This window comes from Falco biarmicus, chromosome 13 (genome assembly GCF_023638135.1).
Source record: "Falco biarmicus isolate bFalBia1 chromosome 13, bFalBia1.pri, whole genome shotgun sequence".
Classification (NCBI taxonomy): Eukaryota; Metazoa; Chordata; class Aves; order Falconiformes; family Falconidae; genus Falco; species Falco biarmicus.
In genome coordinates, this window is record NC_079300.1 from 28,241,981 (window position 1) to 28,312,474 (window position 70,494).

The 70,494-nt window shown below is 49.0% G+C and overlaps 3 protein-coding genes across 4 annotated transcripts in view; 2 read left to right on the top strand and 1 right to left on the bottom strand.

The window, feature by feature from the left end:
- The first annotated feature begins 24,157 nt into the window (after nucleotides 1–24,157).
- On the top strand, nucleotides 24,158–40,273 carry A4GNT (alpha-1,4-N-acetylglucosaminyltransferase). Its single transcript, XM_056359124.1, is given in 5 exon segments — nucleotides 24,158–24,260; nucleotides 37,009–37,229; nucleotides 37,981–38,015; nucleotides 38,017–38,428; nucleotides 39,389–40,273. Coding segments are annotated over 5 exon segments (1,383 nt in total). The 3' UTR covers nucleotides 40,001–40,273.
- A 1,728-nt stretch (nucleotides 40,274–42,001) lies between these two features.
- DZIP1L (DAZ interacting zinc finger protein 1 like) lies at nucleotides 42,002–59,187 on the top strand. Its single transcript, XM_056359123.1, has 12 exons — nucleotides 42,002–42,230; nucleotides 46,039–46,572; nucleotides 47,441–47,525; nucleotides 48,428–48,552; nucleotides 48,931–49,092; nucleotides 49,324–49,461; nucleotides 51,197–51,227; nucleotides 52,049–52,093; nucleotides 52,556–52,692; nucleotides 53,509–53,701; nucleotides 54,080–54,284; nucleotides 57,043–59,187. Exons 2-11 carry the CDS (start codon nucleotides 46,078–46,080, stop codon nucleotides 54,262–54,264), a joined length of 1,596 nt encoding a protein of 531 aa, XP_056215098.1. The 5' UTR covers nucleotides 42,002–42,230; nucleotides 46,039–46,077; the 3' UTR covers nucleotides 54,265–54,284; nucleotides 57,043–59,187.
- A 6,439-nt stretch (nucleotides 59,188–65,626) lies between these two features.
- Nucleotides 65,627–70,494, bottom strand: part of CLDN18 (claudin 18) — a 16,612-nt gene continuing 11,744 nt past the window's right edge. For both annotated transcript variants that reach the window (XM_056359042.1, XM_056359041.1), the window contains exons 2-5: nucleotides 68,909–69,073; nucleotides 66,891–66,996; nucleotides 66,425–66,535; nucleotides 65,627–65,804 (exon numbers count right to left, since the gene is read on the bottom strand). In XM_056359042.1, coding sequence (XP_056215017.1) covers nucleotides 65,627–65,804; nucleotides 66,425–66,535; nucleotides 66,891–66,996; nucleotides 68,909–69,073 — 560 coding nt within the window. The remainder of the gene's footprint in view (nucleotides 65,805–66,424; nucleotides 66,536–66,890; nucleotides 66,997–68,908; nucleotides 69,074–70,494) is intronic.

The window sequence follows — 70,494 nt, forward strand, 5'->3', positions numbered from 1 at the left end:
TGCTCACAATGCAAGCGAGGGGACAAAACCTTCATCCCACTTTCTTCTGGGTTTCCCCCTAGTTCCTGGTATGGCTTTCAGCTCCTGTGCCTTGCTTGGCCCCGGCCTGCACTGGGGGGGCACAGGGGACCTGCCTTCTCCGGGTCAAGCCAGCAGTGCCACATCTGGCAGGTGTCACAGCTGCGACGGAGTAACCCTGACATCTAGTGGCTTCCACAGCCCAAATCCTGCACATCCCCAAGCCCAGCGGAGCGGGGCTGAGCAAGAGGCACCACAGGGCTGTCTCTGAAGGCCACCTTCCACAGATGTAGCCAACAGCCTTTCCTCAGGGCAAAGAAGACATACCGGGAAGCACCGCAGCTCTGAGGGACGTTGTTACTAATGCCATTGCTAATAAATTATTTGGTCCCTGTTGCTTTTTCAACAGGCTGTTGGGTTTTGGCTCTCTGGCTCCGATAGTCCCTGTGCCAGGGCAGGCAAGTTTGCCCAGGGAGCCCATGCTTCCCCAGGGATGCTTTTCCACAGCCTCCCTGGGAAGACAGAATGTGAGTCAATGGTTTGCACTAGACAAAGATCTGTGCAGCCTCCCGTACCTGGAAACACTCCAGTGCTGTTACAGGAGCAAGCAGGAGATGCTGAGCAGTGGGGACGCGGAGTTTTCAGTGTGACCTCTCCCCATATTAATAGGGAAGGAGAAAGAGGAACTCCGTAAATGTGAACAGAGGCCTCTGCTTCCCACTCTTGCTGCCAAGGTGGCTTTCGTAGGAGGCATTTTACAACAAAGCCTTCTCCGAACAGAAACACCCGCTGCCCGCTCACAGCAGGGAGCGACGGAGATGCAGGGAGCGATGGAGATGTGTCTTTCGGAGATGCAGGTGATCTGGCTGCCCTCTCGCAGGCGGTCAGGCAAGATGGTATCTCAGCGCGCTCTGCTTTTGGCATCCCCAACCCCGGGCTGTGCAGCCAGCTGGGTTTCCAAACCCTGCTGCCTGCCTGCTGCCACATCCCCCAGGCCCTGCCTGGGTCCTCAGGCGCCACTGCCTGCGAGCACCTCCATCTACAACAGGCTGGAAATCCTCCCCAGGCACCCCTGGGCAACAAAATAATCACAAGGGTGGAAACCACCTAGAAACAGAGGCAGTGAAAGTGGCTGGGTAGTAGGGACAGGGTTTTTTCACACCACTTCCAATGAACACAGCAACCCTGCGTTCTCTGGTAAAAAGAAATGTAGGTCCCACAGTGTCCGCTGGGTGAAGAAATTCACACAAAAGCAGGTTGAGAAGCAGAAAAAAGCAGAGAATAGTAATCACAGAAAGATTCACGTGGGCTGGTGTTCTTGTCACCCGTCCCCTGGTACCTGCACGCACTGCAGCATTGCAGGCAGGGGCCAGGGGGGAGCTGAGGGATGGCATTCACACTTTTGCAACTGTTTTTCCCTGCTGACACCAGATTTCTCAGCAATGCGGGAAAGACACAACCCCCATGTTTCAAGGCACTTTCAGCAGCTCGTACATGAGGTCCTGCCACAGTGCTGCCCACCCTGTGAGCCCTGGGTTTGGCACTGACCCTGTACCATCGGCTGGGGGGGGGCTGTCATGGTGTCGTGGTCTTTCCAAAACCCAGGCTGTGTACCCATGTGGGCCGACATGGGGCTGGAGGCCACGAAAGCAGGTGAGGCAAGGCTGGGATGGGGTGAGGTGGAGCACAGCCCTATAAGCACACCGTTACACTCATTACTCCGTCCATAAGCCCCCATGGACATCTCAGTAATTCTGAATTGCTGCCTCTGTCTCCTTGCTGCAGCTGGTGGGAGACAAGGCACCAAGCATGGGATGGAGAGATGAACCCCCGCCGCTGCGGCTTTCACAAGCAGGTTTGGGACAGTCAGACCTTGTGGGTGCATGAAATCCTGCTTTCACAGGCACCCACAGCAGTATTTCCATGGTGTTGGTTGCTCCTGCTGTGCTGAGGGCAGTGGCACTGGCCACAGAGCATGAAATCTTGGTGCACGAGGGCTTTACCAGGGGAAAAACTCTCCAAGGGAACGCAGGGAGCACAAGCGAACTTGCAATTTGCCTGTTTTGAGGACATAAGGATTAAAATGAGGATTTACTCTGAGGGATGCTGTTCTAGGAGCTTGCGCTGCCCAGCTGTCTTGTTTGCATCTGACCCTCGGCCCTGGCACGTGCAGCTCCTCCTCGCATGGCGCAGCAAGGGGACGGTGCCGCGCTGGCAGGGAATTTCTGCACCTTGTTCCCTGCACACAGAGCAAGGCTGTGCATGTCCCGGGGAGAAGGGGCAAAAGGATGGATGTGACGTAGCCAGGGGTGTGAACGTGGGCTTCTGGGCAGCCAGCGCTTTGCCCCATCCCTGCTGCCCTCTCTGACAAGGTACCCAAAGAATGTCCCTGCTTCTGCAGCTGACACGAGCCATCCTCCCTCTCCTCCTGCCGCTCCCTCTCCCCGTGTGGAGGATTCACCATGATTTTCTGCTTACTTCCAGCTGTGTTTACAGTCACAGGATTTCTTACTTCTCATGAAAGTCACTCCCAGGGTGAAATTTGAGTTTGTAAATTATTAAAATGTTATCAAGAGCTTGCAGACTTGCCCATTTTTTTTTTCCTGTTGGTGAATAAGCTGATGTATAATTCAATTTTCCCCCCACAGTTTCTTCAGTAATACTTAAAAATTATACACACACACACACACACACACACACACAGACAGATCCAAACCTTATTTCCATTTATTTAGAAGTCTCTTTGGGCCAGAGGCTTTATCTGCCTCTCTTTGTGCATAGTGCTGAGCAAACTTAGGGTGTTGTCATTATATGAATAATATATAATAATAATAAATTCAGAACTCTTAGTTTCTGAGTGTATCTTCATAATAAATTATTTTAAATGCTTGTTTCTGAGAAAGAAACAGCAATGAGAGCCGATACGTGGTACACAATTATTAGTGTTTGTTATTACGCAGAGCAAGAACCAATACTTCTATTTACAGTTTCCTGACAGTGTCTCCCTTACGAAAAAAGCGCCTGCTTATAATTTTGCTGGATTTTAATTCCTTGGGCTGAAACTTCCTTGGCTGAGTGCCTAGCAGGGTTCAGCTTTCCTTGAGATGTGAAGTAAGCAAAATCTTGTTTTTTCCCTCTCACATTTAAACAGTTTTACAACCTTGAGGAGTTTCCATGCTCCCAGGCAAAGAAGCCCACGCTGTTTGGCAGAGCAGCTGAGGTCACTGGTGGCCTCTTAGAAATTCACCCAAACTTAGTCCAAGCCAATAGCTCCTGAAAAAGCCCATTTACACCATTCCTGTTGCTGTATGTTGGTGACTGGAAGCTGAAACCTCAGAGGCTGGGCTCTAACCAAAGGAGAAAAGCAGTGAAGAAATGGGAAGGAGGGGGAGAGGGCAGAAGGTTAGCGGTGGGACAGGGCTGAAAATAATGCAGAGGAGGAGGTGGCTTGAGGTGGGATAGGAGCTGAGGATGCCAAAGAGCATGACTTGAGACATAGGGATGAAGCTGGGAAGGGGTGAAGGAAGATGCAAGAACCACCTTTCTTTTCTCCTTCCCTCCAGAAACCGGTCTGCAGGGAAGAAAAAAATCAAATACTGATTTCTCCGAGAGCTCTGAGGGATGCACCAGAATGAGAGCATTGCTGCTCTGTGCATTGGAAGCTGCTCTTCCCAGCCCCTGCTCAAAGGTTTGCTTAGCACACTTATGCATGACCTAAAGCATGAGTGCTAGAATTAAATAATCAGAAATAAGCAGTTTTCTGGGCTCCTTCCCTAGCCAACACGGTGAAAGAGAATCTCTTCCAAGGGGACTCATCCTACCCATTCCAGGAAGCAGTCTTCATACTTTCTAGAGGTCAACAGGCTTTTCCCCACTGGAAGTGGCCTGGTTTGGGATATTCAGCTTTTAGAGGGCTACCGCTGGTTGTGCAGGGTGAGGAGCCCCATCCCTAGCTCTGCAGTTCCAAACAGGCTCTTCTGGAGCTGTGCTTTGAACCAATTGCACTAAGATTGCAGGGGCACGAGATGTGTCAGATGCCTGGGTGGTGGAGGAAGCCCCCTTGGTTGCTCAGTGCTTGTGAAAGTCTGGGCTTTGCTTTCTCTGGCCCGTCCTTCACCCTTTATTTAATTCACCCTTCCTGTTCAACAAGTTCATTACACACTGTGTAAACCCTAACCCGAGGTGCTTTAAACAGTTACATTCTCCCAGCTCCATGATGCAGACATGCTCAAGGTGCCCTCCTGTGTGCGAGAAACCCCTCCTCGCTGGTGGCATTTCCCAGTCAGAACAGGCACGATATTTCTACCCCAAAAATCCTGTTAGCTCACCAGCTTCATGCTAAAGTAGGACCTGCCACCAAGCTTGTGCTGGGACATTTAGTGATTATCTAATCTCGTGCTGCCCAGGAAGCTGCTCTAATCCACCCACTGTGGCGGTGTAAGCTTTCGGCAGGTCGCACAGCCGAGGAAGGGGCTTTTCTCAGCATCGTGAAGGTTTTCCTGTGCCCTGGGACCCAGATCTGTGCGTCTTCCAGACGAGCCACCAAGTGTCTTGGTGGCACACGTTCGCAGAGCTGACACATATGCTCAGCTGCCCCCCTCCTGAGGCCGAAACAGCATCCTGGAGGGAAGCTGAAGCATTAGCAGAAGATTTCCCCATTACACATCTGGCAAGACTGGCGCTTTGGGAACATCAATGACATGCTTATGTGTGAATGCTACCCAGGAACACGTTTTATAGTGAAATGTAGCTTGCTAAATGCTCTCATGTGTTTGGTTTAAGAGGCTCAAAGACTGCCAGAAAGCCCACCAGCTAACGCGGGCTGTCCGTCGACACATGGCAGTGTGATGCCTGCAATGGAAAAAAAATAAATTGGGAGAGGCTTCTGTGTGGGGCTGTAATGAATGTGAAGTAAGATGCACACAGCTTTCTGAGCAAAGACCACCTGAAGAACAGCCTGTGAGGAACAACTCTCAGGTCAGCCTGACATTTGCTGCCCTGTGGGCGAGCATTTCTAACAAAAATTGGACTCCACCTCTAGAAGAGAATTCATGATGAGGAGAGGAGAGTGCTGGCAGTCTCCATCAACAGCAATGTGGACGCCGCCATTAAAGACAGGAAGTAAAGGATTATTTTTTTTTTCTTTTTCTAATGGAAACCAATCTATCAAGATGTTTCTCATGTTGCTGAAATAACAAATAGGCTTTTATTGCATCTCCCATCCTGCTTCTTGCCTTTCCCATCTCTTGTTGATGAATCTTTCAGTATATGACAGGAACTGCAAATATAGATCTGCAGCAGGCTAGGACTTGAAATCCATATTCCTAAAAAGGCATCCTTTTGACCCAAACAGGTATCTCCTCCTTGTAATAGAATGTTCTCCTGTCAGGCAGGCTTGCAAGAAGAAGGAGACAAACAACATTGATACAAGCCATTAATTGCTTTCCCATTTATGGAAGGCAAACTTGGATGCAGACTCTATCTAAGCATTTAATTACAAGCAGAAATTATTTTTCTCTACTGAACCTAGAAAAGTTAAAGCACACTGGACGCCTTTCATGCAAAGAAAGTAAATATTTTTGCAACCATGTCAAATTTTCACAGGGTTTTTTTTTTTCTTTTTTCCTTCTTTTTTTCCACTCGCTTGCTCCCTTTCTGTTTGTTAGCTTTTTGGCAGTGAGAGAAAATAATTAACCAGAACAATGTGACGCAGAGAGGCATCACAAGCACTGAAGTCATTTAGCCTAGAGAGGACAATGAGAAGTGATTTGATTGTGAGGGATATCACGAGACGTAATAAGAATATAGTGTCGTTTTCTATAAGCAACGGGGATGCTCAGCTAGAGTACAGTCCTCTGCTAAAGCAAAGCAAAGATAATATTTTTAACTCAGTGCCTGGTGCTGGCATGGCAAATGAAGAAGAAACCTAACCAGAATTCAGCACGTGCTAGGTGCAAGGGCTGCTAGCATCCTGTCAGGCTTCAGAATTGACTAATTCCTACTTCAGGTGCAAAGCTGTTATGCCGAGGCCTGTCCTTCTACTTACTCTTCAGAAAAAAAACACTGATTTATTGCTGTGGACTTGCCTCTGAGTCGTTGTGTACCGTGATATCTGCTTTCCAGATAAATGGATAAATTGGATAAATGGGGATTGGTCTTTACATGAAGAAAGACTTGTCAGTGAACATGCGTTATTGCTGTGATTAGCTCCAGGAATCCTATACATTCTTCATGCTTTTCTGGTTATGCACTTCCTCTAATTCACTCCTAAAAGCCCATCTGTTTAAACGAGCTTGCGATGCCTGCTGATCAATAGTTCACACTCCTGGGCTGCTGGTAGCGATGCCAGGGGGACAACCGTGGCGTGCCGGGGGGGCACTGGGTCGGGGGCACGGAGGGGACCCCCCACCCCGGCTAGGCAGACCAGGGGCTGCCCGGGGAAAGCAGGAGAGAGCCTGAGACAGGTCTCCTGACTTAAATCGCTACTTAGCTGGGGCTTGACCCCAAAATCTCACAAGAAATCACTGCCTGCCCACTCTGGACCTCACCGGCTCCCCGCTGCGCTGTGTTCTTGCAGGGCAGGGGAGCTTCATTAGCTTTCTCACTGAAACCCCAGGGCAATAGCCTGTGCCCTTGAGGGCAGCCTCCGTGGGGTCTGGGACCCCCAAACCTCTGCAGCGAGCAGAAAGCCTGGCCCCTGCCAGCCAAGGAGACACCCTTGAGTGCCCATTGCTGAGCGCAGACCCCAAACCCAAGGCAGCCACCACCACCCTGCTCCTGCAAAGAGGCTCTCAGGGGTGGCAGCCCCAAAAACGAAGGTCTGGAGGCCTCAGGCTGCCCTGCCTGTGACCCGCGGAGCCCAAGGGGCATGAGGAGCTGCCTGTCTGTCCGTCTTTCTGGCAGGAGCACAGCCCATGCCTTCGGGCAGCCGTAGATGATGGGTTTGCAAACTGACAGAGGAGCTGCTGCGTCTTTTTTAGTCTGTTCTCACCTTCGGTTCAGCGTGAGCCCTGGTGGAGAATCTTCTGAGATGCATGTTCCTTAATTGCCAGAGCATCTGCCTCACACCAGGAGCAGGAGGGAGCGCGATTTATTTCACAGGCTTTGGGGCCACTGTCGCGAACGTTTTGCTGCAGACAGGGAAGCTGCAGCAGCTCCGAAGCAGCTCTGCGTCCTGCCGGCAGCAGCACAGATTTCTCTCTGCAGCTGCAACAGCTTCAGCTGGGTGAGATGCACTTGGTCCCTGCACCAGCAGCCCTCGTTTGCTCCAGCTGAACCTGCAGAGCCTATAAAAAGATCAATGTTTTGTTTACTTGAGGCTTTATAGGGGCTTTTAGCATTTCAACAGCAGTTATTTGTCACAAAAGGCTGATCGGAGAGGTGGTTACTGTGTGCTGGAGGGCACAGGGCTGCTGCTGAAATGTGCAACTTCGGCGGCAGGAGAATGGGAAAGTTGGTCTCAGCTTGCCAAAGAGGCAAAAACTAGTCTAATGTGACTGCAGATCTAATGAGAACCCATTTCTTTCTCCATCCCAATTTAGGATTGCTAATACTGTGCATGTTTGCATGGACTTAATTGAATGTTTGTGCCTCTGACACTCTTTGACAAGGAATGCAGTCTGCAGAAGTTTGTTGAAGGAACGGAGCAACTTTGGAGACCCAGACCCAAAATCCAAACTTTCCTTTGAATTACAGCCTGTGCAGAATGTTTGCCTCATTTGTTAAAAGCCTGATTTATTTGCCTACTTGAGCTCATCCGTGTAAATATTTGCCCTCTCTTGTCACACTCATTAAATCCTTTGCATTTGATCTGGAGATGAGAGAAGGTGGCTCGCCACGGTGCACATGCCCATGCCGCTGCGAGCCTTTGCTGGCGCGGGAGGAGCTGGCCCAGCCTTGGTTCCCGCCGTGTTTGCTGAGCTGCTCTGCAGGTTTGCAGCTCTCGGGGACCCGTTCCCTTGTTTGCTCGATCGATTGGGTTGGTTTGGTGAAAAATCCACATTTCTCATACTGACACGGGTGTAGGCTGGGAGCATGTGTGGCCTTGTGTGAGTTCCTTGGGTTTCCAACCAAACTGTGTTACATGAGAGACTCAGGAGCCTCTTGAAGGCTCTCCAGAAGGGAAAGGTGTCAAAACCCAAGTTTAATGAAACAGGACTGGAGCCATTTCCCTCCCTGCTTTTCTGCCTCTTATGCCAGAAAGCTAGAAAGTAAGCTCAAGTACACTCGAAGGCAGAATGCTGCAAATGAAATTCAGGCCGGTATAAAGCATTCACATTTCTCTGCTGGATGGGTTTCATGTTATTCTTGTTGGGAGAGAGGAGAATGAGAATTCCTTTGGTTTTAATGTTTTATGCTTTTCCTCCTCCACTTCACATCCCTGTTTCTTCACCGAGGAACACCAAAATCGCTGGCGGGGGTGGCAGGAGTAAGTACAACATCACATCCCCCTTCTCAGAAAGCTGATGAGGGCTCAGCACCAACAGGACCAGCACGAGGGACTCTTCCAATGCAACCACAAGAGTCCCACCACGAAGAGGAGACACATGTCCCTGGTGCAGCCTGGCCCCATGGCAGGATCTTTGCAAGATGCCATCAAAACCCCAGATACCTTCCATCCCAATCAGCAGAGGCTTTGTTCTTACACCCAAATGAATTCAGACTAGATTTTCTCTCCTGGGCCACTAACACGCTCTACAAGTTGTCTATAGCAGAGTGTTCCCGAAAGTGTCATTCCTCAACCCAGATCTTTTAAAGAACCAGTCACACTTTGAAGAGGGAGCAAGTCCATTTTCCCCAGCAAAGATCTGAGGGAATACAGGATATGAGGCACTTTCTGATACCTCTGAGCTGCTGCTTGAACACCAAGTCCAGATAAGCTTGAGGAAGGCAAATTGTGGAGCTCGTCAGTAGACATTAATTCTCTCTTTAGTTCTGAAATTCCATTAGAAAATATTTTAGAGGCATTTTTCCCCCCTTACATGCAAGCTGCAACCACGGATTCCTTTCTCTGATGTAAGGTTTCACTAAGAATAATTGGCGTGCAAGAAGTTCTGCTCAGAAGACACTTTGAAGCTGAATGGCTTTTTTTTAACTTCAGCAAAACTAAAGCACAATAACAAGCCGTAACATTTGTATGTCCCATATAAAGTTTTCCGTGCATATTCATTTAGTTCTTTTACAGCTTTCTTCTCATGCCTGCCTGCGACATCATTTTCCGACAGAAGCTGTTGCACAGCAGCCCCCCAGTGCCCCCATTCCCTGACTGTCACTGGGTGCATCCGCCCAAACCAGTGGGACAAATCAGTGTTTTCTACAGAAGAAATACAGCTAATAACATTTCAGATGATGCGCTTGGTGATAACAGTGCCATTTAAAAACTGGGGATGGAAGGCACAGAAGTGCTTGAGGAAGAGAGAAAAGCTTCTTAGGCGGGTTTGCTGCTATCCTGCAGGCTTTTCATGGCTGGAAGTTAAACTGGTGCCTCCTGTTCTCCTCCCCACGACATATCTGCCGGTGCACAGGCTCGTGGTGCTGGAGGGGGTGCCTTCCTTCTCCCCAGCAGAGTGAGGAGTCACCGCCTGACTGTGTCAGCATGCCGCTCACGTAGCACACTCACCATTTGACTTTCTCCAGAGCTCTTCCCGAGCCTTCCTTCCAGCTCCGCATCACTGGCATCCGTACCTACATCCCCACCAACCCCAACACCCCCTTTCCTTCCCCAGGACAGAGCAGAAGACACCCTCTCCCACTCAGTCAGGCTGGCGCACTAAGACCAGCAGAGACCTGTCATCCCTCTTCCCCTTATTTTCTCTCTCTTTTCAAAATATTTTAGGACCTCTGCTCCCTCTTATTTATCACTGTGTTATTTGCCATCAGTACTAACTCCCTTGGGGGAGTTTTGCTTTTGATGGTGGTATAGGAGCAATTGATTTCTCACAATGGAGCTGTCTCTCTACCCACTGCTTGCACTGCATCAGGTTGAGGTGTGCCTCCTGCTTAGAAAGATGCTTCCCCTCCAAGACAGGGGGGTCCTGGAGACCCCCTCAGTTTAGAGAAAGTTTTTTCCCATAAGCTGAAATCACTTTCAGAGCCCTCTGTCCCTTCCCAGCATCCCAGCACTGCTCACAAATTCCGGAACTGCTTCTCTCCTCACTGTACAGTTTTATTGCAGCTCTTCCCAAGTAGCTGCTCAGGCACACCTGGGTTGTTAATGATCCCCATCATTAACTGCCTCAGGGCTGCTGGTGACTGAGATCCAGCTCCTTCACTACAAGCCCCAGCAGGACCTTTTTCCCCCATTCTTTCCTCTTTGTTCACAGGTACCATTTACCTTCAAGGCAAAAGGAAGCACTTTCGGTACAGACATCCAGTAAAACCGATTCCACATCGATTACCAGGAGGTAATGCAGAGCATCTTTCCTTCATGGACATCAGCTGTGGCCCTTTGGCTACAGCCCTCACAGGTGTTTGCTAACTATGTACTCCCCTTGCAGCTGATGGCCACTGGTGCACAGGTGTTGCCTTAAACTTTTGTTCTTACTGTAACTGATCCTGGTGAAAAAAAGGGTTTCTTTTGTTAGACATGTTGCCAAAACACCTCTGCAGAGACAATTTGGAAACAGCATCTTCCATGAAGGCTGCACTTAACCTGATATAATATCCTCCATTCCCCAGAGAAGTTATTTCACAGAGATGTTGCAGAGCTGGCCAGTACTGTGAGTATATGATTATTCTTCCCCTGGGTGGATAATTGTTTGGTTGTCCTCCATGTCCTGAGATTTAAGGTTTGCTGCTGACTCCAGCCGGGTTTTTCTGCTGGCTTCAGGCCAGCTCTAAAGTGAAAGGTTAAAATTGGGTGCTCCCGGGGGTCTGCTTGTGTGCAGCAGGGAGGATCCATGCTGCACTCCATGAGGATGATCTTACTCTATAAAGCATCACTGTGTAACAATTGACAGCCTTAAGTGGGCTTCACCCATTGATTATGCTCAAAATTAGTGAAAACTCTTGAAGATAATCTCTCTGTACGAGTCCTGTTCTCCTGCACCCTGGGGACAGGCAGAAATGGGAGAAGGAATCAGCAAAGAGATTCTCCAGACATGCAGGGCTGGGTTTTGAGGCTGGTCCACAGAGTCTGGTTTCAGCCATGACCTCCTGGAGCTGCTCTGGCCAGAGACAACCAGACGTTTGTCCCTCAGTCCTGTAGATCCTGCTCCTGGTGGTAAGTGGACATGGGAGCCCTGGAGCAGTAATAATCCTCACGCACTGCAGCTGTGTTCACATTGCTCTGCCAAGTCAATGCCTGGACTTTTCTGTTCCTTTTTGGTGTCCTTCTGTCACTTTTCATAGGCTTGACTTGCATCACCTCCTCTGGAGGAGGTGTACAGAGCACATTTCCCATGTTTGCTGCTGCCCCTGCAGCCGCCATGTGATGGGAGGCCCATCCTGCTTGCATTCAGAGGTCCGGTGCCTTACCTTAGCCTTTCCTACCTGCCTTGGGGGATAATCTTTAAGTGACCATTTGGGGATTGCATCCAAAAAAACCCCCTCGTTGTTATGCAGGAGCACCAGAAGTGCTTCTAGAATTAGCAGCTACTCCAGGTTGCCTTGTTCATTTTGAAATCCGCCACTTCAAAGCCCTTCAAGGGCTTGATTTGGGAAGTAAATGGGATTCAGAGCAGGTGAAACATTAAGTAATTACAAATTATTGGAACACTTCATGTTATGAAAGCCCTTCAAATAATTTTAAATTACTTTGTACTAATTGTGATCAGTGCTCCATTCATTTCCAAAGCCCTCTTCAAACAACAAGCGTGATATATTTTGGGAGTTGGAACCCAGTGCTTGGTTTAAAAAAAAAAAAAAAAAAAAAAAAAAAACAAACCCAGAATTTCTTTTTTGAATAATACATTTCTGAAAAAGATCTGCAAAATGCACTTACCAGTTGCATTTCACAAGTTCTTCCATGTTGCCTGGAGCAGCGTACCAAAAGCAAGTCAAGGCCAATGTGTACAGCTGATACCCCTTGAGCAGAGGATATTCCCCAATTACACCACTTAGGAGTAATTAAAAAAATGAAAGGGAGGATTAGAGTAGAGAATAAGACCAGGCAACCGTGCTCCTGGCAAGAAACACCAGGCATTACTGGAGTGTAGGAGAGTGCAACGGGCACCCTTCCCGGGCATCCTTCATCCAGGACAGCCAGGAAAAGTTTTTTCATCATCTGAGCCAGCACCAGACCACAGGCACTGATTTATTTGTGCTGGCTGGGCCGGCTGGGCGGGAGCCCCCCGTGTGCCCAGGTGGCCAAGGCGGCCAGCAGCAGCCTGGCTCGTGTCCCAGGCAGTGTGGCCAGCAGGGCCGGGGCAGTGCCCGTCCCCCTGCGCTCGGCACCGGTGCGGCCGCCCCTGACTCCTGGGCTCAGGGTTGGGCCCCTCAGGGCCAGAGGGACATGGAGGGGCTGGAGCGTGTCCGGAGACGGGAACGGGGCTGGGGAAGGGTCCAGAGCACAAGTGCTGTGAGGGGCGGCTGAGGGAGCTGGGGGGGTTCGGCCTGGGGAGGGGGAGGCTCAGGGGGCCCGTATGGCTCCCTACGGCTGCCTGAAGGGAGGCTGTAGTGCGGTGGGGTCAGGCCCTTCTCACAAGTAACAGGCAACAGGACAAGAAGAAATGGCCTCAGGTTGTGCCAGTGGAAGGTTTAGATTGGATATTAGGAAAAAATTCTTCCCTGAAAGGGCTGTCCAGCACTGGAACAGGCTGCCCGGGGAGGCGGTGGAGCCACCATCCCTGGGGATGTTTAAAAAATGTGTAGATGTGGTGCTTAAGGACATGGTTAGTGGTGGGCTTGGCAATGCTGGGTTAACGGTTGGACTCAATAATTGTAAAGGTCTTTTCCAACCAAAATGATTCTATGATTCTATTTTCTATTCTTCCTTGTCAAAAACTCGCCTCTGGGAATGGCTCTGGGCTCCCCCCCCAGGCCTCTGCAGGTGGGGATTTTGGTGAGACACATCCATAACCCTTGCTGCTGGTAAAGGATGCTTCACATTGGCTGCAGGTCTAGGCGCCTTGGAGTTGTAAGAGTTGTAATGAGTGATTTCTCACCTGCCTGGGGTCTCCCTGTCTTACGATAGGATGAATCTTCCTTTAGGGGATGATTTTCTCACACAAACCCATCAAAATCATCCCCAGTGATACATCCAGCCAGTGGAGTACAGAAAGCTTGAGCTACATGAATGCATAGGACCCACAGCCTATGTGAAGCTGGTGTAGAAGCTGACCAGAAAAGTCGTTTAACATCCCTTTAAACTAATAATGCTAATTATTTGCACTATCCTAACTGTACAAAAGTGTGTTATGGATCACTAACAATAAGATTAAACCATCATATTTGATGAATGCTTGAGGAAATTTGTCTTTAGGTAAGTAAGGATGCAAGACAGCTCATGCAAACTCATGCCCAAAACTTTAAAAATGGTCCTGTAAAGTCATTGTTGTTTCCTTCACTGCAGGTTCAGTCATATTGAGCTTTTTTTCAAATCCATAGTGACGGTGACTACATTGGGTGGTTTTGCCTCATTACCAAACCTCAGACGGTCCGTGACAGGCCCTTCATGGCATTCTGTCCCAAAGGGACAAGCCAGGAGGTCAGTGATGCTGTGGCTTGTGCATGGGAGGTTTGATGGTCAGAAAGCACAAGGCTGCTTCATGACATTAAGGTGAGCACATTTCTCTCCACCTCAAATAAAGGAAAATCACACAGATTTTTTTAGGGTTTTGTTAGTTTTTAAGAATGAGGAGAAAAGCCTGCAAAATCCCAGTTCTTCTGGCTCCTCACACTGCCTCTCCCATCCCAGTTTCTCCTTGATGATCTTTCCAGTTCCTAGTTCTCTGGGTCTGACCGTCCACCTACATCCAGCCCCACAGTGTCATGGGGATGTTGCTCTTCACTGGAAGGCTTCGCAGTAACGAGTGCTTGCTTTCCTGTTTAGCAGCAAAGGTCTGACTCAGGCAACAGGGGTATTTATCTTCTTTTTCATGTGTTTTTTGTGGCACTGCATCAAATGGGTTACTCATGTCCTGACTTGCTCGGAGGGCCTTTGCATGAGTGAGAAAGCATCTTTCTGTGTCCACTGAAAACATTAATGGAAATCACAGTGTTATGGATCTTCCCACCCCCCTGCACCTGGAGAAACCGCCTCTCCCTCCTGCTGCTGCTCAGCTTGGTGCTTCTGCAGCTCATTATCCTCTCCTTTCCCTATGAAAATGCTGAGGGCTTATGAAGTTGATGGTTTGAAGTACTAGACCATGTCAACAGGCTCCTTAATGTCTTCTTAGGGAGGCTCAGCTCCAGGTCTTGAGCCCTTCTGTCTGCTTGTGCCTTGGCTCAAGGAGTGGGTGGGAAACCAACCCATTTGCTCCTTTTTTGAGTGAGGTCTTCAAGGCTGGAAGAGGTTCATCTTGCTGAGCTTGTCCCTGTTGCACTCGTAATGCAGCTACCCCGCCAATTACTTTTTAAAAAAAGAAAAAAACATTTAGCTGGATGTTTGTCCCATAATCGGTACCCAGAACAAGCCATACAGTGATGGCACACTAAGCTTTGCAGTTGGCAAGCATTCCTGTGGCTTCCTCACCCGTAGCTCATTGGTCCCTGCCAGCTGTAGGCAGCAGGCTCTTGTGACTAGGTAACATCTCTGACTTTGCAGAGAACCTGAAACAATGACGCTGGGATGTGAACCATCTTCATCAACCACCTGGATATATCAACACCTGGATATATTTACATGCCCCCACAAACACTCTTTTGGCAGATTAAAAGAGGTGATGTAGAGAGAGACAGGAAGAAGTAGGATGAGAGGAAGGACTGCATGTTGCTGGGCTGAGTGAAGTGGAGAGGAAAAAAAAGAAAAAAAAAAAAAAAAGAAAGGAAGAAACAGAAAGAGAGGCCCCAAAAAGCAAAACGAATGTTTCAGAGGGGAGCATATGGGTGGGCAAAGAATGACTGCACCTAAAACATCTGATCATGTCTAACAGCTGTCTTCCCATACTCCAAAACACACTTCTCCCAGTTAACATTATTTGCAACTCTGCTATGAGTTGAAGGGAGAAGACTTCATATTTATTATCACCTAAATACCTTGGTCAGAAATCCAGCTGCAGGATGGTTTTGGCCGGCCAGTTCTTCCAGGCTGGTGTGGACAGCCAGCTGCTGCCAAACCCAGTTGCCAAATCCTGCCGCCCTTCCCCTTACTGGTGGCAGTGGTTGGAGTCTCTCCTCTCCTCTAATCAGTTAGCAATTTTCACAAGGAACTTAATTATCCTGGAGACATCATCTGCACACCCAAACGCTTGTTGAAATAAGCCACAGTCTAGAAAGGGTTACGGGAGAGCTTGCCAGCCAGCATGCCGTGCCAGCCTCGCTACCTTCAGAAACCAGATTGAAAATGTGGAGGAAAAACAGCACAAAATCAAAAAACGGCTAATTTACTAATTACAATAACAATAAAATTCGGTCATTAAAAAAAGCAGTTAAAGCTGCAAACGAACAACTGCTTCAACAGTTATCCATAACAGCATTTACAAGGCCCAAGTTCTCAAAACCCATGAAAATGAATAGCTCAGGATATCATAAATTTTATACTGCTCCCATAGCAAACCTGCACACAGTATACCAGAAAATGTATATTTCATTACCCCTCAACAGCCTGAGCTCCCATGCAGACTGCAAGCATTCTTTTCAGTGTAATTTTATAATACTCACACAACTCAAAGCCTCTTTGTAAAAGAAACATAAAAATGATGCATGCGCATATTAAAGGCTCATATTTATCAGTCTCAAATGTAAGTTCACGTACATGCTTAATGTTACCATAAATCAACAGCTCTCTCCATTAAACCATATATGTAACCTTATTATCGAGAAAAGCTATTTATGAACACTAGAGCAAGTAATCCTACCATCATTTGAAAAAATATTTGTTAAAAATATTTCCTATCTGAACGCATTACTCAAAGGATACATCGTGAGAGCAAAATAAAAACAAAACCCACCACTTAAAAACACGTAAGGACTTCTGGCTCAAGGAGACGGTATTAGGAGGAAGCATTTGTTTCACGTTTAATGAAAGCAGTGCCCTTAGCTAATTGCACTCCTCAGGTGAGTGTTTGAGTCTTTGAGGATCTTCCATAAAGTTTGGACAAAAGGAAAAAACTCGTTTTGATGGTGTTTCAACCAGAACAGTAACTCCCTTTGCTTCTGTTGAAAATCAGTATTTCTTATTAAAAAAAAAAAAAAAAAAAAAAAAAAGAAGCACGTGAAAAAGCATGAGCTGTTGCTTCTTCATGGGGTAAAGAGGAGGCAGAAGCAGCAGCCTGTCCACCATGGGCTACCCTTTGCCACCAGGGAGCCACCTCTGCTTCTCAGGCTGGGTAAGAAGGGCTCCAGCCGTGGTGAGAAGAAGAACCACGTCTCCCTTCATTACTCTCCAGCTCCAGGCAGAGGCTGATGTGATTTTGGGGCTTGCAGGGAGGGAAGAACAGCTCCCCGCAATCTCAGCTGCAGCCTCTTGCTAATATTCTGCGACTATGTGGCTAACAGCTCATTAGTATTGAAATTGGTTCATACATAGTTCACTTGCAATTTAGGTTCCAATAAGCTTCGTATTTAGACCCTGCAATGCTACGAACTTAGACCCAGCTAAAATCTGTTACAATGCTACTGCATAGACATGCAATTTCATAGAGAGATAAGATATAGATCTGCTGTACTCTGGTGATTCTCTTTCAGAAGTGCACCTTGTCAGGCCATAATTTGATATTCTTTTACCATTTCTATAGGGGGGGAAAAGCCCTTTAATTTAAAAAAAAAAAAATCACATTTTCACCCTTTTGTTCAGTAATGACACAAATAGTAAAATGTTCAGATTACATCAGGGAATGGAAAAGCCCCATGGAGAAAAGACACTGACAAAAGCTTCATTTTCAGGTAAAATTGCATGAAGCTTGGGGCACTGCATACTCTTAGCAATGTTGGGTTTTTTTCCCCGCCCCTGCCTTTCAGCCCCATGCATCCCTCTGAATGTTAATAGATTTTACAATGGGACGTTTAAAAGGACTGCAGAGAAATAGGGTTTTATCCTCTCTAACGTCTTCCAGAAATCTCAAAGCAATTTACAGCTGTGAATAATATACAAGTAGTTTGGTGAGAGTGGGGGCCAGCAAATCGGATGCTGACTCCAGCTGGAGCTCGCATCCTGCTATAAAATCTGTTTTAATCAGGAAGCTTTTGGTAATATATATATATATATATGTGTGTGTGTGTGTTTTATTTTTCCTAAAGCTGCTTGGTATTTTCTACTCCTGCCTTGATAACCATCAGAGAAAAAGCGCAGGGGGCAGTCCAAAGGGTGATGTCCTTAGCAGGACACCGCCAGCGAATGGCGCAGGCTGGGATTTAAGAAGTGCCAGGTGAGGTGTTGAGTGTGGGGATGCCACAGTCTGAGGACAGGCTTGGCACATCTGTGGTGCCTTGGAAGCTGGGAACGGGCTGTATGGAAGGGGTATGTGACTCTGTTGGAGTGAAGAGACAGCCAGTGCCTGGTTATAACGTCGGAAGGTGGTTTTGAAATGGCACCTGTAGGAAACAGCCCTCATGGCCATAGGGACTGGCAGGGCAGCAGCTCAAGCGGAGCATTCCCAGGTTTGTTTGCACGGTAGATGAGTGTTTTGCAGTGACACTGTGCCCCACAGCCCGTGGCCAGCCTTCAGTGCTGAAGTTCCCACGCTCACGCCCCCGGTGTATTTGCTGGGGGGGGGGGGGGGGGGGGGGGCGGCGCATTGCAAACAAACAGCGGGCAGATGCACAGCCAGCGCAATAAGAGCCTGGGGTAAAAGAAGGGGGGGTCGGTGTGAAATCCCCGAGATCAAAACGCTGGGTGTGCAGAGGGGATGGTGAGAACATGTACCGTGTACAACCCAAACATCACTTTGGTTTCATCTCCCTGGGCAGCACGTGGCAACTTGGTGTCTTGCAACAGTGAAAATCATCGTGTAGGGCCCTTCTTCTGTTTGCATGTGGCTGTCAGGCAAACTATTGGATTTTGCTTCAGATCTGTACCTTTTCCAGGAGTTTTCATCTGCCACCAGATGGCATGGGGACCATGGAGCAGAGGAGTGTGGTCCTGCTCATGGAGGCAAAGTAGCCAGGAGCTATTTGATGCGTTTCCAAGGCCACTGCGCTGGTTTGGGTTTGGACTGCAGGGAATTTCGGTCCTGGCTTGTCAGGAGACTTCTGGCCCCTTGTGTCAGACTGCATCGGTTGGGATCACCCTGAGATGGGGATGTCTCGGACTCAAATAGAAGAACTATGCCAGGATGCCAAGAAATGAGTCTGCACTTGCAGGCAGTTCCTTGAGGGGCACCACTATTGCTCTCCCAACCCAATGGGACCTCTGGTAGCCCAAGCACAGCTCCTTTCAGGAAGGTGATGCCCACTACCACCACCCCACAAGCAGCACCCTATACCCAAGAAGGGCCCACAAGGGATATGGTCAGGGAGCAAGAGCCTCTTGACTGTTGTTAGCTCCAGCAACTTTGCATGCACAAACCCTCCTGAACCTGTTCACCCTATTCCAATGTAGGGCCTAGCTCTAATTAGGCTTTATGAGACCAAGAGGTCATTAGCCTGTCCCACCTGGACAGAAGAACAGCCCAGGTTATCTAAGCAGTATCCACCTGCACCGGAGATATTGCAGTGCTGGGAGCTCTGTGTTATAAACAGCTTCTTTTTCTTCCCCATCTAGAGCTCATGATTTAAACCTTATCAATGCTGCTAAACTTTTTAATGTATATCAATTGGGTAAAGTTCACAAACAAAGCAGGAATCGATTGGTGGAATAATAAAGTATTGATCACGTTGACTCTAACCGATGAACCTTCAAATCAATAATGAACACAGATCACATTCCCGTAGCACATTCAGTTACTGTTCACTTGGTGGCACACTCCGTGGGATAGCAGGTGGGAAAGGAAAAGCATTTCATAGCTCCACGTGTCTTGCAAAGCACTGCAGCAGGCACTGCTTAATGAATATGTTTCTCTAGGCACCAAGCACTTCTCAGATGGGCTCTCCATTTCTGTCATCACCCTCTTAGCCTTTTCTAAGCCTGCTTCTGGCTGGAGTTTCTCTCTGAAATGCTGACAGGGAGGAATACTCTGTTGCAGTTGCCTGTGCAGTGTATGAGTATTTGCCTACCTCTACCAGGAGTCCCTCAGCTGACATGTTTCAGGGCTGCGTGTATGGTTTCATGGCAGAGTCACCTGAAGGGTTTGCCACCTAGACTGAAAACCTGGTCTTTTGCTTGTCAGGTTCTGGGTTTAAAGCATAAAGTTTTCTGGGGCGTTCCCAAGACGAGAGGGGCATTGGTATCAGTACTACTTTTGATTGCAACAGTATTGATTGCACCAGTATTAACAGGCATGAGAACAACAGTGTATAAACTGGACTTGGACAGGTTTAAGATAGGAATGCGAAGAAGGTTCCTAATCATGAGGCTCCTGAGGCTTCACGTGAGCCCTTCTGGAGAGAGAAACCTCTTACTTTGGGTGTGGGTACAGTACAGCAGCGTCCTGCCCGTGCTGGGCTGCACTAAAGCCCACCAAAAGTCAGCTGTGCTTGGGAGGTACAGAGGAACCGTATTCCCTTCAGTCCTTGCCATGCCACAGCCCATACCGTCCAGCCAGTGCAGCAAGGCCAGACCGGCTCACAGCCAACCCCTAAAGTACGTCAAACTGCAGTTTCCACCACCCGTGGCTTGATGCTGGAGGTTTTACGCCTTATGCTCCCTGCAGTCTTTGACGTGCCAGTGCAGGGGTGCTGGGGGTGGGGAGTGGGGGGTCCACCCCAGCTGGCGTCTCACCCACTGCTGCGGGACTCTGCAGAGAAGGAGGGGCACGTTTCTCTCTGCCCTCCATTGCTCCCCACAAAAATCATGAGCTATTTCGTTTTCACACATCAGAGAAGAAAGCTGCCCACCCTGCCTGGTCCAGGCAGGGCTGTGATACCAAATCGTTCTTTTTAGAAGAGCATTTACTGTTTCCAAAGGTTTAAGAGAGCAGGAGGTAGCTCATTCGGTTATTCACTTGGACTCGGAGCTGTTACACACAGATCTTAATGGATAGTATTGATTGAAAGAAACAAAGCAGCAGTTTTCTTTCTTTCTATCAAGGGACTTCTAGGCTAAGATGAGGAGAGTTTGCTGGCTTACACTCTTAATGACAAAATACCGTATTACAAGGTCCCCAGAAGTCTCTCAGGATAGCACAGCAGTGAGAGAAAGAAATGTGCAAGGTGTTAATAGGATAACAAATTAATAGAGAATAGGATTAGCAAGGGACACAGGCTGGTACCAGGGCTCCCGAGGTCTCTGGTGTTAAGGTTTAATCCATTCTTGGCACGTCATCCTCACTGACAGATGAACACAATGGGAACCCACCTGATTCCTGGTGCCACTGGGATCCCCAGTGGCAGCTGGGACAGCGACGGCATTGTGAGCAGCCAAAAGACAATTTTAGGGGAAATCAGCGCCTGCAGTACCTGGAAAGCCAGTGTCATTCTGTCATGTAGCATCTGAAAACTGTGATGAAGCAGCAGGCTTGGAAACAGTTTTAAAATCATTACCTGACTCTCAGTTGTCCCATGCAATTTTCCCATCCATCTGCCAGTCATTTTGAAAGGTCGAGAGCAAGGACGTGCAAGTCTGGGGACCTGAGACTCAATGCTGCATCTAAATCTGGTTTGCTGCCATCCACAGGTGGGTGGCCCTGGCCACCAAGGCTCCCTGAGCAGACCCTCCCCACCTGGACAACTGCCTGGGCATGCCAGGGTTGGCCGTCAGCCATCAGCCACTGCAGAGGTGGCAGTTGAACCCAAACACGTTGCCATCGCCACCTTCCTCACCAAAAGACTCTGAGTCCCACCTCCAGCTTCAGGCTTCTGGACTTGGCAGAGGTTAGTTTTACCAACGGAACAGCCCGTGGCCTTTCTCGTTGCTGCTGAGGCCACCGGGAAGGCGATGCAAGCTGTGATGTCTGTGCTGCCTGTTGTAGTTCAGATTTCCAACCACTCCAGCCAGCCTCCCCTAGGCAGCTTTTCACACCTCAGCCCTCGGCTCCAGCCACCTTGGGTGCCTTTGGCAGTTCTCCTGCCTCTCATAAAATATCGATCTCGGGCTTTTAAATGAGTGAGAGACACCATCCACAAGCTGTTCTGTCCCTACAGGCTTGAAGACAAAAACAAAAGAGCTTTCACACCTACTCTGCTCTTGACAGTGAGGGATGGGTCACAGAATGGGACCTTTCATTGCCTTTAACGATGATGCTGATTTTGGATGGGCCCTGAAGGTCACTGAAGTTTTGGAGAGATAAGTGCCCCCCCAGCCCCCTTGGCAGTGCTGCTCGGTTGTGAGTACAATGCTCTGCAATACTTCATCCAGCGCTGCAACACCTCCTTGACAATATTCTGCCTCTCCATGACTTTGATGAGTCACTTATCATCTCTGCTTTTTTTTTTTTTTTTTAAGGGCCCCCTGTCTTTCCTAGATCATGTTAACAAGACAGCTATGGAGAACAGTGGCCCTAGGGGTCTTCATTAGTTCCTCCCAGATTTATGTTCCTTGCCAGTTTAATACAGTGTTTTGGGCATGGCTGCACAATGGTGGGGTCACAGTGAGTTTCCAGAGGTCAAGACCTTGATCCTTTTATTTATAGCTAAATGCGAAGGGAAGCTCTGCAACTGTTCGGCTGTTGCAGGGCTCCAGTAGGAAAATGCAGACAAGAGCGGGGGATACCTGCACAACCACATCTGGGATCTAGACACTGCTCTCAGGTGTCGTAGGATGGAGCTCCAAAAGATTTACAAAGCCAGCGTTTGCTTCTACAGGAAAATGTGTAGAAGGTGGAGGCCAAATAGACTCATATTGCTCAAGGGTGTGAGATCCATGTGGCTTTTCAGGTGGATCCCAGGAAGGGAGCCCCACTTCCTTGTACCCCTTAGAAACACAGATCCTGCAAAAGTTTTACCTCCACCATGCTTTGGAGGTGAACACACAAGGGAACTCGCACTCAGACTCACATTCAGTCCTCCCAGAAGACAGGTGAGCTGGAGACCTGAGCATGGTCTCCAGCCCAGCCATCCTACACCTTCAAGCATTGCCCTGCAAAGCAGGCTGCCACGATAACTTTGTTCTCTTCTCACTGTTTTATTTCCCAGCACAGGCAGCTTTGCACTGCTCATTTTATCCCCATCCCCATACACACTTGCAAGCGTCCCCTTGGTGCCTCACATCACCTCCCCTGGTACAGCTGACCCCATCTCCATGGGGGACCCTCCAGCATCATCCTTTTTTTTTTTTTCTTTTCCCCTCCAGATGCTTTCACTGCTGCTGACAGTAAATTGGCTCTTGGATAACAATGGAAATGCTACCACCTTCAGGCTTGCCCCACACCTTTCCTCTCCCATCACGGCCAGGGAAGCTCACACACCACGGGCACCCTCAGTACCAGGTCTACTGATGAGGCCAAAGGCTAATGAGCAGGTTACCAGAAAAAGCCCCTCCCCCTCATCAAACACGCAGCTAGGAAAAATAATCACGGCTGTATTCAGATAAATACGTTTTGATTTACACCACTGGGTCCACACTAATTCGGAGCAGCTAAGGCCAGGCTTGTGTAAGACTACTATAAAAAGAGATTCTGCCTACCAGCCCTTCCTCTCTTACAGCTCCAACCCATAATTTAGTAAGTGATAGGTGACCTAAAGGAATTCCTGGGTAGCTGTAAAACATGAGGGAGAAAGAAACAATCTTATTGTGTAGGCTACCACTGGTGAAGAAGTGATTGCACTGGTGCTGAAAAAAGGTAAGAAAGTAACAATAATAACGCATGAACATCAACATTCAGGAGGCACCATAATGGCTAATGGCTGAATGAAGGTTACAGTGGGCTGCTAATGTCGACATTTCTCCGAAACAGCATCCTTTGGCAAATTCAGTACTTAAACTCCCCCTGAACACTTATTAAAACTGACAAAATTGTTGCAGGTTTGAGGAATAATGAGCTCCTCCAAGCTTTTTTCAAAGAATTAAAGAAAATCATGAGTCCTGTCCTCGGATAAATCTGTGGCAGCACAGGTGAAACTCAGCATCAGCTGTTTTCCTATTAGATGTCTCCAGAAGCCTCTTGTTTGCTTGGTATCCTCTGCTTTACTTTAGATTAAAACATTTCCAGTACACAGAAAGGGCCGGAATGGGGTGTATACGTAGCTCAGCCCAGACGGAGCAACCCACTGCTGCCTTAACTAGTGAATTCATAAAGATTTAATGTACCTTCCATACCTTCCCATTTGAGAAAGGAGCTGGAGTGATCAGATGTGATGTGTGGGGAGAAGCAGCAGCCCAAAGCATTTCTGTGGCCCTCTCCAATTTCTTGTTTAATATTAATGGGAGCGTTTTATGCTTATGTAAGTTAGATACATGCCAAAGAAATTTGAATCAAGGTCTTAATACTTAACGCAAACATATTCCCTGCTGTTTTGCAAGGTTTAAAAAGGTGATCAAGACTTATTAGGATTAAGGGCTCATTTCAGCTGAATTGATCAGATGGCATTTGGGTGTAATTTAAGCTAAAAATACAGGGAAGGGATAAGCAGATTTTATTTCTATATAAAATTGTCTCCTCCTCTCCCTCTTTCTCTGCCATGCACACATGCGTACAAGTTTGCACTTACCCTGAGCAACATTGCCTGGGTTTGGGCTGTTTTTTGGGTTTTTTTACACTGGGAAAGGTTATTTGGACTGGATCTGCAGTGAAGATAGCAATGCCTTGTTTCTCATCCTGACGTATTCAAACGTGTTCCCTTCCCCTGTCACCTGTGCCTTTTCAGTCTCACGACATGAGGGCTGATTGTCCGGAGCCACATTGCTTGAGCCACGCAGGGACTGATTTAGCTTCCACCATCATCGTCGTTTCACAGTTGCAATCACTGATATTTCTTGGAGTACATACCGAAATGTGTTCAGACAGTGAGAACTAGAGCCGGAACAGGAGGAGAGGGATGCTCTTTGGTGGAACAACATTGCCATCTCATGGTGCAGGTGCATCCCTACAAAGTCTGCAGTGATGCTCCCGTTCACAGCATCCAAGGTCGCAAGCTTCGAGCGCACGTGAGTCACGCTGCAGAAAATCCAGGTAAGTAAGCAAACTTCACAAGTCTGCTCCCAGCCTTAGAGGTGGAGGGACTTTACCAGGATCAGTCTCAAGACAGGCGTTTTGGATGCCCACCAGCAACCTCTCGCTGGTCCCCCTGTGACAGTCCTGCTGCTGTCTCTGTGCCAGCCCCTGCTCTCTCCACTTCAGAGTTCTTCTGTTAATTCTCATTTTCTCAGGCTTCACTAATAATTTCCCATGCGGCACCATATCAAATGCTTTATTGAACTCCAGATAGATTAGATCTACCAAATTTCCCTTGTCTGGAAAACCAATTATCTTATCAAAGGAAGATGTCAGCGCAGTCTGGCACAAACTGCCTTTGGTAAACCTGTGTTGCACTTTATCTCATTTTTCTCAGTGCCTTTAATTAATGTTTCCTTCAGAATTTGTCCTACAATCTCATGTATAACTAAAAGTGGGTTAACACATCCATAGCTGGCTAGCTCATGCTTTTCATTTTCCTTATCTTCCCTTACTTTCCTCATAATCCACTTGCTTGTAGGGGTTGTCAGTGCCATTTGACCTGCAAAAGTCATTAGAAATCTCTGCTCTCCCCTCTGCACATCATGTGCCACTTTTCCCCAAATGGGATGAAGAATTCCCCAAGCCCTCGGGCTTCATCTGGGTCCCCTCCAGGGTCCTGCTTTCAATGCAGATGTGGCAGCTTTCACTCCCCACCTCTTTCTCCAGGTAACTGTCTGCCTTCACTTTCCCATCCACATCACCTTTACCATCAAAACCTAATTATCTGTTTAATTTGGAAGGAATGTTTTGATTACTTTTTAGCTTGGTCTTGCTTTTGCTGGCTAGCTGCCCCCCTTTCTGCCTACATTGATGTATTTCACTAAGGAAACTTTCAATGATCTTCTTTTCCCATTGCATGTGCATGGTCATGCTCAGTCTCTAGCGTTCCCCTGACTTTGAAGGTGTACCTTTCTGTTGTCCTGATGTCTTTGTCCATCCCTGCCATCTCTCCATCCACTCTCTCTAATTTGGAGCTCATAGACTGGTTTGAGTTGGAAGAGACCTTTACAGGTCATCTAGTCCAACACCCCTGCGATAAGCAGGGACATCTTCAACTGGACCAGGTTGCTCAGAGCCCCATCCAACCTGATTTTGAATGTTTCCAAGTATGGGGCATCTACCATCCCTCTGGGCAACCTCTTCCAGTGTTTCACCAGCACCATTGTAAAAAAAATCTTTTCCTTATATCTAGCCTGATTCTGCCCTCTTTCAGTTTAAAACCATTACCCTTTGTCCTATCACTATAGGCCCAATTAAAAAGTCTGTCCCCATCTTTCTTATAAACTCCCTTTAAGATCTGGAGCCTATGTCGGTCTCCCATATGAGCACAAATTTCCAAAGAGTGGGAGCAGAAGACAAGGGATGGCCGCAAATTGTCCATGCAGGATAGATCTTCGTGCTCAGAGACACCTCTGCAACTTCCAAGTAATTGCAAAAATTGTTCTTACCTTTGGGAGAGAAGAGGTCCTCCTCTAAACGCGCCAGTGCAGTGTTGCTCATGGGAAGGTCTCATACCATCTCTGATGTCATGGACACACAAGTGGTCAGCAGAGCTGAAAGCAAGTTCCTTGTGTATTTTAGCCACCAAAATGTAATTCTGATTTTTCTTATCAGATCATGACATGCCATGACTGAAATGAAGGTAACATGGAAGTGAATGGCTTCTCCACACTGTTGCAACAGACCAAGTGTCTGTAACTTGCAGAATTATTCCATATTATTGCAGAGGGAAATCCTGAATTCTGCACAGAGATATGCTGAGTTTATTACAGTGTGGCAGTGGAGTGAGCTGTTGTCACACTGGGGCTGTAAGTTTAAATTTTGCTTAATATTTTTAATAGATGTCCCCTCCAGCTATCAATGGGTTCTTGCTCAGGTAGGCTGGGGAACTGAAGATGCTCACAGTGATCATCTTTGCCATTGTGCATGCCTAAAAAGCCCTGCAAAGTGCAGCCTTCCCAGCAGTCTGCTAGTTTTGTTTTGGCAGATGCTCAACCAAATGTTGCCTTTTGGCACGGTGGGATCCCAACTTTTTTAAATCCATCCTGTTGGACTCATGTCAAAATATGCTGACAGATAGATTGGGACTCTTGGAAATTCTTGTGTTTTTCTAGTTTTCTATATCAGAGTGCTGTGGCAGCTCTCTGGATGAGAGCACCATGATCACATGAGAAGGGAGGTCAGGACGGCGCTGGGGCTTGCTGATCACAATGGGGGAGAAATAACTGGGGTGAAGAAGGACTCATTACTTCCACCACAAACCTTCCTGTGATGGCAGGGGAGACTGGGCCATGCCAGCACAGTCACTGGAGTGCCTCCCAGACAGCTCTGCAGCCCCTTCTGCCTTTTTTCCATTCCCCAGGCTGTCAACTCGCTGGAGGAAAGCCATCTATCACAGCTCATCCAGTCAATCCACTCGTTACCTAGATGTAGCTTACAAGTGCACAATTTATGGTCAGTTGGTCCCTCTCTCCTGCTCTTTGTCAACACACGGCATTTTGTGGACAAGCTGGTGAGAATAAAGGCTGCGCTAGGGAACGTGCCCAGGCGCAGGGAAAGACCAGCCTCCAAAGTACACAAGCCAAGGAGGCACACGGGGGCCATGGGAACAAACGGGCTCGCAGGTGCGGATAAGGGCTTGGAAGCAAGCAGCCTTGCCGTCCCCCTTCGCAATCTTCAGATCAGGAAGTCATTGTGCTGAGATTTGTTTTCCTTTCCTTCCTCTGTACATAGGATAAAGCAGGCAGAAAGCGTGAAGCTGTTATTAGAGGCAGCACTCCAAGAAATCAAGAAAAATTTCACAGAAGCATGAGTCATGCCCCAAACTAAATATACCTGAAAAAAACTGGTAGTGTTATACACAACCTTATAATGACTTTATTCCTGTGGTGATCGTTGCTGCTGTTCTGGTTAATACCTTTCTCACTTCAAAAAACCTAACACAACCCTGTAGCAACATCTACAGAAATATTATTTGCTTGTATTATTCTTTAGGTGGTTCCTGTGCTGGAGGCAGTAAGTAGTTACAATCACTCAGTACATAATAGAGAAATTCATTCCAATAACAACAACAACATTTATTATTTTTGAAATATGAATCTGATGAATTCATGAATATAGAAAGCTCTTGTTGCTGGCTTTTCACAAAACGGTAATAAAATCAAGCATGATTCTTTGATAGACTTTTTTCTGTAGGTTTCTAATGCACTTACTCCAGACGTGCACCCATCACTGCTTAGCGCCGAACTGCTTGCCCTGCTCTGTGTCTGGATCCACATTCTCGCAATGACAACATGGGACCAGGCGTGCCTGCTCGCCCCGGGGTGCAGGCAGCGTTTTCCCTCTGGTGTTACCCAGGGGATGGCATCAGCTGCTCCGTCCCCATTGAGCAGGGCACAGGGAGGGCAGGGATCAAGGTGGGGCAGACCAGCCCGCTCAGGGCACTGTGCTAACAGAGCATTTACAAATGTTTGTCGTGTTACAAAAATGCTTTTTCTTAGAGGCGAAGCAACCACTTGTCTGGAGTTTTACCATTTTTCAGTGTTTCTCTTCTTGAGGGGCTGGGAGCTGTGTGGGGTCCAGCAAAGCCAGGCTTGCAGCAGTGGGTCAGACCTGGGTGGATTTGCTCTGGATCACCCTGCTCACGTGTGAACAGCCCGCAGACCGGTGATGGGCTCTCCTTTGAGGCGCGGGTTTGCCTTGCAGGGACTGAATCCTGGTGGCTGAAATATAATCTGTGGCATGTAAACTGGTAGCTTACACTGGCTCTGGTCAGAGGAAACAGAGCTGTTCCTAGGAGGAGGAGACTTTTAGAAAATGGTTTTGGCAAGTGAGGCTGCCGAGGTCTAATGGTATTTGCACTCTGATATACCAGCACAAAAAGCCTTCATGAGCTAAAGGCAGATTTAGCAGCACTCCCAGTTAGCCATCTCCCTCTGTACTATACTGACAACAGCAACTCTTCAGTTAACAACCCCTTGTAAAAAAATGAAGGCTGTCCAATGCAGAAACACTTAAAATCAGTTAGTTCCCCGAAGTCCTGATATGACGATGTGTAAATTAATATCACAAAAGCTCACTAAATTAAACCAGAGGAAGGCTATAATACTGCATGTGTGTTTGCAGGGAGTGATGGTATCACAGGCTGAGAAGCTGCAAAAAGCTTCAAGTAAAATTAGGCATATAAAAGTAAACTCTTCTCATATTGCAGATATGGTGGCTGCCTTTTCAGTCCTTAAACATGCTTTATCTCTAAAGCTGTTACGGACGTTGCAAGTGTTAGAAACACAAACATGGAAGCCTGTTGTGGTTTAACCTCAGCTGGCAACTCAGCCCCACAGAGATGCTTGTTCACACACCCCCGCTTGGATGGGGGAGAGAATTGAAGGAGTAAAAATGAGAAAACCCGTGGGCTCAGATAAAGATAGTTTAATAGGTAAAGCAAAAGCCACACACGCAAGCAAAGCAAAACAAGGAATTCGTTGCCCACTTCCCATGGGCAGGCAGGTGCTCAGCCATCGCCAGCAGGGCTCCGTCACGCGTCATGGTTTCGTGGGAAGACAAACGCCATCACTCTGAACGTCCCCCCTTCCTTCTTCTTCTCCCAGCTTTATATGCTGAGCATGGCATCGTATGGTATGGGGTACCCCTCGGGTCAGCGGGGCTCAGCTGTCCCAGCTGTGTCCTCTCCCAGCTGCCCCAGCCTGCTCGCTGTGGGGTGGTGTGAGGGGCAGAAGCCTTGGCTCTGTGCAAGCACTGCTTATCAAGAATAAGAACATCCCTGGCTGATAAACACTGTTTTCAGCACAAATCCAAACCGTAGCCCCATACCAGCTACTATGAAGAAATTTAACTTCCCAGCACAAACCAGCACAAAACCTTTAAGCACAAGTATATTGTTTTGCAATTGCTTGTAATTTGGCACAATTCAGCTCCTTGCTCTCCTTCCTCTGACATTTTTTCCTCCATCCATTAGTGCCTATGGCCCTGCCTTCCTCTGAATTGACTGACAAGCTTGCCTTTGAGAGATGTGGCTCTGGGTCCCCATACCACAAAGTGATATGAGCTTCACTTCTTTTCTGTCAGTATGCATGTAAGATGTAAGCGGTTTGCTGTTTCCCAAGCAACAACTATTGATTTTTTGTAAATAATTAAGAAAGCATTGTTTTATAACTTCCCCGTTGCTCAAAAGGATCAGACGAGTTTTCTACCATATCAACTTAATTCTAAAACAGACATAAGCTATCAGTAAATACCAAAAGCTATACATGCTGGCAGTTAACAAGAGCAAGTAGGATGCCTAAAGGGATTAGTCTATGAAGGGAGCAAGTCCAGGCACGTTTCTTGCCATATTTGTAAACGTTCAGGCTGCTCTTCCAGAGCTCTTATTCAAAACTGAGCACCATGGGTACAGGAACGGTTTGCTCACCTTGTCTTGGTTCTTACAAGGCCATAGCTGGCTACTGCATCCAGCTTTGGGCCCCCAGGATAAGAAAGACAATGGAAAACTAGGAAAGGTATAGTGGTGGGCCACCAGGATGGTTATGGAAGGCCACCAAGAAGGTTACAGAGGATGTACAAGGAGAGGCCAAGGGAGCTACATGTGCTCAACCCAGAACAGAGGTCAAGGGGGTCTAGCTGCTGTCTCTCCCTATTTAAGAGTTTCTAGGGAAGGCTGAGCCAAACCGTTCTTGGAAGTGCACAGCAAAACCGTGAAAGGTGATGGTGAAAGGCAGGGCTGAGCACAGGGCAATGACCACAGCTCCTGAACGACGGGCACCTGGGTTTAATTGCTGTAACTTCTTGAGATGGTTGTCCGATGGGCTGAAACTTCCTAGAAAGAGGTCTTTGGAGTTCCTTTGGCAAACAACATCAGTTGGGTCATTTGGGACAAATGTCTGTTTTTCAGAAGGGAGATAAGGGAAGTGAGAGCAGGTGATAAGCCCCAAGGAACTTATCTAACCCCTGTGCTTGGCGGTGGTCACAGGCACAGACCTGAGCCGACCTTTGGTAAGGTTTAGAAAATGAGATGGTTTTTGATACTATTTAATAACCTGGTTTAGGTGATGCTGAGAGTATGTACAGAAATATAATAATGTGTTCTCCTTCTAGGTGAACACCAGTGCCTTCACGGCGTGCTTGCCTTCATGGCTTCTCTTCTGAATCGGTGAGAAATCATCCTTTTGAATGTTACTGGGGCCAAATCCAGACCAGCAACTGCTTGGGCTCATGGAGAGCAGTGCTCCACCTTTGCTGGAGTATCCTCAAGCAGCCACGTCAATGCACTTCCATTTCTGGAGGAGATCTCCAGAGCAGGTATGTTCATCCTTTCACGGAGCAAAACTGAAGCAGATTCCCAAGCTCAGGAATAAAATGAACCTCATCTCTGAGTGGAGCAAGGGTGATTTTGTAGGATTACTGTCTCTCAGGTTATTCAGGATAAAGAGAAATCTCCACAGGGTCTCTGCTATGGAGAAGATGAAGGCTTGGGTGGGCTCTAGAGCAGAAAGCCAGGCTGTCCCAGTAAGCACTGTTCCTGCTCCAGAGTGTCAGGCAAAACAGTTGGACATTTGCAGCCCAAACCACTGGATGTGCCACTGGAAGTGGCTGACATTGCATGTGAACCAAACCTGAGCAGGCAGACCATAGGCCAGAGCTGGTGCAACATTTTCCCTGCAGCCGTGATGAGTCTTCTGTGGTATACAAGGCTGAAATGTCCCTCTGCACTTGTTCGATGTGCAGCAGTGTGGACAGGTGATGGGAAAACATGACTTTGTCACTAGTCACCTTGCTAGGAACTGGGGCCTCACTCTGCTGCAAATTGCTTACGTGACACAGGGGTGTGATTTTTGCCTCCCTTGGCCATGCCACCAAGCCCTTGGGGATGCAGAGGCACCTGGCACAGGCTCTGCCTGCAGACTCCCATTTTTCTGGCTTCCCATGCAGCAAAGCAGAAGATGGCAATGCAGAACAGCACCAGGATTTTGGCTCCTTCCTGTATTTATTTTTTTTTGGGGGGGTGGTGGTGGTGTGTGAAGCACACAGCCATCTCTGTCCAAGTAACCTGAAGTGCCCCATTCACCAGCACAGCCCCCAGTTCCACACAGACCAAGCTCACCAGTGCGTGTGAGCCTGCTTGTCATCCCCCCGCTGCCTTTTTCAGCAGGTGTTTGGGGACCCAGACTCGCTGGGTTGGCAGGGCACTGGCGAGGCCATGGCAGTGGCATCTGCGCATCGTGCCATAGAGCAGGAGCATGAGGCAGAGTCCTGGTGAGATGCTGGCAGCCCACAGCATCCGGGTCGGGGGCTGGGAGGGTATAAAGAGGTTTGCCTCAGTTCATCTGACATATTAAGCGAAAGGATGAGTCCAGCCCTCAAAAGCATGTTTCTGAGGCAAAGATGCTCATTTGGGAGATCAGAGCCCAGCCAAACCCTGGAGCTCTTCCTGTAGAGGTGCAGGGGTAGACAGAAGAATCCCCTAAGATAAATAACCCCATTTCTGCCTTCAAGTGAATGCTCCCCACAGCAGCCAGGGCTGCGGGCAGCCTGTATTCATGCACAGCCCTCTCACTTTCTGCCGCACATTGAGCCTGTGCATTTTGGCTCACAGTTTCATCTCCCCTGTATGCTGGTGGTAAGGCTGCTCCAGGCTGTAACTTTACACAGCCCCTTCTGCAAGAATGAGTTGCATTGAAAATTCTCCTGACTCCAGGACAGGGGCGTCAATAGCACATCAAGGCAATGGGGGGAGCTGGGGCAGGAGAGGGATGTGCGAGACAAAAGCTAGGCTGAAACTTTTAATAACATCTGCCAGCTGCTCCTGTATGATCCCCTGTATCAATGAATCCTCTAGGCTTAGCAGACACTATGTACGTGCACTAGGAAGGCATGGATGGATGGACGGATGGACAGATGGACAGATGGATGGATGGATGGATGGATGGATGGATGGATGGATGAATGGACGGATGGATGGATGGATGGATGGATGGATGGACGGACGGATAGATGGACGGATGGATGGATGGAAAGACGTGTTCATTCCTGGAGGAGGTCCCAGCTTTGGAGCTGGACACTGGCCATCCTATTTCCTTGCAGGTCAGACTGCAAACAATGGACTTGAGCGAGTGTTTGCCACAGGAGAGCGTTTCTCAGAGAGGTGTGTCAGGGCATGGGGGCTCCTCACTTACATCATTGCCCAAGGGACGTGTTTGGAATTGCAGCCCTCCTGGTGCGTTCACCCAGGGCGCTATCTGCTGATTAAGCTGACTATCTCGATAGCTTTCCGTGGGGACTGTTTGCTCTGCCTGGCTGTGGCAACTTTAGCTGCTCTTGCATCCTCCGCCAGCTCTATGCAGCAGGAAACACGTCCACAGGAGTGCAAACAGCCAGGGGCAAGTCCTTTGCACCCTGCCACAGGGCACAGCAGGAGCCTGAGCTGGCAAGGAGCAAACGGGCACTGCCATATTCAGTGGCTAAGAGCAAGCAGGCTGGCTTTTTGGTGCCATCACAAGCTGCGGGGAGGATGAGCTGAGCGCTTTTTGGTGGCTTTTAAGTACTAAGTGGCTGCTGTTAGTGGAGAGAAGTGTTTTTCTGAGGGGCAAATGAGTGTTTTTGCCATGCTTGCATGTGCACAACATGTGGGGCTGCCAGCACTCGTCGGTTGGATGGTAAATCTGGATATATAGCCTTGCCAAAAATCAGGAGAAGGGAAAAAGAGCAGGAGGGAAGCTGCAAAGAGCCTGATTGCTATGGGTGACTGGGAGCCAAGGGCTGCATCTGGTCTTCTCCTCGCAGAGGCTGAGCAGCACTCATCCAGCACAGGTCAGGGTTGCAGGAGGGATATGCTGGGGAGTTCTCTGCAGCACTATAGCTCCACCTCTCCCTTACAAATCCTGCTATCCCAGCACAGGATGGGCACAGAAGTTCATACCCCTTAGACCCCAGGGCCAGGAAAGCTCTGGGGGATCCTTCCAACCTTAGGTGGGTCATCCCAATCCTGGGGGCACCTGATGGTGCTCCTGTACCCCTCAAGGCATCCGCCTGTGGACAGGTTGTAGGGACAAGCAGAGCCTCTGACGGATCAGCAAACCTCCCCACCTGCCTGATCTCTAATGAGGAGCTGGGCAGGCATCTGAGCTTGTCAGGCAGCCAGTTCAGGATGTGTTGTGTTATTTGGGATGTGTTTGTGTAGGAGGCCCTGTTGTTGCCTTCCTTGAAAGTATTCAGAGCATCAGTGCCACCCCAGCAAAGTCGTTAGTTGCTGTAAGGCAGAGAACGGTAGTTTCCATAAGCACAGTTCTAGATACAAAGAGAAAAGGCTTAATATGCTGCAAACCACCCCAAAAAGGTGATATCAGTCTGCCTTTTGGCACCCACTTTGCTCAGTTCTACCTGTCTCTTGTGACCCTGGCAGAGCGGTGCAGCTCACATTTGGCTGCCCAAAGGACCTCGCACTGCGTGCTCCTGTGTGCCTGCACCTTTGGAAACGCAGCCCTAGCTCCTTGCTCAGCCTTATCTCAGCGCAACAAGAATGCAAACACCAGAGCTGGTGGAGAGCGAGCCATGAGGCTGCTCCAAGCCCCAGCAGAAGATAGTGGAGAGGCAGCGCAGCTCCGCTGGCACAGGCAAGGGGCTCTCCACCGGCTGTGGATACCTTCCAGCGTGGTTCGGCTTGGCTTTGCTTCCCAACAGATTGCACGCTTTCCCTGCTTTTTACAGCCAAGAGGTCAGTTTTGCTTTATCTTTAAAAATGTCAGGTTGTAGAATCAGAAAGTGGATGAGAAGCCATGTGGTAAGAAGCCACTTCTTTGTATGTGTTGCTGGAGGTCGGAATGGCTGCATTAATTACAGTCTGCAATGAATACTATATATTCTTCTACAGGCTTTCCATTTGAAAGAGGTTTCCAAATGTGCCTGGTGTTAAATCTGTAAGGAAGTTGGCTTTGAAGTGCACGCACGTGCGCTAACTTGATTGGAGTTGTAATTTACTCGACCAGATTCTGTAAAGATGTCAAAATAAATCAGCGTAGGTTCAAGCGATGCTGCATGTGTTACAAACAGGGACTGCCTTGGGGTTATTCCCTGCCAGTCATCCAGTTGGATGGGTGCAGACCCAAAGGCAAACCCCACCAGTTCTTGGAGGAAAGCCGCAGTGCTGGGGATTGGCAAGAGGATGGGAGTCTCTCTTATGAATCCCAAGGGATGCCCAGGAGCCATGGGAATGAGGTTTCAGTGACAGTGGAGTTTGGTGTTGCCATAGGACTCTGATCTGTGCATTATTTACCAGTGGTGCGTAAACTGTAGTTCTTGTTGCAGGTGACTGGCTTCAGGTAGTCTAAAACTCAAATCAAATTTAAACTGAAGGGCTGTGCAAACTAAAAGCTGCAGGCGCTGTTATTTTTTTATTTAAAAAAAAATCCTTTGGGCAAATGAGGAGGAGACTTAGTCTCCGTGCAAGGTGAAGCCATGTCCCAAGTCCCTGTGAGTCGAAGACCCCGGGGGAGCATCCCTTTGGCTGGGCTGCTGCAGGGACCCCAGCATCTGCGGGGCCAGGCTGTGAGGTGCTGGGGGTGCGTGTGGCTGGAAGCGCCCCGGCGGGCTGATTTACTCCTTTCAGTGGCATTTACTGAAAAATCCTGCTGTACCTTCCTGCTGCACGTGTCTCACAGACACCTCGGAGGAATTATCACACAGCAGTAACAGCACTGTAGTGTGCTGACATTCGTAGTAATCTCTCTTGTAGTCTCCCACCCGTTTTCATCCTGCACTTGAAATACTGAAATTGCCCCGAGAAAAGAAATATCTTTACAAGATGGGCCATCAAGCCAGCATGCCGTCTGCTGCATCCAGAAAAGCAACCCACTCAGCAGGGTAATCTATTCAATGGCTGGGATTTATTTTTAACATTCAGTTCTGCAGTCCTTTTAACTTGAGCAGGGAAGTGAACATTTTGATAACAGCAGCCTCCAGGTCAAATGTGATGAGAATTCATAACTCGCCACATAGGGGTTTTGGAAAACCAACCAAGCAAAACAATTTCCCAGAATGAGACGATGAAGATTCGTGTTCCTCTTCACAATGTCGTACACAGAGCCAGTATCTGTTGGAGTGTCTACTTATTCTCTCCCCACAATTTGCAAATAAAATGCCTCCCAGACTATTTTAAATTTGAACAACTATTGAGAGCACGGCTTTGCTAGGCTGCTCATAAAGACCTGAGACGTCGGATCTTTAGGCCATCAAAGAAGAAATATTAATCCGGTAATGGGAATGTCCTGATGGTCCCATTTCTAATCAAAGCAAAGCCTGGGTTTTCTGCTTCAAGCAAACATTGCCAAGAGAGTGGCATCAAGATTTAAGAATTGCAAAGAAGGGAGAGAGGGAGCTCCCATCCCTGGACTGCACCGGAGCAGCAGCACAGAATCAGCAGCAATTTAGGTCAGAGCTGGGACTGGGGGGGGGGAAAATAAGTCTGATAATCTGGCCAAGGACTGGCGAGGGAGCTGCTGGGGGGCAAGTTTTCCTTTCTGTTTTATTTTCAAATGGCTGGAGTAAGTCGGAAGCATGTGTCTGAGAAAGAGGCAGAAGGGGAACATGGAAGGAAATTTTGTAGTTCAGGTAATGGAGTTTATTTTAATCTCTCTGCTGCTGGTGTTTCCTGAGGCTTGTCATGCTGGGCTCAGCAGAAGGCATTCATGCTGCACCTGAACGTCGCGGGGGCTGCGGCACTCTGCAGCATCGGCTGCCTTGTCGGCAGGCTGGGGGACAGGTCATTTCCAAACTCCTTCTATTTGCTCTTTGTTCCCCATCTTCTGTCCAAATCCGATATCCGCAGGGAGGGCCCTGCACAGGGTGCTGCCTCTCACAGCGGGGGCTCCTCTGCAGAGTGCTGGGGCAAGGAGAGAAAGTGGGAAAATGACAGGAAAAACAGTAATACTAACACAGCAGCATCCCCTCCTCTGTAGGCTGCTTTGTCCAGCAGATCGTACCCACAGCCACACTGGTGCCCGGTGGCTGTAGCACTGTCACCTGATTCACCCTGGCATCTTCTCCCATGCTGTTGTGGGGACCCAGGGGGCAATGAGAAACTGTGCAGTAGCAACGGCAAAGAAGAAAATCTGCTATGCAGCATGGAAAGCTGTGCTGATGGGAACAGTCATTGCTTTAATATTTAATTTGATGAGATCTAGCTCCAAGAAATGGTTCAGGAGCTGCCACAGCTTCAAGCACGTGCTCAGCGCTTGCAGGGGAATTTCCACGGGGTTTGCTGTGCTGCAGACTTATCTATATTCTGGCTGGGTGACATGGTAATGCATCTCATTAATTATCTGAGCACACAGAGCTGTGTTTCCTCCCATTCCCTTTAATTAAACAAGCTTTAAACACTTCCAGGGGTCACCTGGACATTTGGTTGTCATTCAGAGTGTCTCCCCTCTGTTGGACCCTAGCTCATGATCTCTGCAGAGCAAATGTGGGCTGCTCAGAGGCAGCCGGGTGGCGTTTCAGGAGGGAATTTCCTTGCGTCAGGAGTCTGTCAAACAGTGCAATGCTGATAAGATTCAATCCTGCCTCTCACTGGCAGGAACTCTCCAGTGCTGTACAGGCTTGTGTTGAGGTGAGACCAGGAACGAGGAGCTAGGCCAGGCTGATGTAGGCATGAGATGGGTCTCACCTAAAACCTCTCCCTTTTTTGTCCTTTTAGGTGGATCCCATTGGCCCAAAACTGTTTCTGAGACTGAGATTCAGCTTGCAGCAGAGCCAGTTTTCCTCCGTGTACCAGTCTCCTGCCTTCAGAAATCCCTTTGCATGCTCTAGACATTTTGGGTGTCTTCACTGGGGAGCTGGGCTTTAAGGGAGCATGATTGCCACCATGACGGCAAACAAGCAAGATAGAAATGTGGATTTGTCAGAACTATAATCCAGGTACGTCCTAGTTCCTTGCTTGTACAAAACCATCTGCTTTCTATCCTTGCATCTGCCTCTCTCTGGGTCTTCTGCAGCCACATCCCTTTAGGGAGTCCCTCATGGCCTTCAGGGTTGAAGTGTGAGCAGAAGGGTCAGACTGGGAAAAAGACTTTGGTGCCTATGTGCCAATGTTTTAGCTTTGGCCAACACATCCCAAACTGTAATCATGATGTTCCCTTCACTGACACTTACAGTCCCCTTGGTCACCTAATTCCACTGCACATTTTGCTCCTCTGATCCCCTGGACTTCTCCTGCAAGTAGACGAGCAGTTGGCATGATGCTGCAGGGATTGGGAAGTCTGCTACACCAGCCTGCCCCAGGGATGGGCTTGAGGGTCCTTGCCTTGGCATGGGGTGAGGTGATCCTTCTCACCTTGCTCTCCCTGCTCTCTTCCTTCGTCCTTCCCTCTCTGCCAACCCAATGACTGCATAGCTGTGCCATGAGACATAGCTGCATGTCCCTCCTCCAAGACTTCTCCTGGCCCTCCCTGCCTGGCTGGGGGTGAGGAGGTGGGACCCCAGCACTTCACCCCACAGGGCAGAGCCCTCTGTACTGTGACGCATCTCACCACACTTGTCCTTGGGAAAAGGCATGAGCTTCACCAAACTGCCTTCATGCTACGCTGTCCAAAGCCATGTCCTACCATTTCCCAGTCCTGCTAAGTAATAACACTGGCATGTATTTTTGCTGTTCCTTGTCTCTCCTTAGCATCCATGTCTGAGGCATGACCCCAAAGGCCAGGGAAGCAAGAATGTTGAAGAAAATGCAGATATGCCTCTGCTTCTTCTTTATCTCGGGCATTTTGTACGAGATCTCACTGCTGTCCAGCTGGTCCTTCTCCCCTATGCCTATGTCCAAGCACTTCTTGACACCTGAGCAGGTCTTGAACCTCGGCAAAAGCATCATTTTTCTGGAGACAACAGAGCGCCTGGAGCCACCCCCACTGGTGTCCTGCTCCGTGGAGTCTGCCGCCAGGATTTATGAGGACCGGCCCATCATCCTTTTCATGAAGGGACTTGCAAACGACACAGCACTGGACTTCAATTCCAGCTATGCAGCCTTCTCGCTTTTGTCTTCTATGAAGAATGTCTTCATTTTTCCTCTCCAGATGGAAGCTGTCTTTCAGGAGACCCCTCTGTTCCAGTGGTACAACGAGGTAATCATTATAATAGGGCGAAAAATCGGGAAATGGGAAAATAGTTATAAATAGAGGGGGGAAGAGTCTGAAGTAAGGTTAGAATGAAAGGAGGAATGCAGGACTGACTATGCAAAATCAGTCACTTTTATTTTTTAGTTCAGAATAGATGAATTTTGGCCATATTTTGCAGTGTGGTCGTCTATCTGTTTGTTGAACACATTTATCAGCATTTTTCCTCCTATCTGGAGAATCAGATTTTTTGGCAAACAAAACGTTGGTAAAAATAGATTGCATACGTGTTTTGATAAAACATCACTTAATAATCTTTCTCAACAGAAGCTGGCTGAACAAAATGTGCTGCCTGAGTGCTTGTCAATGCTGCCATGCACTGACAGAGCCCCTAGTAGATATGAAGTGGGAGAGATTTCAGTTTTTGTAATAGCAATGTGCAAAACTAAGGTGGGACCTTGTGAGCTCCACCCTGGAAAGAAGTTCCTGGCAAACAGCTTGTGAAGTAGCTTTTGTCAAATTAATTTGGCTCCATCTCTGTGCAGGGCAGGCATTTTTCTTCCAAATTCTTGCTTCTCCCTGCAAAAACTTACTCCAAATACCAACAGTTCAAATGAAAACTCTCCAGCCTGTTTCAGAGAGCTCGGAGTGATCAAGGAGTGTGTTAAGTTGGTTGTGTCCAACAGAAATAGCAGGCAATGATTCATGGTATCATTGATTTAACATTGTAGGTTCCATCAAAACACCTGTGAAATGTTCCTGCACTCATTTGTATTAACGAAGCATTGCTCTGCACTGCTCCCTTATCTTGCTCCAATAAAATTCAATAGCTGGAGGGAGGAAGAAAAGGCGGTCAGTGACATTTGCAGGTGTGCAGGTGCAGTTTTATGGTGCCATTTGCAGCCCAATGGATGGATGTGGTCCGTTCTCTGCCGGTGGCATCACTGTCTCACCTTTCTGACTCTGCAGGTGGTCCCGGAGCAGGAGAAGAACTGGGTCCATGTCAGCTCTGACGCAAGCAGACTGGCGCTCATTTGGAAGTATGGAGGTATCTACATGGACACCGATGTCATCTCCATCAGGCCCATCCCTGAGGAAAGCTTCCTAGCAGCACAGAAGTCACGGTTCTCCAGCAACGGGATCTTTGGCTTCCCAGCCCACCACAAATTTATTTGGGACTGCATGGAGAACTTTGTTCTCAAGTACAATGGGTACATCTGGGGGAACCAGGGGCCCTTTTTAATGACAAGGATGCTCAAAACCATCTGCAATCTCACAGATTTCAAAGGCAGCGAGGACCACAGCTGCCAGAATATTTCCTTCCTCAATCCCCAGCGTTTCTACCCCATACCATACCCAGCCTGGGGCCGGTACTATGAGGTGTGGGACAAAAGCCCCAATTTCAACCACTCCTATGCGCTGCACTTGTGGAACTTCATGAACCGCAACCGGAAAACTGTGGTCGCGGGCAGCAACACGCTGGCTGAAAAACTGTACAAAACCTACTGCCCCACCACCTACAAGGACCTGATCCAAAATGCAAAGCTGAAAGATTTCACATACTCTGAGGACGCTGCATGACATGGTGTAAGGAGGAGGGGGGTGATCTTTCCAGCCCTCCCCGTCCTGGGGCCAAAACACAATCACCACTCGTGTCAGCAGCTGGCTTTGTAGGAGAAAGACAGACCTTTTGATAACCACCATCCCTACTCCTTTGGGAGGATAAGAGGCTTGTGCAACATTGTGGTGGCTGTCCATCGGGTGTAGCCTCCCACGACGCTAAGGACACCTTTGCCTCAGTTCTGTTTCCTTATAGCTGCTCCTGAACCAAACCTTCCTGCATCAAATGGACTTACAGGCTTTACTAGGGAGCTTTTCCAAGGGAAAAGTTCCTAAAGAGATGTGGGGCCTCCTGGGGGGAATTTTGTCTCTGCACCTCTTGGCGCTATTGGCAGCTACCCGTGCCAGAAGAGTTGCAAACAAAATGGGCTTTGGACAGTGTTGAAGCCTCTGAGGCAAGTGTAATGCGAATGTACAGCAAAGGATGGATGACAGTAATTGCTAATGAAAAGAAGCCCAAACTGTCTCTTTATTAATCTGTGTTTTTCTCACACAAACTTTACACCCTACGTTTTTGAGAGGGACCTTACCTGTGCAAGGGAAAATAAAACGCTTAATAAACCACCACTCCTCTGAGCTTGCTTGCTTTCCCCTGTGCGCCTCTGGAAAATGAGTTACATTTTTCAAATGTTTGTGCTCACGCACCTTTACATTGGCTTCTCCTCGGAAGGGACCGCGCTGTGCCACCCCCTGCGGTCGGCTCTGGCTGCAGAGTCACATCTGCCCCTGGGAAGGAGATGCTGAGGCACCGAGAAAGGATAAGGATGGCTCTGCTGGGCTCCCAAATCCCTTCGAAATAGATGGAGTTCAGCTGCTGATATGGAGAAATACTGTGAAATGGGGACAATGGACATCGATTGTGATTGTATATGTCTGCTCAAGGAATGTGGGTATGGTGACTGGTCATGGGTGTGGTGTATGGTCACATAGTCACACAGCTTTGAGGAGACACCTGCCCTTCTTCCTCTAACAACGGGGCTATTTATAAAAGGATGAGAAAAGGATGAGAGACATTCCAATGTTATCTAGAGGAAGGGAGTGCTAAGTCTTCTTGCTGGAGAAGATCAGATGGTCACAAGGACATTTATCACCTACAAACCTGCAAGACCACCACATTCCAGGCAAAGGACTGACAAGCTAATTAACATAGGAAGCGAGAGTAAGCGGGTTTAGGTAACGAATATGTATAGGCGTTAATTGAATATTCATTTGTTTTATTGTATAAATGTGAGATGGTTCGTCACTTCGGTCATGCACGCTTGTGGAGGAGCTATCCCCCGTGCACCTGCGCGCAATAAACATACCTACTTTATAACTTTCGAGTTATAGAGTCTAATTCCGTATGCCACTGCCCTGGAAATGAGGTGCCGCAGCTCTGTCCAGCCGTGTGAAAATCCCTGTTTAACCCCAACAGGTTTTTCTCCGGAAAGCAACACATCCCCTTGCATTTACCTTTTTCCCAGGGTAATGCCAATCCACCCAACCCCCCTGAAAAGAAGCCCAGCTTGCAAATCTTAATTTTAAGTCTGTCCAAACAGCTGTTTTTAACTTGGGAGCAGAAAGGCAGGGGTGGATCAGTGGCCCGTAATCGAATGTTTGCCCTCTGCCCACGCTATCTTCTGTAAACACAGCAGCTAATGAGCATGCTGTAATCAGCAGCCCCGTTTCTGCGGCTAGAAATAGCAGCAGGATTAATCGGGAGAAGAAAGCCCACTGTACGCAGGCTTTACGTGGGCTTTGTGCTGTGTTCAGACGTGGGGGTCGTGTCTCCTTCCGCCCCCCCCCCCTCCCCCCCCCGTAACTGGGCACTGCGGCTTCTCAGAGGAGCAACGTGGGGTGGGGGAGTGTTTTGCTGTTCCCTTCCCTCGCGTGAGGCTCTCACAGCTCAGCCCAGGGCCGTCAGGTTCACGCCCCAGTGCCATCCACACTGGTTTAGGTTGGCTGGTTGGCTCCCTGCTGCGTTCCAGCGCGTTTCGCCTGCCTGTGGTTTTTCCTCCATGACTTTGACTTTCCTGGGCTGAGGGGATGCAGGGAGGAGCGTAGGGTTACAGCCCAGAAAGTCCTCCCCGCTTCCCCCACGGCTTCAGGCAGCCCCCAGCTGTTCCCAGCTGCCTCCCACCGCCCACGTTCACCGATCAGCTCCCATCCTCATCCTGTCCCACCTCTTCAGTTTATCTGTCTCTGCCAACAAGTGAGTATTTGCCTTTTTCTCTGGCTCGGCTCTCCCGGCTCCCCTCTCCGGGCAGTGGCTGTGTCCGTGGAAGGGAGGGACGGGGCAGGGGGACGGGCAGAGACTTGACCCGCTCCAGCTGCCTTTGCAGATGAGCTCAGGCAAGAAACATTTCCGAGGCTTTGCCGTGTTATGTAGCAGCAGTGCTGCAGATGGAGTCCAACCCTGCCTCACTTCTCTCTCCTGCCTGCCTGCACCATCAGGACTTCTAGCAAAGTAGGGCTGATAGCAGCAAGCACAGCCAGCCTCGCCAAAGGTCTCACGCGGGGAGGGGGGTTCTCCTGTGCCCACCCCATGTGAGTGGGTCCCAGAACCTTATGTATGGGCAAGAGGAGAGAAGCTGAGAAAGCGAGGGAGGTGATGGCTGCTTTTGGGAAGGGTCCGGAGGAGGTGGGGAAGCTGCTCGAGCAGTTGGTGAGCAGAGTTCCTGACACCTCTCAGCTTCATGATAAGGCATCTCCCACAGCTTGCAGGCTCCCAGGTTGGCAAGGAGCAGAGGGACGCTGGCACCTGAGGCAGCCTTAGACTTTGCAGGGAGCAAAGAAGCCCTTGAAGAGTTCAGGAAAGTGAGGAGGGCCCCAGAGTGACAGTGGGAAAGGGTGAAAGAGAAGGAAAGGAGGAGAAATTTCCCTGCCAAAGGCTCAGGGTTGCAGAGAAGAGGACTGTGCAACAGCCTGGCCCAGCAGCCATGCCCTGGGACAGCAAAGACACTGTCTTCCAGACTGGAAAATGAAAGCCCATCACACTTCCCGGGACCCAGCTCTACTAATACTTTGGTGGAAATGGGTTTTGCACAGTGGAGTGGAAATGCTGCAGGTGACCACCTTCAGCAATAAGCTCTGCTGAGTGATGCTAGCTGCTACCTCTGTAATGGACCCGCACCCATCGAGGCCGATGTCTTCATTGCCCAGCGGTCCATATCTCAGCCCTAGTGCAGGAATACCAACATTTCCCTTGTGGGTGATGAAGACAGCTTTTGCCAGCAGCTCCATCACACCAGCTGACATTGCATTACATTACGGCATGGAAGCCAAAATACTTTTACTGCTTTACACCAACTGAGGACCTGTCCTGGGCAAATACAAGTAGGAAGTAAAGAGAAGAAATAAACCCTCAGAGCTGGACTCCCAGAGTTTTGCCGTGCCAGCATCCCACTGAAGCCATGCTTGCACTGTCTGAGACCTTATACATAGCATTTTGTGAGAAACAGAGAGGACAACCCAGCAGGCTGCAGCACCCACAGGCACTCCTGAAGCAGGCGATGGCGCAATCGCAGCCGTGCTGCTAAGCAGCAGGTCGGCACCGACGGCCGGATGAAGCACAGCTGGCTTTGGTGCATGAAGACTTTGTTAATATTAACGAGGTTATGCAACACAGCCTACCCCTGGGGTATGTAGTAGATTGTTAAGGGATTTTTAATTCGTGGTCCTGCAAACCCTTCCTCTTTAGGAATGATTAATGTATGCAACAAAACCTCACAGGCAGGGACCATGCACCATTACCCAACAGGTCTATATAATATGCAGCTATGAGTCAGGGCTGTAGCTACACCTGTATATACACAGGCATGTATAGAGATATATATATCCATATCCATATATATGTACACCACATTTTGCCTGATGCAGTGAATTGGATTATTTGACACTGCAGCGCTGCTAACAGTATAAATATCACAGCAGTAACAACAATAATGATCTTTGTTGGCCCTACAAGCCTGCAAGGGAAGGGGCTTGCTGACCCAATTATCTTTAGGTAGGCACCAAAAATGAAAAGAATGAGCAAACCCCAGAGGGAAACAAGGGTTAACTACAGCACGCTGATCCACAGCTGTTCCCGAGGCTTTGGTGCCTTGTCTGCAGCAGCGTGCGACGGCTTCCCAGGTTAGCTACAGCCCTGAATCAAGGCTTTACTGTCTCCTGCCATACTGAGGAAGGGAAGTAAGCAAGAGAAGGGTGAGAAAGAAGAGAGGGTCAGGTAAAATTGGTGTAGAGCTAAAAAGTGCTTAAAAGAGCCACCCAGCTTGATCCAAAGTGGTTCAGAGCAGTCATTGACCCCTAGTATTTACTTGCAACAGGGAAAGACCCCGGTGGGAGATGTGACTACAGGCAAAAAGCTATTTAGGTGCCTAATGAGCTGACTGAGCAGACTAGAGCAAGACAGAGATGTGAAGGGGCTTACTCAGGGCAGGAGGAGACCCTCTGTCTCTGAGCACAAGAGAGGATTTTGCAGAGTTTGCAATAGGTTTGAATGCTGCTGAGCTGGACCAAGTGCAAACCAGCCTTGCGAGGGCACGGGAAGCACTGTGCAGACGAAGCAATCCTGGCAGTGAAAGTAGTGGGAACCCAGGGTAGGGGTAGAAAACCAGTCCCGTGAGATGGAAAATGTTCGTGGGCTTGCAGACGTCACCGGCTGCAGTATCAGCGTTAACGGACTCCACCCTGTGCAACCCCACGTAACACCTGGGAAACCCTGTGGTTGCTCCAGCAACAGAAAAAACAAGAGAACAGGATCGTTTCATCCCAGCACACATGCAGGCACCATGAAAAGCGTCCCTGCTAGGCACTTGGTTGGAAAACCCTGCGTGCAGGGCTGGCTCAGCCTGGCAGCCCCTTGCCCTTGCTCTGCCCTGCCCGTACCACTGTCACCCCGTGTGCCAGGTAGGGCTGAGCCTTGGAGAAACACAAGTGGGAGCCTTGGAGGCTCCAGGGCACCCACTTGTGAACAACATTTTGAAGACTGAAATTAGGGCCACAAACCTGATTTGGGCACTGTTTCTGCTGCAGACAGGCAGTGATAATCACTGCCCCCTCTTCCTCTGAGTTAGCAGAGGAAAGCGTAGGAAAGCTTGGCTTTCTTGCACCATGCAGGCAGTTATTCAGCGGTTCCCTGGGTTGCCTGACCGTGTTTGTCCTCGTCTTGGGAGCACAGAAGTAGGTGCAGGCTGTGCAGGAGGCACAGGTGTGTGCCAGGCACCGGGCTGGCTCGGACTCACGTTACACAGCACACCCAGCAACACACCAACACACCAAAAACACACCAACATCTCTCCGCCTGCTCTGCTCCGTATCCCGGGGCCCTCAGCCTGTGGGGGGGCCCGATCTGCATCCAGAAAAATGGTAAGTGGCCTTTCAGCAAAGAGCATTTTCAAAAAATTAAGTATCTTAAAGGTGGCAGGTGGGTGTAGCAGAGAGGCAGCAGCAAATCCCTAGCTAGGGACTAAGAACAGTATAATTTATTTCACAGATCTAAAACTATGCATTTTAACTATTTTTGTTTAATTTAGGACACAGCTAGGAAAACAAGCAAACTACTTTGGAAGTGCTCTAGGTTTAGATCAGAGCAGGCAACCGTGGAAGGCAGCGGACTGCTGTGGTATTAAAGCCTGTCCAGTGTTCCCTGCGTCTTGTTCCCCAAACAGGCCAGTTCTGTTCCCCTAAACCACGCACACTCAGCGGGGATTTACAGGTCCATTCAGAATGGGCCATTGCAAAGGGTTCCAATGCAACACTTTTAGACGTCTCCCTTACTGAAAACAGATGGTGAACGAACTGGCAGATTTTTTTGTAAATTTTTTTTTTCCCCCAGAATTTGCTATCTACTGCAGCAGTTCTGGATGGGGAGGGAAAAGGGAAGGTTTTTTGCTGCCACATAAGCTCAGCTCTGTCCCACTGCTCAGTGCCCACAGTGTGTGGGGGCTTGCAGGGGCGGCAGTGGAGCTGGAGGGTGGCTGTGGGGTCAGCCCTAACACATCCCTTTTGCCTTTCAGCACTTTTCTGCAGACTTTTACCACTCACTGCACCAGCCCATGCCTGGGGCTACAGGGATACTGGGGGCATCCCCAGGACTCACCATCCCGGTGGACATTCCCCCCTTCCACTTCCAGCCCCGCCGGGTCAGTGTTGACTGGCGTCGCTTCAGTGCCATCGACGTGGAGCAGGTGGCCCGGGAGGTGGACGTGGCCACACTCCAGGAGCACATCTCTGGCGTCACCTTCTGCAACCTGGATGGGGAGCGGTGCCCCCACTGCGGGCAGCCGGCGGACCCCGTCCTGCTGAAGGTCCTCAGGATGGCCCAGCTGAGCATCGAGTACCTGCTGCACTGCCAGGAGTGCCTCGGGACCAGCCTGGCCATGCACACCCGGTGCCTGCGAGATGCCCACGCCGAGCTGGCTTGCATCCAACAGCAGGCAGCAGAGCAGGCAGCGCAGCTCCGGGGTGCAAAGGAGGAGAGCAGGAGGTGGAAGAAGCTCATTGCCATGCAGCAGCTCTTCCTGCAAGCTGGCCCCAACACCCATTGCAAGGTGCGTGACGGGAAGGTGTAAGGGGTGTAAAGAGCATCCCCATGCAGGACGCTCTTTGTTGCATGCTGCCTTTGAAGCCCGCTATGCTTACATCTTGGCCCTAGAAAAGGTGCTGGCCAGCCCTGCTGCTTTCCCTTGCACTGGTTCATCACCTTCATGGAGATTCCAAGTCCTTGCCAGCCCAGAGGGAAGCTCCCTTTTTTGGGACATGCCAACTACAGGTAGAGCTGCACAGAGTGTGGGAGAGGGGGTCTGTAAAAGGCCTTCTGGGGAGATCTCAGGAGATCCCTGTGTTCTGGGGCATATCTTATGCCAGGGAGACTTTAAGCATCCTCCAGACCAGTGAAAGATTTCTGGATGCTCCTGGATTTGGTGGTGATTTTGCTTTTTCCCCCGACCGAGCTTTTCCCACCCTTTCAGCAGGAAGCCTGCTGGATGTGCCTTTTTCATCTGCTTTTTCCCCATCACCAAATTAACCTACTAACTTACTCCTGGAAAGTAAAAGCCAACCAAACCAGATGATTTAGATTCATTCAGCCCAGTCATCCCTGCAAGCGTAGGACCCCATTATAACCAAGACCTCACTGGTGCTTTGCTTCCCTTATTGCACTGCTCTGTTGGGGAAGGCAGCATTTTTTTCCCCAACCAGTATCCTTGCACCACCTTGGCTTCTGCCTTCTTCTTTGGTTTCAGACCGAAGAAACTCCCAATGCCCTCCGTCTACGCGCTGCCAACACAACAGCCATCTCTCTTGAGGTCTCTCCTTTTGCTTTAAAGCAGCAAAGCTTTGCCTGCCTTGCAGGGGGCACGGGGGGGTGCCCCTTTCTGCAGATCCCAGTCCCTACGCTGACTTTTCCCTCCTCTCCAGTGCCACCTCTGCGGTAAAGCCTTCATGAACAACTCCTTCCTGCAAGCCCACGTGCAGCGCCGGCACGCAGAGGCCACCGAGGCGGGTGAGCACTGGGACAACTTCTCCCTCCACTTCCCCAGGCAGGTTTTCCTCCATTCGATGTAGATGTCGGAAACCAGAGTGACCATAGGAGGTTAAAGACAACTTCCTGTAACTTCTTTTCTTCTTCTGCATTTCTGTGAATACTGACTGAAGGCTTTCTGCTTGCTGCCTTTCCCTCCAGCACAGGTAGGACACGCAGTCGAATACAAGACTGCATGTGCCTTTACAGCTCACCTCTGTGCCTCAGTTTCCCTAGGGATCTTCTCCACCCAAAGATTCCACAGGACTGTGGGGATGGAGCTATGCTGGGGACTCTGGGAGAGTGTTTTACTGGAGTGGGAGAGGGGTTCACCTTCCCCATGCCCCTTTTTTGTCAAGGAATTTATGTTTCTTTGCAAAGCACTTTGGAAGCTGCAGGTGTGACGTGCTGTGTGAAAGCCACAGAGCCTCGTTACAGCTTCACTTGCACCTGCCACTTGAACTTGGCACATAAAAAAGCTGCTTTTGCTGTTGCTGGCAGGCTGGAACCCCAGCCCAGGGCTGATGCAATGCAACAGGTTGAGCTTTGCTCCAAAGGCACCTTCCCCAGTGCAGCCTGAAACACCCAAGCAGTGCTCTTTGGCTGCTGGAGAGAACAAGCCCGATGCAAAGTTATGCTGCCTCATGAGCCACGAATCTCTCCAAGTCTGCAAAAATAATAAATAAATATCAGAAGCCACGTGGCCACATTTGTCATGTTTTTTCCTGCAGCTCAGCTACCTGCTTCTTCACTTTGAGCCCCTACAGGGGTTTTGGTCAATGCTTTATTAGGCTTTTCCACCCAGCCCAAAGCAAAATCCCAGTAGGAGCTGGCAGATCGCACCCTTGCTCACAGACCACCTCTTGTTTCCCTGAGCTTTGCAGAGAGGCAAAAGATGAAGCAGATGGAGCAAATGGAGGACAAGGTAGAGGAGCTGAAGGCGAAACTGCGGGAGACGCAGCAACAGCTGGAAGCAGAGAGGGAAGCGGAGAAGCTGCGCAGGGAGCAGGTACAGGGTGAGGGCACAACTACCCATTTGTAAAAAAAATGAGGGAGGAGGAGTGATGAAATGCAGAAAGTTTTTGAAGCACAAGTGGAAAAGGCATTGAAAAATATTTCATGGTGGGGCTTGCATCTCTTTGGAAGATTTGCCCCCAGAAATTCCCATGGTAAATGTCACATGGAAATAAGGATTCTATAAGCATGCCTGCCTGAGAGGCTGTGCTGCCTCAGCCTCCCCACAGTGTGCAGGCAGGCTCTGAGCAGCGACGGGTGTAATGAGAGCATTGGTGCTTATGCCACCAGTGCCAGGGCAGAAGGCCCAGCCTTTGGTACTTCTGCTCTGCAGCCAAGACAGCTCCTGCCTCCATTTTTCCACTCCCTTTAGGAAACAGAGAGAGCTCGCCAGCAACAAGAGGAGGGCAGGAGAGATTTGGAAAGATGGAAAGAGGAGGAGAGGATGAAGATGCATGAAGAGATAGATGGCCTGAGGCAGATCTTCCTCGAAGCGTTCAAGGATGTGGCGAGCAGAAGCAGTGCCATGGAGGCGGTGAGCAAGCACCCCACATGCTCCTCAAAGCAGGGAAGGGGATGTCCAAGCTTGCTGCTTCACCTGGTCCAGGTGGCATCACAGGTTCACAGCTCAAAGAGGCCATGCCTTTGCTCCTGGGGGCACACAAGTATTTTGGGGTTGGAAGCAGTGGCTGGTGAAGGTTGGGCTCCCCAGGAGGAAAGCAGGACCTCCTGTGGGCCACACAGCTCCTTCCTTTCCCCACTCCAGAAACTGCAGGAGCTTCAGGCCAGAGAGGCAGCAAAGTCCAGCTTGGGGACCCTGCAGGATGATGACACTGAGGAGGCACGGTGGCAGGCACCAAGCCGGGCAGAGCAGCAGGGCAAGCAAGAGAGGATGACAGCGCAGGTGAGCAGTGTGGTACCCATGTCCTTACCCCTACTGCGCATCCCAGGAGGTGCATTTGGATGGAGATGCACTCACATCCATGCACCTCTGCCTGCATCTGCTTTGTGGATGTCTGGTCTCAGCTCAGGTTCTGCTCAGGGCTCTTGCTGGTGTAGAGCGCTGACAGCCTGAGTCCAGAAATGGGACCTGGAGGGTGGTGGAGGGCATGTCATGGTCCTGCTTACTTCAGGGAAACTCAATTCACCAGAGCACTGCAGAAGCTCACCATATGGAAAAGCACTTAAATAAACAAAAGAAGTTTATTTACCTGTGCATCAGCCTCCTTCTCAACATCTAGAAACATCTGAAGAAGGCTATACCATGCATGGTACCTCTGAGCATAGAGTTGGGAACAGCACTGGAATTACAGTGCCAACCATACTTCTGGACCCAAAGAGAAGGTTAATTTCTCTGAACACAGATGAGATCAGGTGCCCATACCCACAAGAAGCCCACAGCCTGAGGAAGGAAACGCGTATGTGTTTAATTTGGCAGAGGGCAGAGCAGAGGCAGGAGCTGAAGAACCTAAGGAGGGACAACCAGGCACAGGAGGTCCAGGTAGGTGCTAGATGTCCTTGGCAGCTAACAGGCACCTCACCCAGAAAAGGGCTTGTTTCCTTTACGGTCTCTTCAGAAGAATCAGGGATGCCCTCTCTGCAGATCAGCCCAGCAAGTGGTAGGTGGAAAGAGCGGGCCTACACACTTCAAATCAACCTTGGCCTGACTTCAAAGCCTCAGGCAACAGAGTATAGTTATCACATTATCAAGGGGAAAGAATAAAAAGAATGCAGCAACCAAAGCTGTGTCCTATCACAGCTGACAAGCAGACATGAGCTTCCCACCGGCAGCCTTTGAAGCTGGCCATATATCTTCTGCAAGGCCAGATCTGCCTTTTGGAGGCCATCTCAATAACAAATAAAAATCCAGAGAGCTGTCCTTGCTGGTGAAGGGAAGAGGTGGTTCCAAACACATTTTCACCACGTTCAAGTCTTCTTGTTTTGTTTTTACCCCTTGCAATTGAAGAAAGAGAAGAGGACATTCTGTGCCACCCCATCTCAGGACCAGTGGGCAGTTATGGACCATGCACATCAGCAGGTACCATGCCCTCAGCACCTGTCTTGGGGAGCAGCTCAAGGTCACAGAGTCCCAGGAGAAGAAAGCAAGTGATATTAAAAAAATAAAAAGGAGGCCTTGGTTCATCAAGAGGGTTTAAGCAGATGTTTAACTCTAAGCAGCCTTAAAATATTTGCTGAATTAAGGCTAAGCTTAAAATCAAGCCCATTCTGTAATGCTTTGCTACATTTGGCTCTTTTTCGCTCTCATTAAACATGAAGCACTACATGAATATCATTGGCAGGAATCATGCCCACTGGGGTGTAGATCACCAGAGCAACACTTTGCATTACAGTTTGGAGCATCTTTCACTTGTTGTCAGATCCATAAATAGCCCGTGGGGTATAACAGGATGTGCTAGTGATCGTGTTATGGAAAGCCCCTAAGCTGACCCCTCACAGGTATGGGCTGCTTAAGGGAAAGAGCTCTTGGGGAGTGTATGTGCCCACTTTAGGCTCTTGCTATTTTCTGCTCCTTTTTTGAATTGCATTTAATAATAACACTCTGCAGGCAGAGGAAAAATAACCCAAAATTATAGATAAAGAAATGATCTTTGAATGATGCCCCATCTATTTCTTTACAGATCAAGCTGCTCTCTGCAAGCAAACCTGAAGGTAATGATCACATTTTTAAAGCGATTCAATTCGCATCTAGATAAATTTTTCATGGCTAACAGGCCTTCAGACCACAAGGCCTTCTCTTTCTCCCTCTACAAAAGTGTGGAATCCTCTCCAGGGAGCTGGTCGTATGTCCTCTCACACAAAGCTGTGGAGCGGACACCTTCCAGTCCCTCAACGGTCTGCTGCAACAGCACAGACCGCTGCTCTGGTCGCTGGCACAAAACTAACTGGTCTCTTGGGTGGGTTTTGCATTGTAGCCATACCCCAAAGGAATGAGATTTCAATCAAGCACTCACAGCAAACGGATGACCTTGCCTCCTCCGAAATGATGCCAGTGGTTATTTGCATAAAAATAAGGAGCTGAGGCATGCTGTGGTTTCTTCTTTACAGTCTGGGTTTTCTATAATCAGGTGCCAGGGAAAGAAAATGGGGACTTCTCAGCTCCCTAATGCCTGCGGTGCAGCTGCAGACCTGGCCAGGGGCTGCTGCTCAGAAAACACAAAAAGGCCATAAAGCAGCGATGTCTGTTAGTAAATACCCAAGGGGAGCACTGCTGACCCCAGCCCTGAGGGGCAGCAGGGCGCTGATTGCCCACTGACATCCTCCAGCCGGTGGCTTTGGTGCACAAGTGCCCCAGGGTTTCCCTCGGGATGTTCTCCAAGGTCTGGTGCCACACCTGGGCCAGCCTTGGATCCCCAAAGGGACAGGTGTGTCCATACTTTCCGTATAGGAAAAGCAGGTGGTGATCAGTGCTTGCTTCTGTGCTGGGGCCCTGGCCCCTCTTCGACCCTCACAGGCTCCTTTCTTCCCTGCAGTGACCCAGGAGGTGACCGAAGTGGTGGCTGATGAAGAGTCATCAGGTGAGTACCAGAGCTGGGACCATCCCTGTCCCCAGAGCACCAGGGTGAAGCTGTCATTTGCCTTGGAGTGTTGTGTGGTGAGGACGAGGGGGTGCTGGCCGGAGCTGCCGGTGATGAGGTGGTGGGCTGGGGGCAGAGGGGGTGACCTTGCCGGTCTCCTCCTGGCTGTGCAGAGTACGACAGCCCCATGACCAGCCCTGATGCCAGCACTTCACCTGGGAAAGCTGTCCCAGGCAGCTGCTGGGCTGTGGGTGGGATTTCGAAAAAGTTGTGGGCAGGAATTAATCAAATTAGAGGAGGAAGGTGCCCTTTCGTAGAGGGATATTGTCTGCTGAGGGCAATCAGTTGCTTGCTCTGGGTTCGGTGGGACCCATGTCCTCAAGGAGGAGAAGGCCCCAGCAGCCCCCTCCCCAGGGCACACCAACATCACTGCACTGGTGCCAGCACCCACCTTTACTCCAGACAGGAAGGAGGCCACGCTGGGTGGGAAGCAGAGGCTGCTGGAGGCCCTGCAGAGAAACCCAAACCTCCTGAAGCAGTTTCGCCCTATCCTGGAGGAAGTGCTGGAGGAAAAGCTGGAGAGCATGGGTGTCAAGCGGGTAAGTGTCTTTACAGTGCATTTGCAATGCCAGCCCTGGGCTGGTGCAGGGACACAAAGACTGCTCTGGACCGATTTCTTTTTGTTTGTTTGTTTTTGTGGAGGGAGCAATCAAAACATTAACAGGCAATAAAAAAAATCACCATCTGGAGCAATCACACTCTGAGAGACAAATGGGAAGGTGGAGGCAAAATCACACAGTAGCACAGGGAATAAATTGCCATGCTCCCATCTCTGAGGTTGGTCATTAGTATATCTCCAGCAAATCTCTTTCTCACAAGCAGCCTTTCATATGCTAAATTATCCAGGGCTCACTCTCTTCTCGGGAAGGAGGGCACAGCCACCCCTGTCACGGGGATTTCAAGGGGACTTTCACTGTCCAAGTCCTTTTCATGCCAAGCATATTAAATAGTACCGCCTGCAAGCCTTCCCGAGCTCCCGGCAATGCAATACCACCACCTAGCACCTTGCAGAGCTGATGCAAAGGCAGGCAGTGGGCACAGCTGCCGGAGCCCGCCTTGCGCCATCCACCCGTGTTTCTGAGCAAGGCAGCATTTCTGGTTTGGGTCCCGAAAGCACAAAGAGAAAACAGTGACTGAACGACTTCTCATGTGGTTGCTTCCCGGAGGTGCAAATGTGGGCTGTTTGCATGGGATACACTGTGCTGGGGAAACGATGGGTGTCGGGGCTTGGTGTCCGGGCAGGGCTTGGAGCTTGCAGGATGCACTTGAGTACCAGTAGTACTGCCAAGGGCTTGTTTCACCACCCGGTGCTGTGGGAGGACAATGTCAGGCTCCTCAGCTGCCCTCTGCTTTAGGTTGCAAAAGGAATCTCCACTCGGACCTACAAAAAGCTCCAGGCTCTGGTCAGGCTTCAGCAGCAACAGAAGGCTGAGAAATTTCCCAGTCTCCTACCCCTGAGGGACGAGTTGGTTCAAGCAGTGATGGGGAAAGTCAGGAGATGCAAGAAGCCCAGCAGTGCTTTGCCTCGACAGCTCTCCATCATCCCAGGTGAATGACCTCCTGTCCTTTCTGCATACTGTCCGTAGGGACCTGTTGCCACCCACTGATGGCCACAGGATGCTGTCCCCTTACCCAGTGGGGCAACAAGGCAGAGGAAGGGGCACTTAGAGTGATGCAGGTCTCTGCAATTGCTCTCTGCATACTGACCTCATGTGGGTTGGCCTGACATGTTCAAGAATAAACATCAGCTGTTCCCCAAAGCCCCAGCAGAGTGAAATACAGATTTGCAAGAACTGCCAAATCTGTTTTTCCACCTTTTTCTATACAACCCCATGTCAGGTGGGGTGCGTGGCTCCCCCAAGGGCAACCCACAGGACTACCAGGAGGTGGGTGGTGATTCTCCTTGTTCTCCATTTTGCTTTCCAGCTCGCAACCTGAAGAGCCCCAGGTCACTTCATGGGTCACAGCCCATGGCGATACCAGCTGCAGCAGAGCCTGGAGCCTTGGTGATCCCCCAGCCTACTCCTCAGATCAGGACCTGCTCTACCCACAGCCCCCCAAGGACTCCCTGGGGCACCCTGCGGACCTCCAAAGCCAGCAGCCCCCATTGACGACTTGTCCCACAGTGGAGGTGAGTCCCATCACCTCCTTTCATCTGCAGGCAGGTGGGCAATGCCCAAGAGCCTCAGCCACAAGCTGGCCCCAAGCATGCTGAGTGCTGCCCAAACACCAGCACCTTTGGAAACTGCCGAGTGGTGGGTAATGTGGCACCCCAGAGGGGTTTGTTTGGAAAAGGGGGTTTCTGGGGTCCCCCTGCCCATATGGGTGACCCAAACAACTCAGCAAAGTCAGACCTGAGGGCTGCTACCCACCATGTGGTTGCTGGAGACAAACACAGGGCAGTTCCCACTGGTGTTCGGCTCCTTCTTTCCCTCCCAGAACCTCTGCAAGGGGATGAAGGAGTTCTCCTGGGGTTTTGGAACAGAAGTAGTAAAGATGTAAAATGAAAGCTTGTGGAAACTGTGCAGACCATGCAGAGAAGAGACAACGTAGAGAGGGTGTGAGGCGGCAGCAGAGAAGAAAAAAAGCTCATCTGTGACGGAGAGCAGGTTGAGGAAAGGAGTTACTTGTTTGCTCCAGGAGCAAGAGAAAGCCAGGTCCAGTTATGGGTGTGAAACACAGCCAAGGTATGGATATGAGTATCTGTTGGACATGCTAGCAGCAAGGTGTTTGCTCTTGGTGGGTGTGATAGACCTGTCCATGTCCATGGGGAGCATGGGACTTCACCATGGGCTGCCCTGCTCAGGGCTGGATCGCAGCCCAGAGTGTTGCAAGGCTTCCCTGCATCTACTTCAGGAGTGGGGAAAGGGACACCAAAGCAGCCCCACGCCTGACCCAGCTCTGTGCACCAGCTCAGAAGTGGTGCTGGGAGGGAAGCAGCCTCCCCTGTTCCCCGTGAGGCTCAGCCCTAAGCAAGAGCCAGCGCTCTCCACAGGGGTGCTGGGGGATGAGACTGGCTCCCACGGGTCAGACCCGCTTCAGGTGCTGCCTGTTCTTGAGGGGGTGGGGATGGTCCTGGTTAGCACCGTCAGCATCGCTTTGTCACCTTCTTCCTGGGGCTGAAGTGGGACGTGTCTTATCCCACTGCCCCCCATACCCAGCCAGGCAATGGGGCACTGGTGGCTTTATCCCTTGGCAACTTGTGTGCCTGATCCTGCCAGGGTATTTTCCTAGGGTGCAATAAATCCTGCAGCCCTCTTTTTGTGCAGAGGGAAAGAAGACAGTCTAGAGGATGCAGCGGACCCCACAGGACCCAAAGGGCTGTCAAACACAAGGAGAAAAGCTTGTTTTTACTTTTGGCTATGTGCTGTAAAGCCCAATGTGTCCAGGCATGATGTAGGAATTGCCCCATGGCCCCTCTGAGAGGTGGGGGAAAGCAGGAGGCATTTCTTACCTATGCATTAGTTGCAGACAGCAGCAGGTACTACATGTGGCTGTGGTGTGTCCCAGGCCAAAAATGAGGTGTTGGTGCTGTGTCATACACCGCTAGCCTGGGCTGCGTGTGTAGATGGAGATTTCCTCCAGCATCCGTGCATACACCGGAGTGTTATCCACCCAGTGCTTGCTCAGGGAGGGAAACCCCGGTGGTACATCCTATGCACAAAACGTTTGCTTGCTGAAACAGCTCTGTTGGGATGGGTCCAGAGAGTGCTAGTGAATTTAAGCTATTAAGAAACCAGCTTGCCCTAGAGTGCCTGGAGTTCTCCTCCCTTCCCAGCCAGCTGAGCCATCACCGTGCCTTGGAGCTCCCTGCTAAACCTGCTCTGCCCTGCTCAGGGACAGCCACATCCATGATGGTGAGGCTCCTGAAGAGACACCTGGGTGTAGCGGCACAGAGACATCCCCACCCCCCCCAAGCCCCAGCAGGCTGAAACAGTTCCCAGCTGTGAGCTCAGCATCACCCAAACCCAGCACCCCACCAAGAAACTCCACGTATCTTGTGCAGATGGCCACAGGGGTGTTTTCTGACATAATTTCTATTTCAGAAAAAAAGGCATCTCATACCCACTTCTCAGCTCCCACCCATCAGTAGTGCACACAGGGCACTGTGCACAGGGAGTTCAAACCTCCAGCAGCGGAGACTTGGCCCTTGGCCCCTTCACCCACTTGCAGCCATCTGTCCTTCCCGTGATGTTTGTCCGTTCCCTCTCTTTGGGGTGGGGTGGGGGTGGGTGGTGGGGGTGGAAATCAGTATTCATGCAATTGGGTTCGAAACAATAAGAGCCAGAGAATCAAATTGAGAAAAGGTCTCTGGAACAAATCCAGAGATAATTGGAGTGATGCAATGGCAAAATTATTAAATTACTAAAATGGGACTTAAACATAACCTCAATTTATGAGGGAGAGCTGATGTAATTAAAGTGGTGGCAGTGTTAGAATCAAATTGCTTTTTCAGAGAAAAAAAAAATTAAAAAGATTTTACCCAAGGAAGGCCTAGCACAAATACTGGGATTTTTTTTTTTCTTTATTGCCGTGATAATGAAATTCTAGGCCTTCAACTGGTAAAGTATTTTTTTAAAAAAAAAGCAACAAACACATACACAAAAGAAAAAAACCCAACAAAACAAAACAACAAAACCCAAACCAAAAAAACAGCAGTGAAAAAAGCATGAGGTTTATGGGCTGACTGCAAGCCACAGAAATAGAGACAGGGTCTCCTGTGTGATGCCCTGATGCAGCCCTGTTTGACCCTCCTTGCCCTGATTTTTGCGTCATCCTGCTGGAGAAGAAATCCCTGTGGATTTGTAGCAGGGGGGGCACAGGGTCCAAATGTGGGGTGTGGGTCTAGCCCCGCTGCTCCCCCTCAGCCTCTCTGTGCTCCTCTCCAGTTGGCAGGTGACAGCAGTGACCTGCAGACCAGCTCCCTGGCGGACCTGGCGGAGCCACCACTGATGCTCAGGAACCACCTCTGTTCCCAGGGCCCCGGGGAGCCAGGATGCAAGGGGACACGCGGTGGTGACAGGGAAGTGACAGCCCTCTGCCAGCAGCCACTGGATGGTGCCACAAGACCAGAAACGGGCAGCAGCCTCTCTGATCCTCGCCAGGCTGCTCCTGGGCTCCAGCCACCCCTCTTTTGGGGAAGACCCCAATATTGGAGCTCTCCCAGACAGCACAGGGGGGGTGGGTCCTCCCTGGCCAGCCACTGTGGATCGCACCAAGGAGGATAAATGCTGTGTGGTCGCCAAAGCAGTGATTTCTGCTCTGCCATCATCACGCACACAAGCAGTAACACAGCGTGGGACGGTGCCAGGAGCTTTTGGAGACCCAGCAGTGCTCCCTGGGCTTCGCATCCGACAGGCTGGGAGCAGCCCCCTGCACCGGGCACAGCCTGGCACTCCGTGTGGGGCTTTCGTGCTTTAAACAGTCCAAAACACAGTCAGGAAGCGAAGAAAGCAGCTTTCCTCCTCTTTGCCAGCACTCCCAAGGGCGATGGAAAAGGTCTCATTTTCTGCTCTAGGAGGAACATGGCCTGCGGGCGCTTTGGACAGCATAAGAAGCCAGAGCTGCTGTCTCCTTCCTCCCTTCCTTCTCGGACTGGTGGGAACTCCAACGCAAAGGATGATTTTTTTTGCACTGTAAACGTGGCCATATAAACCAGACTCCACTGATAATGCTCATAAATTAAGTCCATCTTCCTAATTCTCTCTGTATTTTGTACATTTGTGGCAGTGCATTTATGATCTCAATCCCTCAAAAGTATAAAATTTTGGAAGATGCATCAGGAAAAACAGGCATTGCTCCATTTCTCTTCTCTTTTCCACCGCACTCCACCTCCGGTTCAGACTTCTGCCATTCCCTATTTCTAACACTTGCACGTGGGTTTAATGCTAGGGAGCAGAAAGACCAGCTAGGGTTGAGCAGAACGGGGTGATTTAATTTAATTTCACCGAACAGAAAAAATGCCTTCCAGGTAACTGCTCACAAACACGCAGGACCCCCATCCCCCCGATTCCACAAATCCCCATGGCCCTGGTACGTGCACATTCAGCTGTGTGCTCTTACCCACCCGTACGGCTGTAGCTGCCTACCTTGAAAAGGATTTCTTCTATTTTGATCATTCGAGTTTAAGAAATATACCTGGCTTGTGTTATTCATTGCTTACAGTGCTATTGCCAGATGTGTTACATCGTGCTTAATTTAACAGCTTTTGTTCTTTTTGGTGAGTGTCGACCTTAACAAACACCGGTTTTGATAAATAAGGGAGGGGTGTTTTCCCCCCTTTCAGAACACTGGTATTGGTAACCAAGAGAAAGAGATGAGCTTCTTGACTGTAAAAAATTACCAGCGGAGGTCGCATGCTCGTGGGAGAGGGGTGATAGGAAACCTGCCTGGACTCATGCACCTCTGCCCTCGCCGCCTGCGTGCAGCAGCCCTGGGCTGGGCGCTGGTGCTGACACGGCCCAAGATCAATGGGGAAATATGTTTCTGCCCAAAAGAGCAAACAGGTAGGAAAAGGGCAGAAAGCAGAGCTGTTTCGCCGTGACTACGTGGCAAGCTCAGTGCCAAAGCAGGCGCCCTGCCCAGCGCTAAAGTCTACATCACACCCATTCTGCCGACTGCTGACCAAACCCTGCCAGACCCAGCTCTGGCTGCTCCTGCACGTATTCACCTGCCGACAAGTGCAAGAATCACTCTTACATTCATTTTGTCGTGTTTTCATGCCTGAGGTGCTTTTGAGCCATTGTGGTGAGCTTCACAAACTCAACACCAAGTCCAGGTGGTACCAGGAGGGTGGGGTGAAAACTTCCCCTAAGTTTGGGAAACTCCAAAAACAGCTGAGAGCCTTGTGCTAAGAGAAACATGGCACTCATACCGTGACAAACAAAGAATGGAGATACAAGCAAAGCATTTTTATTTCAGACTGGACATTTTGAGCCAGCATTTGCCATGGGAAGTTGTTCTCTGTGTGCTGTGAGCTGCAGCGAGCCACATGGCAGAGGATGCATGGTGGGCATGGAAGAGCCATGAAGATTCACCTTGGGTTATCACAGGTGATGAGCTGGAGGGGAGGGGAGGAGCGGAAAGAAGCAACTCCAATGATACCAGCTCCATCAGGGTGTTGCCCAGAAAAGAAATTTTGCTCAGTTTTTTTTCCCTTGTTGTTTTATAGATTTCTTCCCTAGATAAAGCAACTGCTTGTATACCCCTTGTTAGAGTACTGTCCTTTTCTTGATGACACCAAATTGGGCCACATTGCAGGGAACGTGGCATGAGCCCAGTGCCCATTGGCACTGCCACATGCTCATGCCATGCTGCATGATGCTAAAGAAGTGAAGAGCAGCAGGGATGCTCCCCAATCAGGTGGATCACTGCAGCCAGGGAAATGCAAAACAAAGCAAACCAAACTAAACCCAGCAGAAAACACACAGTGGAAAAGAAAACCAGGAGTGCAAGTGGGGACTCTCACTCACAGCTGAGTTTAGATAGGCAGGCAGATGTCCTGACATTTTCTTTGCACAAAGATTTCTTTGTGACTGTATTAAGGAAAAAAATATGGCTTCTCCTGCAGGAGAACAACAATGGAACAAGAGCTGCCTCCAAAATTCACTTCCCTCACTCTGTAAAGAAACAATGCTGCAACGCCACGGGACAGCGTGACTTTGTTAGCAGTGAAAGCAATGGGGAGGCTGCCACAGGTAGAGCTGGCACCCTGCCCTCCTGCTGCCAGCGCTTCTTGGAGCCTGACACCACATCTCCTCCCTCTCAAGCCTTCACACCTGCTGCCCAAGTCAAATCCTGCCCACTGGCATGCTGTGGCTGTGCACCGCCAGCCTGCTGCTTGCTACTGGGTGGTGAGCAGGCTGGGTGCATGGGCTGGAGCACGCATGCCCATCCGTGCTGCTTAACACCCAGAGGTTTTTCCTGAAAAGCTAAAAAAATACCCCTGAAGTTTTGTTAAATGATGGAAGATGCAACCCAGTAGCCATATTTTTTCCCAGGCAAGGTTTTTACCTGTCCTCCAGTGCAGGCAGCCCAGTCCTCACCCCTCTGCCCTGACCTACGTCCCCTGCCCGGGCACGTAACCTCATCCCTCCCATACCCAAACTGCTCTGTTTAAATTCTTAGAGGTTTTTATTTTCCTCCTCCTAATTTTTCAGCCTTGTCTGTAGTTCAGCACAGCAGGGAGGGTTTTCCATGGTCTTCAATTGATGACAACCCCTTTCTCCGACCAGAAGTGACTCCTTTGGCTTTGTCCTCTCCGGAGTTTCCAGGAACAGTAGAACTAGCCAGCAAGATATAGAACTAGCCGATTTAATGAAGGAAACCCCACGTAAATCAGGGTTTCCCTCTGGAAAAGGGACCTTTGCATTTCTATGACATATTGAAGTGTTTGTAAAACAAACACCATCCCAGCTGATGCCTGCACAACCAGCCTCCAGCTTGCAGTACTGTAACAGAGCCGGACACCCGTGGGGCACAGCCATGACCCCCTTCCCCTGGGGACTAAGCAGCACAACTACACTGAAATCGTTGGCCAGTCTCTTGCCTAGGTTTCAATGTCATTGGAGTCTCATGCTTTTCAAAAGAATATTTTGTTTTGTTTTGTTTTTCTCAATTACATCTGTCTTCCTGGGGCTCTAGTTATTGATAATACTTTAATAAAGCACAAATAAGCTTGGGACAATTAGTAGATATTCAAACCACAGCACTAACAACCTCTGAAGCAGCGCATCTCTCCCAAATAATACCAAGCTGAAAAAAAAATAAAGGAAAAGAAAAATCCTATCAAATTTATTCAGCTGGAATATCTCACCCAGAGAGCTATTCTCCCATAATATTTGGGGCAAGCACAGTGTCATAAATCTTAGTGCTATTAATCCATAGACTCATTCATCTCTGTTCAGCTATATAAAAGCAATAACCTTGTCACTATAGGAAGGAAGATTGGGCTTTTAATTGCATATAGATTTCAGGAGAGTTCTTATCTCATAGTCCAATTTGTAGCTTCAGATATGCGTCTTTGCTTCCCTTGGTCAAAGTCCATGCAAATCTGCCGTGCTCCCACATACTTATAAATGTTACAGAAGCTCAGAAAGAACCTATATAGAGCTCTTCTGACAGATAATACACACAGCCTTTTCAGCATTTGCTTTATTAGACAAGTCTATATTTAATTAGCTCCCCTGAAACGGGATATGCATTTTTCAGATGAAATTGATGGAAACAAAACCATTGCTGAGTGCAGGCACACATACACCCACACACATCACCCATCACGGTTTCCCTGACTCATCTCCCTTGGCCCTGTCAGTGCTACCAAAGGCATCCGTTGCCCTGCAATTTATTGTCAATAAAGGCAAAATAATCAGCAAGGTGAGGGTCTTCCCTCCCTTACCAGTAACAACGGCAGGAGGAAGCACTGGATTTATTCATGAAGCCAAGAGATCTGCAGTAACTATCTGGGTTCCAGTTATTTCCAGGCTTTACTCAGCCAATGACTTCCAGAGGCACAAACCTCCTCGTTGCTGTGCAATTGGTGAAACCAGCAAGCCCAGTTCAGCCCAGCAAATATTTAACTGCTCCTCCCAGACTGCAGCCAGGCAGCAAGGCAGGATGGTGATGGCTTTGCTCCACATGCCTCGGTGCACACTGTACCCTTCGCGCGTTTCTGCCTGTGGGGTGACCAGGCGACAGCAGCGTGTTGCTCCTTCGAGAAGCTCAGTTACCCATGCGGTGCTGATTTGCACAGTCTAAATTCACCCCCTTTAGGGTAAATAGCCTCCTGACAGTGCTGGGGGACCCAGGCGCAGCATGAGGTGCAGAGGCTGTGTTTTGGGTGGGTGGCCCCAGGGTGCTCCCCAGACAGCATATGGAGCGGGTGTCCCCACTCCCCACACAGCTGGAGCTTAGCACCACGGGCTGTGGATGTGGCACGGGGTTTTGTGTCCTTTGTGTGTGGGCATTGGGACATAAGGGCACTGGGACACAATGAGCTGCCACCAAGGTAATGCTGGGTCATACTGGGGTGGCTTTTGGATCTTGCTTTTTTCTCAAAGTCCAAGAAGTAATGAGGGTATCCTCACTTCTTTTAGTCCGCAGGGCCGCAGAGGAAAGCCTGGAAATAGAAACTTTGTTCTCAGTAAAGACCCAGAGCTTTCCCTAAGCAGGTGGTTTCAGCTGCAGGGCTTTCGGGAGACAGATCAGTTCAGCTGAAAAGGAGATATTTGGGTCCATGTCCCAAGACAGGGAAAGACCAAGTGCTTTCTGCAGCAGGAACTGCAGCTCCATGGCTGCGGATGCTGGTTCTCCCATGGTGTCCTTCCCCTGATGCTCACCGTTCGCAGTGGTGCCCACCACAAGATAAGGTTGACTATGGCCAGAAGCAGAGGGGAGCAGCTGTAATGTCAGGTGGTGTTACACCTCAAACAGGCTCATAAATAAATGATTCTCTGCTTTGGAATTTGATTTTTTTTCAGTAAAGTTCACGGCATTAAAATTTTTCATCCTGCAAGTTTTCGGCCAAGGTAAGGAAATGAAAACTGATGTTGGAAGATTAGAAATCTACTGAGGGCAGGAATTCCCGGATACAGCTCTGTCTCAGCTCTCCATAATGCTCCTGCCTGCAATCTTGTCATCTACACGCTTGCACACATCAACATGAAACTGAGAGATAGCTGGCTCGGTGAGTTTGTCAGAGTATTTGTGTTGCATAAAAATAAAATGTAACTTTCAAAGGGGCTTCCTTGTGATTTTATGTGTGTGTTCTAATTTGTTCTAATGCAGTCAGAAACTTGTATTTCAATTTTTTCTGAGTGTTTTTTCTGTATTTTTTATTGCCCTGTGTACCTTTACCTAACCACCACTTCACACATTTCCTATCTAAATTAAACATTCCCCTGCTTTTCAGCCCCTTTCCAGTGGAGGCTGGCAGGAGTGAGAGCATACCAGCAATTTTTCTGCCCTCCTAAGAGCAATGAAGTACTCAGAAGTGTTTAACTGCTCCCTTGAAAGTCGAGCAGGTGCTGGGCTGACCAAACTGGCCTCAAACGCAGGAAGAGCCACACATTCGCTGAACTGTACTCCGCAGCAAGCCCGTGGTCCCTGCAAGGACCTCTGATATCATTGTGTCAGTGAGTTGGGGTCCCCTGATGCTTATTCATCTGCTTTCCCAATATTTCCTCTCAGCATATAACTATATCTTACAAAGGAAAAAACAAAGCCTCCGCTTTTATTTCTTCCCCTCAAACACACATACTTGTCCATACTGCTCCCAAGAACCCGCAGAACCCAAAGCTGGGGTGAGTTTAGCTGAGCAGGGAAGTTGGTAGCTGCTGTTCGTGGTAAGAAGAAAACAAGTAAAAACAGTGATTTTGGTCTTATCGATGTTTTAATATTAATGTAAAAAAAAGATAACCAACAAAATAAACAAAAATATAAAGCCAGCATGCAAAAAAGGCAGAAAAGTGAAGTCTACACTGAGAGACGGGAACAAAGCCATTCTGTAGAATATCAATATTTTTTAAATAGGACAGGATTTACCTCTGCAAAACTAAATTGTTCTCCTTTAAAAATAGATCCATAAATCAAGTCCTTTGCTAGTACGAATGGGAGAGCCAGCACTGACATCCAGCAGTGACTGAACCCAGGTGGCATCAGGGGCCAACATCCAGCCTGAGATGGGACCAAGAGCTTCTGTTGGATGGAAGCTCTTCCCACCTTTTTGCATGGTGGTCATCTCCTCCAGCCATCAGCCCCTGGTGCTGCACCCTGCCAGGCGTTCCCTCTCCCTCTCACTGACCTGCCAGAGGTGCAACCTATCCTCATCCCCTGGACCTGTGCTGCAGATGTGCTCCATGCAGTGCTGGAGAGCTGGTGGTGATAGAGAGCTGGTGACTATTGTTTGTGCTCACTGGGAGCGCTGATGTTCAGTGAGACAGCCTGCTGCCCCTCTTCATACAAGCCACCAGAGATGCCAGCTAGACTGGTGGCTTGACCCACCAAAGGTCCAGCTCTCAAGAAATGTTCAGCTCTACCTCTGCTCCATCCAGATCATGAAACCACTCAAGGGAATATCAGCATTTCATCAAAACAATTTTGCTAGTGAACTCCTGCAGACAACTTGCAATCATTACAAGTGGGGCTAAAACCTATTGCAGATACCTACCAAAATGGCTGCTTTGGAGGTTTGGACCCCTTTTTCCTCCCTAACTTATCCCTCAGTACCCTTTGCTCTGCTCATAGGCGCTTTCAAGAGCTTCTTCAGGATGTGCTCTGGAGCCAGGAGGGAGGACCTGCGAACAGGACACAGCTCTCCCCTCCCACGTTAGCTCTTGTGTCTCTTCCTCTGACCCCTTTGAATAAAATTCCTTTCTGATGGATTAGCTAGAAGAGGCAATGTCCCACTCAGGAGTTAATCTTCACATCATTCAGGGAAGAATTAACACAAGAAAGTCCTGATGTCAGTAAGGAGTTACACATCTAATGCTCCCTGGGATTTCTGCTCCAAATGTAACTCTAATTAATTCTAAATGAGAAACTCTTCTGGCTTCATTAAAGATGACATCTGCAGGAACACCGGTCACACACAGAGGTTTTCAGCTATTAACAGCAAATATCTGGCATAGGAATAACAATGGATTATACATATTCCCCGGAGAGATCAGAAGAAATAAATACACTTTGGTATCATAGGTTATAGCAAAAGTCTAAGTAACATAAATCAGATTAAATATCACAGCAGATTGGCATTGTAGTACAACCAGCAAAGCAAAGGTGTGTCTGAGTAGAAACAGTCACCAGGGAGAAAAATGCCATGACTATGGGGTCTTTATGCATTGGCCACAGCCAAAGGGACACAACTGAATTTACTTAAAATACACAGCAAAATAATATAGGAGACTACTAGATTATAATTTTTTGCTTTTCAACCTGCTAAAAAAAAAAAAGGGTGAAGATACACTATCATTTCAGCAAAACACTGTTTTTTCTGATGAACAGAGGGCACTGAGGTCAAAGGATACTGTTCATCTCTGCAAACTCTGAGAAAGTAGGCGATGGCATTGCGTAGTTGCATGAAAACCTGCTCAAAAGGAAGAAGGCAATGGGGCAGAAGCGCTTTTACATCTCAACTATTATTAAATGGGAATTTTAACCTATTAGAAGAATTAGAAAAGGGCACAAGGCATAATCCTGGTCCTGGATATCAGAGTTTATATGTAAATATGAGCAAACTGTTCTACTCTGAGACATAAAAAGACATTACTTTTGTTACAGACCTCCTTATGTTAGGCATACTAACAGGCAGTCAAATAAAACTGGTGTTCACAACAAGCTAGGACACAACCTCAGACTAGGGAAAACATGATAGAAAACAAAATCCTATTCACAGACTGCTTCGTTTGCGTATACTTTTTGCTTCTGAAGTTAAAAATATTTTACAAAAGATAGCGCAACTCAAGCCCAGAAAGTCTGCTAGACGTAGTCGTATTTTGAAGGGTACGAGCGTCTTCCATCCTCGCTTCGAGCAGCTTCTTCATATCCTGCACCCTTCCTGGTCTTCATTTCAGGTTCGTACCCTGAACCAACCTTATACGGCCCCGTTCTGTAGGAGATATTCCGTCCCGACGCGTTGTAGGACACCGCTTTGTAACTGTAAGAGACATGAAAGATGGCATCAACCACTGGAGGATCTGTGACTACCTGGTGTTGCACCCTGTGTTCCTGCTTGCTGTTGGATTTTAGGCAACTTTGTACTGTGTCGTCACTTGGAGTCACTCAGTGAGCTCAGGGCCAGCTATCCATGGACAGGCTGCACGTGTTTTTCATGCTTTTTCATAAACATACTTTCTTTCCCATGAGTAAATCCTTGGTTGAGAGAAGGACCCACCTACAATAACTGGCTTCACAGGTGTACAAAGCCCTACCTGATGTAAAACATCGCTCAGCTGATGGAACATACTCCTGCTGATAATCTGCGATGCAATTTGCAATCAAAACTGCAATTAACAGGCCTGACTTAGCCAGCACTTTGCAAATTTTACATTTTAAGGCTGATCTCTCCTGCTCTCTCTATTTGTTTGCAAGTCACGTAATCACAGAAGGACAGCGGTCACTTTTGACCCACGATACAAGGCAAACGGGTGTAGCACCATCCTAACTTGCAACAGGGGTATTACGCATAGTCGTATCCTGCGGTGTGCTGGCTGTATGCTATCCCTACACCCACGGTTCCATGCAATATCTTCCCACGTCTACCACAGATAAGCTTACCGGGACTCTTCTGGAACCAGCCCTCTGCAAGCAAGACACATCATGATGCCTCCTACAAGGGCCAGGCCACCTGCCACCCAGCCAACGAAGAGGGCTGAGCCGAAGGTGTACCTACAAAACACAGGGACGGGGCTGGTTAGTGCTGTGACACTCTGCAGCTTCTGAAACGCACGGAACACTGCCATTCGCCCTCTGGCCCTGCAGAAGTTCCCATGAGCATCATCCCAACCCTGCAGGCTCATCCTCAGTGGGCTCTTTGTCTTCTTCTCAAGCTAAGTGAACAGAGACATCCCAGCCAAGTTGCTTAGACAAATCTCCAGTGCAGGTAAGAAGGAGACTCAATAAATCTTCCAAGTCCTGGGAGCTGACTAACATGCACCCAGAGTTTGCCTGTCCTTTGGCTGCAGCACACCCTTGCCCTGAGCAAGCTGCACCGTGGAGCACCTTGAGCCAATTGACCACCTACCTGTTCTGGACGTTCTGCATTCCCTGGTACATGTTGGCTGTGGACATCCAGAAGTTGGTGACCAGCATGTTGGCAAACACAGACACTCCAGTGATGGCACACAGGCCTGAGATCAGACAGAAGGACAGACTGAGACCCACATCGTACAGTCACCTTTAGCCCTGGGGAAGCACCTTACAGCTCTGGAAAGGTGGGTGAGACACTGTGTCCTTGCGTGGGCCTTCAGCAGAAGCGCGGAGCCACAATGTGTTACATGTTTCTGCCAGGTTTTCTACATGTTTACAGTCCAGCAGCAAGAATACAATGTCACACTACAAAATCCCAGATCACACCAGTAGGCATCTTTCTACTGATGTGTTTTCTCACAGAAAATGAGTTTGACAGATGAATCATTTTAGCTGCTGAAAATATCCACTAGGTCAGTCTTAAAGATTTGTTTTACAGTGAAAAACATGGACAAAAGATTCCCTATCAGATATTTTTTTTTTCTGAATAATAAATCATGCTCACTCTCTCATGGAAGCGGAGATACCTTTGGTTCACAGCCTGTTCATCCCAAGTAGTGATGCCTGCTTGACTCTGAGGGCAGCCTGGATGACCAGGCTCGAGAGGCAGGAACTTCTTCCGTTCCCCTGCACAGGTGGTCGCAGGGATGCCCAGCTGTGACAAGCCTGGCAGCAACGGCATTATCATTTGCTATTTCACTATTGCTCTCCCTGGCAGAGTGACTCATGCTAACAAAGGTCATCGCTGTACTGTACGCCACTGTGGAAGGATGTACAAAACACAGCTAAAGGTCACGTCAGTGTCTGTTGCCAAAAAATATAGACTTCAGCTTTTCTGGGCATCCCAAGTCCTATTTATCCTCACTACACACACCAAGACCTCTGGCTCTTTCCTGAAACCCAATGATTCACAACACTGGGGAGGATCTGAGGAATCAGGGATGCTTCTGCCTCAGGTCCCCATACAGCTGTCACTGCTGTGCTACTTCAGCATCAGTTTTTGACGCTTCAGCCCTGAGAGCAGCCCTTATTTTAGGAAGAAACACAACCTCCAGCTCACAGAGGTGTGACCAAGGGCCAGGCAGACCGTGGCACATGGGTACCCCAACTCCTCAGCTAGGTGAGACTAGGGACCTTGGTTTGAAATGAGTGAATTCAGTCAAGGGAAGTCCTATCCCCAGAGTCAGTCCATCATCGTTTTAGACACCCTCTCTTCAGGAATGCATGAGTGGACTTTTCTAATATCCTCACTGGCCAAATTCTCAACCCATTGACTCAAATGGGTAAAATGATAGACTTTAAGTGCAAAATTCGAGCTGCGTTGCAGAAAGCGTTTTCCTTCTTCCAATATGTACATCTTTAAGTTCTGTTTTGAGTCTCATATCCCAATAAGAGTTAAGTGCTGTTCAACCGTAAGGATATTAAATAGGGACATTCTTCTTCCCTTCCTTAGGATATGGATTTGATTTGATTACCTATCTGCAAAAAACTGCGGGGAAACCTGTAATTGTTGTATTAATCATTTGCAGTTTCGAGGTAGCTGGGCAATACTAGGCATTCCTACAGCCTCCCTGATAACCCAACGCATTTAAAAATCACAAGCTAAGCTACCACAACTCTGAGAGTCTTCATAAAATTAATATGTATAAAGCCTGAGACTCTTCAAAAAAATATTACGTATAAATAAAAGATACAAAAGTACGTGACAACAGTATACATATTATAAATTAAGAGATACATTTTCTTTTTTATCTGTGGGCTGTTTTTTCAGCCTTCCATGTTCTTTCCCATACAAACCTCTGGTTTTCTTTTACTAAGCGCAGGTAGAAACCACTTGACCCCTGGAGGCCAGGCTGGAATACAAATGCCAATAACTTCATGCAAGCATCAATGTTTTGGGTTGCTCCAGAGCATCTGCTACCTAGGTCCAGAAGTGCATGAAGACTTGCCTATTCCTCGATCCCAGGCAACTGCAATGCCTTGCATGGGAAAGACACAACACCACCCACTTACCAGCAATAATAAACATGATGCCAGAGGTCAGAGTCATGTTGGCTTTTGCAGAATCCTCCATGTTGCCGATACGGATGCATTTCAGAGCAAAAATGCACACAAGGAGGCCAAGGATGCCCAGGACGATACCCACAATCATGAGGGCCCTCACAGCCTGGAACATTGCTGTAAAACAAATTGTCAGGAATCACCAAGTGACTGAGATAAGATTCTTTAGAGCAGAGCCTGGGAGGTTTTTAAAGATTGTTTCTGTCTAATATTAAAAGTATTAAAGAAGAAAACCTTGGAAAATTGGCACCTGATCTACTCTAGTGTTATCTGGGGCATCTCTGGAAATGTGGTTGGTTGCCTCAATATCCCAAAGAGTTTGATGGCTTAGACATAGTATTTTGTAAATGTTCATTGGCACCAATCATGATTTGCTCAGCTGAAATTCATGGAGAGGAGTTGGTGTACAGTTGGGATATGCATGAATTGTTTCATAACTGAATTGATTACAAAAGTGTGATTTTTTTTTCTCCCCAAGCAGCAATGAAAGCAGACAGCTCCACCCAGCTACCCGTGATATTTCCAGCTAATGCATGACTCAAAATGGAGTTCTGTATGTTCCAGCTTTACAGTAAAACACATGGCACAGGAGAACAGGAAAATCACCCTGACAAACATTACACATACACCAAGAGAAAGAGCTCCGGCAATGACCTCCCCCAGCATATCCTTTCCACGGTTATTTGTAATGCCAGTCCGGTACAAATCCGTCCACGTTCATTAATACACACACAAATACCCTAGCCCTGGATTTGTTTAGCAGCCAGCCATCAAGGTGGGCGTGCGTGCTGGGAGGCAGGCTGTGATGCCGGCGGGTCATGCCTGTGAGAGCTGAGCGCTGCTGTCGCTCAGGGAAAGGTAGCAGAAACCATCCAGACTCTTCTGGCCGGAGCAGAAAAGTAGGGAAAGGGAAACTTGCACATATTAAAATGGAGAAATGAAGGGGAAAGGCTGTGTGTTTGAATACCAAGGTGATTTTCTAATAAGGTGGCACGTATCTCATCTTGCTGGCAGTTCAGTGCTGGCCCCAGACACTTCTCCCCCGCCTGTGCATGTATCCCTGGCAGAGACAGGAAGGCGGCAGCACCGGCAGAGCACTGGGAAGGGGTGGTCAAAACTATTTCAAGGGCTTTTGTAATTTGGCTGGGGCACTTCACAGCCTCTTCTTGCCCTCCCATGAGATCTCGCAGCCCTGGGTTTGGCTTTGGTACTCCCATGCATGACTGCCCCTCTTCAGGAAAGATGCTGGGGGCTCACAACAGACCGAGAAGGGCAAGCAACATATCCTTACAGCCCCAGGGACTTCACTCAGCCTGCCTGTCACCCCTTTTGCTGGGCTGGCCAGCATGACCGTGGTGCCCAAGGGTCCCATATGGCCCAACTGGAGCAGGAGAGCAGGGGGCAGACCTTGCTGGCCTTGCATGGCTTGGGAAAAGGCTTTATAAACCCTCACCCTCCTGGGTGGGTGCTGGGGTATCCATATGGGTCCCTTTGTTCATGGGGCACCACAAAGTACAAGGAAACTGGTGGTCTGTTAT

Bases quoted from the DNA above. Each gene is read 5' to 3' on its own strand.
- DZIP1L (XM_056359123.1), top strand. From the start codon at position 46,078: ATGCCTGGGGCTACAGGGATACTGGGGGCATCCCCAGGACTCACCATC. The intron at 49,462-51,196 runs GTGAGCAGTGTG...ATTTCTTTACAG, and splicing joins AAGAGAGGATGACAGCGCAG to ATCAAGCTGCTCTCTGCAAG. The intron at 53,702-54,079 runs GTGAATGACCTC...TTTGCTTTCCAG, and splicing joins ACAGCTCTCCATCATCCCAG to CTCGCAACCTGAAGAGCCCC.